The sequence below is a fragment of the Xiphias gladius genome, chromosome 22, assembly GCF_016859285.1.
Source record: "Xiphias gladius isolate SHS-SW01 ecotype Sanya breed wild chromosome 22, ASM1685928v1, whole genome shotgun sequence".
In the NCBI taxonomy this organism is placed as follows: Eukaryota; Metazoa; Chordata; class Actinopteri; order Istiophoriformes; family Xiphiidae; genus Xiphias; species Xiphias gladius.
In genome coordinates this window covers 25,503,561-25,557,612 of record NC_053421.1, presented here as the reverse complement: position 1 = coordinate 25,557,612, position 54,052 = coordinate 25,503,561, and the positions used below count along the sequence as shown (strand labels likewise).

Here is a 54,052-nt window from a genome sequence, read left to right as displayed (position 1 = left end):
ACATGCACCGGAGGTCAAAAGCCCTTATTGCGAGTCGCTGTGGACCACGGTGTCTGCTAAATGAATGTAATGTAGGTATCGCCTCAAGTTTTTCCACACGAGGGAGACACAGTGCTAGTTGTATTTAGCCGTGAAAACTAAAAATGTAATCGTTTTTTTTTAACTCGTAATTTACGAGCTTCGACAGTGGAAACAGCTGGTGCTGCAGTTTATGTTTGCAGCAGTGTAAAGCCCCGCCGATAATTTTCCACATCCGCGGCTGACCCACCCTCGCCCGACAAATTAGCTCAGCGGTGTCAAATAAAAGGAAATAAGAAAAAGCCTGCGAGGGGCAGAGCTTTCGTCGCCGACGTCCTTCACCCCAGGAGTTTCACGTCGGACATGATTACATATAATTAGTGAGGAGAGGCTGCTCTCGGAACAATGCATCTCGAGCTCGAGGCATAAAAAGCACATCGGAGTGCCTATTTGGCTGTAAGGCCTCTTCTTGTTGACTTCGGGTTAACCCCTTGAGAAAAACTGCAGACGGCCGGTCGTGCTGGGCGAGCGTGGCAGGTGATATTTTTGCATCGGCGCTGCCGTCGGCGCAAGGATGGTTTGCCTCCCGTCCGTGCAGGTTAACGCAACGGGAGCCGGAGTAATGGAAACACTCACCGAGAGCAGTAGGAAAATAGAAATTTTAATCTTTGACTTGATTGTACATTCGGTATCACATTCACTCATTCAGATCGACATTCAGAAAAAAGCTGAGTTTTTACAGAGCGGCATCATTTGTAGAAGACAAGAAAAGAAGACATGATGATGTATCCGGGCTCCTGGGACGGATTAGGATCCTGCTCGTCGAACAAACCGAAGTAGACGACAGTGTTGGCTTTGGATCCGCTCATGTCCAACTGAAAGAGCACGGAAGCAGAGAGAGGATTTTCACACTGTATTGATGAAACCCCCAAAAATTGAACGAAGTCATGTTTCGGTGTCACAAAGAGCTTTGTCATGCAAACAGTGAGAGAAAAATTTAAAAAAAGAAGGCGATATAACGCGTAAGACCTCTACACCAGGAGGTCTGAACTGCACCTGCTGTGTTTTTCAACTGTTCCTCCATCAGTGGGCAGCAACAAAAAAAGCAGCGTTTTGAAAACCAGATTTAATCTACAACAGTCACTGCATTTTCCCAGAAAGTATAGGAAAGAGAAAGTTGGAAAATGTTAAACATATCTTGAAAATAACTAAAAATAACTAACTATAAATAACTAACTATAGATGTAAAAAATACGTTTCCCTTTGAGCTCTTGTTTTGGAGTTTGTTTATGAAAAGCCTTATTTACCCCCCATGACGTGCGGTAACAGTACGATGGAGTGAGGCTTTCTGGGAGCTGCCCACTGGAGCAGATACAGCTGCAGTGCCTTGCTTAAGGGCGTCTTGAAGGTGGTGGCTGTTTAACGGGAGGGTGTTAATGGGCCCTTCTGGACTTTTCTTGTAAACGAGCATGTTTGCATTTAGTCAGGGCGGCCACTAATTATTTTCATTATCCATTAATCTTCTGGTTATTTTCTCTGTTAAATGTTTGGTCTATAAAATGTCATAAAATAGTGAAAAACGTCCCAAAAGCCCAGGCCGATGATACGCAATGTTTCTTGACCAACAGTCCAAAACTCAAAGATATTCTGCCAATTGATTAGTCAACTTCTCATTTCAGCTCCTCATTGTGTTTCTCGCCAAAACACGACCTCCGAGCGCCGCCATTCAGAACAACTCTAAGCACCGGCGTTGGGACAACAGGGTCCGTCAAGTTTAACCCGACCCTGCAGATCGTGCGGACTGTTGCGCATCAAACATAACAGCTTCTCGTGAAGTGACAATTTAACACTAAAAACCCTAAATCTGACGTTAAGTGCGACACGTAGTTGAGTAATTTACAGTTAAATTCACAAGCAAATCTGAATTCAGGACAAAAAAAAAAAAAAAGAATGTGCTGCACATGAGGGCTGAGAACATGAGAGCGCTCCAGCCAGGAGCAAGTCAGGAGTTTACATGATTATATCAGGAGTCTTTATGGTCAATAACTCACTTCAGAATAAGCGCTCCTTAGTTCTAATGGGCGTACTTCACTCAAATGCTTTACTTCAGTTTGAACCTGATTTCAGTGCAAGGTTCTTGTAGATCTTGTAGAGAATGTGTGTGTGTGTGTGTGTGTGTGTGTGTGTGTGTGTGTGTGTGTGTGTGTGGCGAATAAAAATTTACTTTTCAATAGATTTCATTTTGTGTGTTTCTCAGAATAATCTGATATTTTCTTAATGTGTATGAATTTTAAAAATCTCAAAACAAAACAAAACAAACAAAAACACCTAGTGTGTCTTGAAACGCATCTAATGGTTAAACACTGAGAAGGAATTTATTACCGCTGCACAACATCAATGGAAAAGGGCCATATGGTGGTTTTACAAGTTTCAGGCTATCAACTAATCTTCTCCAAAGCCACATCTAATTGGACTAATTCCCTACTTTTGAAACAGCCACTGGCTTCCATGTCCCTGTTAGTGTGTACTATGTGTGAAAAATGATTTTGCAGAAACATTTAACTTACAGGAGACATCTGGACAATGTTGTCTTCAAAATCTGGGAATTTATTTACGTTTCTTTTTCATTTCACCAACAATTTTATTTTACTTTTGCGTAATAAGCATTTCAGCCTCATCGGGCCGTACTGTGTGTTTTTCAGATACACTGAGAGGCAATTAAACAAAAACAAAAAAAGCTGCTTAAACCTGCATTAAAAGATTTTTTTGGGCATTTGGAAGAATCTCCTCGTAGTAGCAGTTAGCACTGGTGAACGGCAAAGACTTGCCTATTTACATATCCAGCATAACAAGCAACGTTAGCATTCATTTGAAGTCATGTTTCTGTCCACCTGATGAATGTAAGACCAATATACACTCTCCTTTTAGCTCTCTTTTTGGTCCCCACCAACTCCTTAGGGAAACATCTGGCTCTTTAGCCGTTAAATGCTCCACTATGTTCACCAGCTGGTCTCCAACTTTGTCTGTCTTTTGATGCTGGACTGAGAATAAAAGGCACTAGAGCGCTTCGTAGAGCTGAGGGGACCTGCAGCTTTAAACAACATCTATCGTAGATCAATTGAAAAGGTTAAATGATTGCGTTTGGGACGGAGGGACAGACCTGTTTGGTGATATCGATCCTCCAGGGGTTGACCTGTAGTCCGTCACACCAGCCTCCTCGCCCGTACAGCCATGTGCCGTGTTCGTTTGGTACCGCTCCCTCTTTCACTCGCATGGCACAGCCCAGAGCTGTTCCTGATGGTTCCCCAACACGACCCCCCCCACCAAGAAAAAAGATACGACAAGATATGACAATCAGTGCCAGAAATTACCCTTTAATCAGTGGCTCAGGCCGATTAATCCATTAGCTGATCATCAGAAAATGAGTTGACAAAAACTTAACCATTCAAGTCAATTATCAAGCAAAAATGCCAAACGCTTGCTGTTTCCAGCTTCTCAAACGCGGGGATTTCTTGAAAATCCCGGTTTTATATGTTTTTTGGCAGAATGTCTTTGAGTCTTAAGACTGTTCGCCGGACACAAGAAGAAATATGAAGACATCAGCTCGGGCTCTGAAAACTCGCGATAGATATATTTCACTGTTTTCTGACTCTGACTAAAAGATTCATTCATTAATTTTTTAAAAGTAATAGAAAGATGAATTAAAAACAAGGACAACAGGCGACATTCTACTGACATGCTTCATTACTGCCACGCGTATTTAATATTAATGTATCTGAAGACAGTGGACATTAATTTGTTGATCAACACGAGATTTTCTGCCTTTCAAAACTTGCTTTCAGGCTCATAACAACTATCCTGAAACAAGAACAAGAGATTGAAGAGAAATTCAAAGTTCATTTTTGACCTTGGAAACAGTAGCTGTTCTGGAGCTTTCGATTATATAACTGGACACGTTTAACTTTCCATTTACGGGAACACTTTAAAGCGGCTATGATCGATATTTTTATGAGAAAGAAGAAGAAGGCAACTTCACTGCTCTCATAGCCCAAAACCAATCCCTTATTGCAGGTTTAAGGAACATCTTGTTGGTACTGATTCAACTTTTTAGCCACATGGATGAGAAGTCCTTAAAGGGCTCTGAAAACTGGCAATTCAAACACCTGCAACCCCACGACGGCTGGGCAAACTCCATCTGCTGAGGAAGACTCGCGCGGTGCGATCGAAAGCTCCAGAGCAGCGACTTAAAACGGTTTCCTCACCTGCAGAATCAAATATGCGGGTGTTGTTGAACACATCGTTGATTAAGAAGTGGTGGGAGGTCACGCAGAATTCTCCGCAGCCGTTCTCGTCGCTGCCGTGCCCCGTGATGACGGCGAACAGCTCCACCTGAAAAACAGACGCACAGCTGCTGAAAGGCTCCGCAGACGGAAGGGGGTCAGCGCATGCTCGGGCATCATCGGCGGATTTTTGGCACCTTTTTGGTTGAAGCCGGGACGGGGAATTTGATGGGCTGGTATTTCTTGTTGTAGTTTTTGTCGAAGGTCCCACCGCTGTACAGTGACATCACTTTGAAGGGGTGGAGATTCTCCACACGATTACCTGTGACAAAGTGTAAATAAAGTAAATGTGACCAAACATGGAAACAAAGCTGAAACGACTAGTTGATTAACCGATCGACAGGTAACAATTTTGAGAGTTAACGAATCGTGTTAAGTCATTTTATTAGGAGTAAATAATATTAATAAATGCTTGTATTTAGTGATATCTGACTGACCACCATTGGGTTTTGGATTGTTGCGGTGACGAAACAAGCGAGGTGAATACGTCAGCTCGGGCTTTTGGAAATTGTGATGGCCACCTTCTGACATTTAATGGACCAAACTGATTAATTGATTTATAATGAAGACGGATCGACATTTTAATCAATAATGAAAATAATCATTAGCTGAAGCTCTCAATGGTAATAATACATTTTTACACAGAAAATAATGACTTTTTTTCAGTTATTAAATACTTACGTTATTAGTCACTATTATTACTTAGTTTAATATTAAATGGCACATCAGCTGTTTGTTGATGCAAATGTAGGTTTGTGGCATCAGTGTTTGCTTTTTGTTTGTAAGGGCATTTACTTGAACTATCCTTCACACTGACAACTGTTTTTGGATCCTCATACTCACGTCGACACAATCAAAACCTTTTTTGTTTTGTGTGACTATATCATTTCTAAAGAAATTGGGAGACGAGCTTTTAAATTTTAAGCACCATCAAACTAACAAAAACCTTTTACTTCTTTTAATGACTTTAGGACGTCTTTGCTTGTTGTTTTCAAATGTACTTGTTCTCGTTTCTGACTGTATTCTGTTTTTATTGTATTTTTACTTTATAGGTTTCATTTCTCAGTGCTACTGACATACTTTTATTTGGTCTGGCAGATGTTAATTCATTCTATTTCTTGTTGGTTTCATGCAGATGATGATGGTAATAGCCCTGGTGATGATGGTAGCCCTGTTTGCTTATGTGTGTTTTTGATATTCTATATTGATTTTTTTGTTCTTATTCCTTCTCTTTTATTTTATTTTTGAAATATACTCTTATTTTTATTTTATATTTCTTTTAAGTTGTCTGTTACTGTCAGTGTTTTAGTGTCTGAGGAACCTCCTGCGAAAACAAGATGGCCGACTAAAAGGGCTCACCCCCAAATTTACATTTTGAAATTTCTTTTTTTTTTTTTTTTTTCCGGGAATTACTAAGTTTTGTTGGGTTTTTTTTTTTTAAATAACATATTGTGGTTACTTTTGTGACATTTTACAAGTTTTTTTATATTGTACAGCAATCATTATACGATGAGAGCTAGTTTCTTTACAGCCTCGAGCAAAACGCAGGCTGCCAAATGCTTCGAAGACAGGTTAACACCTGTCCGGTTGCCGCCGCCGAGCCTCAGGTTGAGGGAGACGATCCACGGCATGGCCCAAGGCACCGTCTTCATGGTGAAGGTGCATCTGTTGCTGTCCAGCAGGGGGACGAGGGGCGACACGTCTGTCAACCAGTGCCCGATGCCTCTGCCGAAGTAATACACACGCACGCACACGCACACACACACGCACACACGCACACACACACACACACACACACACACACACAATCATATCGTATACATCAGCTAAAGTAACAGGAGAAAAGCTCAAAACAGAGTTACAAGTGTCAGATGGACACATTTACAGCTACTCGAGTCGTTTTTATTGCTGTCTGGAATAAGGGCTGCGTGACACAGTCGAAATCAATTTTAAATCTGCAGATTTTTAAAATTTGGTTAGCTGTTGAGCAAAATGGCGAACTATTCCTTTAATTTTTTTGTTTTTCTGTTGATAAAGTTGTAGTGCCACACTTTTTTCCGCGGGTTGCTTTCACTACTCGACATAAAGAAACTTTTTGTGTGTGTGTGTGTGTTTTTCTGTCAATCAGTTGCTGCTGTGATACCCATGACAACCAAGTCAAACTTTATCATGAATCTGATGTGGCTAATACATAGTATTGTTCTCTTTCATTCGTCGGAATAAAGCAGAGAAGCTGAATTTGATTGTATTTCGAATTCTCACATTTTCGTTTTCGTGCTTTTAAAGCCTTAACTTTAGGTAGATCGGGGATTCCCAGGATTCGTAATCGATCCACAGTCGGCAGAGGCGGATGCATTTAGTCCACATGAGCCGTGGATTATCCGTCTGAACAGCCACTATCACGGTCCTCTTTTTTATATTTGCGCCATCGCAGCGTCTCACATCAGCCCCCTACCTGCGGAAGGCGGTGATCCACCGGCCCAGCTCCGTGTCGCAGTACGGGCCGTGGTGATCGCAGCAGACGAACAGCTGCACCGTGTGGTCCCACTGAGCGCACGACGAGTCCCGCCTGCCGGGGCACGACAGGGACGCGTCCAGCTCCAGCGTGTCAAAGTCCAACAGGCCTGCGGGCGGACCCAAGGTGCAAACGTTAGCGCCATTAAAACGCCAGGGGGTCTAATAAGTGTCCAATAATTCCGTCTATCAGTCCTCTCTCACACCCATCGCTGATGAAGTTACCTGAAGGCAGGTCGACTGTAGCCACCGCTCCTTTCTCCCCCTGCATTTGGACTTTGTCAAAGACTGAAACCACCTCGGCGGGACTTTGAAGTCTGGTCTCCAGGTCTGCATAGAAATCAAACCTGGAGAGGGGGAACCAAAGGCACTGATGAATGCACAAGAATACCCTTTTTTAGGCACATGTAAGGTGTTGCACAGCTCTGCGGAGATGTTACCATGGTGGGAACACGTCGAATTCAAGTCGTCAAGGTTGTTTTGGGGTTTTTTTTTTCTTTTTTTAAATTGGGAAAAAGAAGGAGAATCACGTAATGTAAAGATTATTAGACTAAGGGATTCAAAAAATGAAAAGTAAAATCAGTAATTAGTTAAATTAGCTACAGTCCTGAAAAGATGGTTCGTACAGTCCCTAACTTCATGTTGGTCTCGGTCTACACTTCCGAGTTCACCGGCCTGGACCTCCCCCTTGGGGAGTCGCTCCGCCGCCATCTGAGGCGCCGAGCGATCGCTCTCGAGGAGTCGGGTGGGATTTTAAGAAAGAGAGAGAGAGACAGCAACAATGCAAGTTTTCAGGACGACGACGTTCCCGGACCGTAACTCGATCGTTGGACATTTTCTTTGCACGACCCACCATGGCCCAGATGACATACTATTGTGCACCTGTAAGTGAAGACAGTTTAAATTCTCTAAACAGATAAATAACATTTACTCCCCTGCTGCCTGTATCTGTCTCTTATCAGGCCTGCTTGAAATGAATGGACTGAATTTTTATACTTAAATGTTAAGTGAAAAAACAAAACAAAAAAAAGTGCTGCTGTTTGTAATGATCCACACTGTGAGTTGCAAGTTTATGAAGCACACCTGCGAAACCCAATGCAACTCAATACAACGACAATGCAACCAGGCTCTACGGCGCCATTTCCCCCTTAGACCGGCGAGATTTACTCCGATAAAAACCTGGGATCCTCGGGTTAAAGTCCCGCCGACGCATCACACCGTTCGTTTTGTGCCCTCACCACTGCGCCTGCCAGTTGACGAAGCTGAACGCTGGGTAAAGGAGCCAGCCCAGCTCGGACAGCGCCCCCCGTTGGTCAATACCGACGAAGAAGTTCGGGGACGGGGTGGTCTGGAAGGACACAGAGACCTTCTGTCCAAGCCTACAAAGCATGTTAAAGCGAGGGAAAAAAGAAAAAAAAATCAAAACATAAATTTTGAGTGTAAAATTAAGACAAATTCTAGTGTTTTTAAATCAGCTTAAATCATTTATTAACAAGTAAAGAATTCAAAATCACATTCTCTGTTCTCAAGAGACTTGGAATTTCTGGAGAGATCATATTTTCCCCCTGAAGGGAATCAGAGGGGACTCAACCAGGCTTTTGAGAATCCCTACTTTAACCTTTTAAAAGAACAGTTAATCTGCGTACAAGGATGTCAAGCATCCGCGTCAGGGGGATGTTAATCCCTCAGGTGGGCCGGTCTTACCGGAGCGCCTGGGCAACCGAAGGCTCCAGGTGCACCATGGCAGCTGGGATGCCCAGTGGCGAATAACATTCGTCCTCAGCGCAGTTCATGTCCTGGATCGGGTTGCCAGGGAGGGCGTAGACAAGGACACCGGAGGCGTTGGATCTGGCCATGGTCCGCACCTGGGAGGAGGTACAGCAAACGGAGCGGGATGTCGGTGAGCTCGTTTGCAGCCAGAGCACAGCGAAATCTGGAGAGGCCGACGCCGTGTGTGCACGTGCTTCGGGAGGCGATCAGCATCGCAAGACGTTGCAGCCACAAAAGGACAAAAAGCAGCAGGACTGGAACTGAACATTGTTTTCGTTATCGATTAAACTGTCGGTTACTTTTCGGTTGATCGGGTTACACAGTTTAGTTCCTAAAACGTAAGAAAAGCCTTCAGAGTGCTTCCGTTGCTTGACCAACAGTCCAAAACCCAAAGACACTCACTTGACAATGATACGAAAACAGAGAAAAGCGGCAAATCCTCACATCTGAAAAGCTGCAACCAGATAATATTTGGCATTTTTTTCCTGCGTTAATGAGTCAAACGATTAATCAAGTATAAAAATCGCCTTCAATTCATTTTACTGAGAAAACTTATTAGTAGGTAGTTATGTAACTTTGGTGGCGTGAGATTAAATGTGCTGAAATGCGCTGTTTGTGTTTTCTCTGTTTGATGTGAAATCATTTAATACTGGGTTCTGTGCTGTTAGTAGGAACAGTAACCGTTCGGAGACAGTACGTGAGGCTCCGGGGGACTTGAGACGGTCATTTCCTGACATTTCATACGGCGTTAATCAGTTAACAGAGACAACTTTCAACATATTAACCGATAATGAAAGCCACAGCTGCAACGATTAGTTGATTAATCGATCAGTTGACTGACAACATTCTCATCCGCGACAATTTATCATCATCAATTCATCGTTTCAGTCATTTTTTTAAGATAAAACGTCAAATATTTGTCGGCTTCTCAAATGTGAAGATTTGATGCGTTTCTCTGCCCTACGTGACAGTAAACTAAATATTCTTGGGTTTTGGACCTTTGGTCAGAACAAGACGTTTAAAGACGTCAATCTGGGCTTTGGGAATTTATAAAGGGCAATCATTCACCATTTTCTAACATGTTGTAGATGAAACAGTTGATTGAGAAAATGATCAGCAGATTAATGAAAAATTAAACTAAACTAATCGTTAGACGCAGCCCCAAAAAGATGAATGTATCGTCTGTGTCAATTACAGTCTATCGTGCATCAAGGAGACGGGAGCTGCCACAGACGACCATTTATTAAAAAACTCCTTCCGATAAATCATCCTCACACTCACTCGCTGCTGGATATAATAGTCACAGAGCTTTAGGGACTTTAATTAACTATCTGAACAGGAAGCGGCACGCTTCATTGCCAGTGACATCAACAGACCTTAGTGAAGAAGGAGCAGCTGCCCTCAGACACCCAGGCCACAGCACCTGCCACAGATGGCGAAGGATCACATCCGTTTCCTGCCTCAGTCAACTGATAGGGCGTCGGACCCCAACGCGCCGTGAGCCAGTCATACCTGGCATCCAGTCTCTTGACAATTATAGGCATGTTCCACCCTGTGAGGAGGAGGGGGATCACAAAAGAATACCTGAAATGTCGCCTTTGTGTTTAAAATGATCCTTTTTTTGGTTTGAAAAATAAAAACACAAAACAGGAAGCTGCGGTGAGGCTTAGCATCAGCAGTAGAGGAACAGGGACCTTGCTCAGCCACCGTCCCCCCTCCAACATACAGTGTTAAACACAAATTTGGAGAAAGACCGCGTTAAAAACACGTTGCTACTCCACTGAATGAAAGTTACTGCGAAATTGTACCATGAAATTCTGGGGATCAATTTAAATAACAACCTGGGTTTAGATGTTAAGCGACACACCTTCAACCCGTCGAGCCTTCAACGTGACGGTTCGGATTGTTAGTGTGGGGATGAAGGCAGACCAGCGGCAACGTGTTCAGACCGCCTGGCTGAATCACACCAAAGTGGGATTTGTCATATGTCTATCTATATATATATATGCTCTTGAAAGCAAAATGCGTCACCCAAAAACAAACTGACACTCTACGGGAGAAGAGAGGGGAGCTTTGTCATGAAAACGTACGGCAAAAAGATGCAATTTTTCTGATCTACTTTTGTACATTTTGTACGTTCGGGAACCCAAGACACCGACAGAAAGTGCCTTTGGGGTTTTGTCAGTGAGTTAATGTGGGCAGAGAAGGGCCGGTTCCGGAAAAAAGACCAAGAAGGAGAAAAGAGAAGTTGGGATGCTAGGCCACTTTGTGATGTAGTCATAAAAATGCGTCTAATGACGTTCTACCATTATACCGTATCTTGTGGGGGTAGTACAGTTGTATGCAAAAGTTTGGGCACCCTAAGTACTGATGTAGTAGGGGACCCAAACTTTTTTTCACAAACCACAGTTACCATTTATTTGTCTGCATCACTTTGCAGATAGAAAACAGCCCCAAGTACAAAACAGTGGAGTCCGTGTTCTTACCCTCGGAGGTGAAAACAGCCTGGGAGAGGCCACAGTTGTGTCCCAGGCAGCCCCAGGAGTACAGCACGTAGGGGATCCAGTTACCCAGAGCGAAGACCGGCACCGGGGAGAAGTGAAGCCTGGACAGAACCTCCTTCTTGCTGCGGAGGGGTGCGTGGGGGGCGGGTCACACGACAAGAGAGCACAGAACTGTAATGAAGTGCTTTGTTCACATTTTACGTTGACAATCCAGAGCTGATACTCAGCCAAGGCAAAAAGTGGCACTCGCTGTGGCTGAGTGAGAAGCTGCCACGCCGAGGTTTTTTGAGCGCCTGACCCTGGCGTTGGAGTCGGGTCTGCCATCTATAAAACAATTAGCTGATTTAACAAAATGGTGCTGACTGTATTTTATTGGAAAATTAACTTGATCGTGTTCTTTTTAACTAGAAACCTACAATTTAAGCAAAAAAATTGAACTAAAAATGCTACAGGATGTTTAAAAAGAAGAGAGAAAGACTTTGACTCTGGAACTTGGGCCGGAAAAAACGATTATTTTCAATCTGAGAATCGGTTTTTCAACAAACAGATTAATAGTTGAGTCTTTAAGTGTCAGAAATGTCCCTGGGCTCAAAGGCATGTCTTCGTAATATTTTGTTTTGTCCAACTGAAGAGCCCCAAACCCGCGGATTTTTTGAATTTTTAACGACGCAGCAAAGTTTCACATTTGAGAAGCTGGAACCTGCGAATGTTTGGCCTTTTTGCATGAAACAATCAATCAATCAATTATCAAAATTGCTGTCTTTTGTTTTTTGTTTGTCGACCGACTAATGAATTCCCAGACTAGTTGTTGCAGGAGTTGGTGAAACATATTTACTTTGGTGAGTTTCAACTTGCAACCTCACTTCTCTTTGGTTTATGTGTTTTTGATTTTTGTGACAGTTCCCCTTTGACGTTTCGGGCAGTTTTTTTTTTTGTGACCAATGCTTCTGCAAAGTTGGCAACAGATGTTTGGGCCTTTGTGGGGCTGCGTTAGTAGTTTCGTGTTGCTTTGAAAAGCCATACGCAAGTGCTCAGCTCCAGTGATTCATTTGCACCCTCCATAGTTACATTTCTGTCCTCTTTTTGTTCTTAAGCGCTGGTTTTCTCTCTTTTAGTTTGTTTGGTTTTTTTTGCGTGTTACATTTGTATTTCTTTTTTTTATTCCCTCTTACTCACGGACGAGTCTGTTTTGATGCGCCTTGTCTTCGCCATCCTGCCTGCCGAATTTTTCCCCACGGGAGACAATAAAGACTGAAGCAAACTGAGCTTATTGCCAGAGCAGAACCGTTTTACAGCCCATTTGTTTTCCATTTGATGTGATCTGTCTTAACAGCAGAGATTTCAATTGTGATGAATTTACTGCTTAATTAAATCGGGTACTTTTGTTGAGTGTTTCCATTTTATGCTAATTTGCCAAAGATACTGTTACTCCGCTACATTTATTAGACAGCTTTAGTTACTAGTTACTTTAAGGATTAGGATACGCTTATAAAATAGAACGCATTGTTAAAGATTAAATCAGTGTTTCCCAACCTTTTTGGCTTGTGGACCCTTGAAATAGGAAGCGTCCGGCTGGCATCTCCTTGTCTCATTCTACACGTCTATGAGTCTGTGTCTCCGACTGTAAATGTAATACTGCTCGGGGCCCGAAGAGGTAAAGATTATCCGGAACTTTATAGCAGAACTTTGTTATTTCTTCTTCCCATCCTCGTTAGTCGTCTCGGAACCGCTCAGATTTATACGGTGACCCTCCTGAGAGGGTCAGACGAGGCTGGATAACCAACCGGGCAAAGCGGGAAACTGCCCAGGGGCTCCGGACCCCGGCAAGGTCCCCAAATCATTTGGCTTTACATCATTCGATTGAACGCAAAAATTTGTTTGAAATTTGAAACTATGAAACCGGGTCCTCCATCCTCCATCTTGTGGCCCCCGGTCTTGTAGACGACCCAGTATCAAAATCTAGTTTTAAGAGCTGCGTTGTTTTAGTTTAAACTGAGCTCGTGTGTTTTAAAGTCGGGTTTGATCAAATTTCTTTCATTTTTTTTCTGTGTCAAGTCACTAACGCACACAGAAAACCCCAGTTAAGATCGTATTATTCCATCACAGAAGAAGTACTGTGGGCCTGCAACCAACGATTATTTTCAACAGCAGTGCATTTGACAATTATTTCCTTTAATAATCAATTAATTGTTCAGCGTATAAAATGTCAGAGAAGAGTGAAAATGCCCATCGTCGTTCCCTGCAGACCGAGTTCACATTTTTAAACGGCTTCTGTTGCCTGAGCACCTGTCAAAAATGCAGAGATGTTGAATTTACTATCACAGAAAACTGGGAAAACTAGCAAATATTCACATTTGACAAGCGGCTACCAGTGAACGTTTGGCATTTTTGCCTTTAAAACGTCTTAAAATAATCCATCAACTACCGAAATGGTCACCAATTAATTTTCTGCCAATCGAAACGCGTCTTTTCAGCTCATGGGTGCTGTGGGTTTCTGGGCGCCTGAGGGAATAATGACACTGCCACGTACAGCGGGGGGGTAGGGGCCTTTTCGGTCCCTCAGGATGTTAATCCTGATCTCATGGGGCCTGACCCCTGCGTTGGGAACCCCTGGACAAAATGATCAAACTGTATTTAAACTAGTTAACAGCTACAACAGTAGAATTCTGCTCAGACTTTAGTGCATCAGTATTAACAATCGGATAGTGTCAGATATAATTATCTATTAGTCTCAGGAGCCATTTTTCTGCCTAATTACCAGGCTACTTTATGAAAGCAGGACTTTCACCTGTAATGTAAAGTATTTTTACATTGTTTTCCTGTGGTAAAGGATCTGGATACTTCCTGAAAACCTCTGATACTCCCAGTGGTCTATAGAGAGTGTGTAACATGTTACTGAACCGTTTTTTGTTTTTTTTTTTTTTTTTCTTTAAATTTGATTTTTTTTTTTTTTTTTTTATTATGATTTTTTTTTTTTTTTTTTTTTAAATCAAATTGAGCACTGGTCTGTCTTTCTTCCCTAACCCCTAAATACAGAGGTCCCCCCCCTCCGGTCACCTGTGCATGGCGGCCCGTCGCAGCTGCTCCCTCATCCAGAGAGCATCACTGACCGCGGAGTCGTCCAGGGACAGGAAGAGCACCTGTGTGCTGCCCGGCAGGTCCTGCACCAGGCTGCTCAGGGACGACTCCGAGCTCCACAGACACTCCAGAAACCCGGACTTGTTGGTGAAGGCGTGAATGACCACAGATCCCTGCAGCGCTCCGGGCTGGTAGGAAAACTCCCCATCCAGAGTTGGGACTTTGAACGCGGCCGCGGGGTCTCCCGGCTCGGGCCCGCCGGAGGTTTTGGTGGCTCCCAAAGAGACCGCGTTGTCTCGGGACCCCGAGACCTGCTTCCCGTCCTCGATAAGCTTCATCCGCTGCCTCGGTCTGCCCGCGGCTTCAGCCACATGAGCTGCGACAACAACGAGGAGCCACAGCAGCGAGGACTTTGAACGCAACACGGCCATGATCCCGTTGACAGCGAGCGGCCCTGAACTCAACGCAAACAGCAAACTCCGCGCATTTCTTTGGTCCTGATTTAAAATGCTGCTTCTGCTGCGCTAGTCTCTCTCAAACAGGTTTTCGCGGACTTCCTAGTTTCACCTCCGACCGTTTGAGACTGGGGCGGGCCTCTGTGTTGTCTACGGCGGCCGTAGCGGGACGAAAAAGCTCTTCAAAAAGCGAAATCCGTACACCGACCGGTTGACAGCTCGATGACCATCGGGTGCAAAAAAATGTGTTGTTGTTGGCTCCTACTGGGACCCACTTTGAGTTTCATTGCCCCCCCAGGCGCCGAGATACCAACCAGTTCTCTGGAGCTGAAATGATTAGTTGAGTAATCGATTGATAGGGGGAAAAAATGTCATTTAAAAAAAATCCATTGGCACCAGATTATCAAATGTGAATATTTGCTAGTAAACTTAACATTTTTGTTTCGTTACACACACACACACACACACACACACACACACACACACACACACACACACAAAGACATTTGAATATGTTAACTCAGGCTTCAGGGAATCATGATATACACTGAACAATCAATTAATTAGCCTGTGTAGTTTACTGTTGATGTTGCTGATGACGTGAGGGGGATGAAGGAGACTCCGCTGACACCGTCTTGATTGCAGATAAAGGTTAATTACGAAGAAGTACAGCGTCGAGTCGAGCACCCGCAGGTCTGCTCGTGAGCGGGTGTGAAGCCAGCGAACCACTCTGAACGCCAGCCTCGGTCAGCGACTCTTAAATCGGGCGGTTGTTTTCCCTGAAAAACGCCACTAACGTGAGGCTTTAGCATTTCCTCGCTTTTCAGACTGCAGGGCACCTTCTGAGGACCTTTGACCCGGGGCCTTCGAGCCATGCCTCTATTTCAACACGTGGCTTCAGTTCTTCATACGTGACCATACACCTCACCTATCAAATAAAATAACTGTCGGACTCATTGATAATAGCCTCACAGTTCTCCTACGATGGAAAACATCTGGATGCTAGAAAGACGTTTCGAGATTGACCTTTCGATTGAACAGGCCTCCGGTTTAGGCTGCCTGGGGGAGTCCTCCTCCTACTCCTCTCCTGCATCTCTCAGCTCTGTTCGGAGCTGGCGTTGCGCTCCGTGGGACCATGGAAGCATTTCAGAGACTCGATGTCCTCTGTGGATCTTCCCGTGGACCCTGCGCATCAGGCACATACCAGTCACGCCCAGTTTCCTTTTCACAATGGCGACGACAAGAGAGCTGTCTGAGAGCATCAGACATGCCATTATCTAAAAACGTAACACCTCCACGGGCTGGAGTGGTGGTTTCAGCCCGTGCCGCACGCCGCACACTGAGCCAAGTAGGGCTCCGTGGGCCGAGGCCTATCGAAAGAAAGGCACAAAAAGGCAGGACTGATGTTTGCAAAAACCTTTCATAGACAAGCCGCAGTCTTTCTGGGAGAATGTTCTATGGACAGACGAAAACAAAGTAGAGCTCTTTATGAATGCAGTTGGTTTGTAGGCGACGAAATGAAGCCCATAAGGAAAAGGACACCCAACCTACAGTAAAACATGGTGGAGGTTCTGTCATGCTGTGGGGCTGCTTTGCTGGCTCCGGTACTGGAGGCACTGAACGTATCAAAGGACTGATGAAATCAGAAGGTTACCAAGGAGCTTTTGACGGAATAGTGTCCCCCATTGTCAGGGAACTGGGTTTGAGGCGCAGGTCTCTGGTCTTTCAGCAGGACAACGACCGAGAGCAAACGTCCAGCAGCGCGAAAGAATGGTTGAAAAGGAAAAGATGGACTGTTTTAAACTGGCCAGCGATGAGTCCTGATCTAAATCCCACTGGAAACCGCTGGAGAGAGCTGAAATCTGCTACTGCAAAAAAAAAAAAAAAAGACTCCTGCAAACTTAAAAGAGCTTGAACGCACAGCAATGGACGAGTGGCAGAAACCCCCAGCAGACGGGTTGGAGAAGCTTCTAGATGGCCACAAGAAACGTTTGAGGTTGTCACTGCTGCCGAAGGTTCTGCTACCAAACATTAGTGAAGATTGCCAATAACGTAACGTAATGTGTTTGTATTAGTTTTGCTTGGCATTATATTAAAACATTTCTATCATTAAAAATTGGTTAATTTGAATTTCTTTCTGAAGACATTCTAAATTCTGCACTTAACATTCGGGGGGGGGGGGGCAATAACTCCAACCAGGACTGTACAACAGAGCGGAAATGAAGCCCTGTTACTCACAGAATAAATATCGACCCACACCGTCCACTCCAGATGTGCGTAAAAGCCCCCCCCCCTGCGTAAAATGAGCGTTAGTGGCGCAGCTTCAGCGAAGAGGGCGCTGCTGTTCCCTCTCTCGGGATTTAAAAAGGTGCAGCGGGGAGGTGTGGACCACCTGCGCACAAACAGTTCTCACGAGCCCTAAGCCGGGCTACAAGGACTCAGCTTTGATATTTTCATGCAGAGGCATTTTGGGAGACGTTGCGCGCGGTTTTCCAACGATGGAGATGGTTAAACTCGTTCTGATACTCGCGCTGCTTCTGACACATGGTTTCTCCCGCGACGTGGATGTTGACAACCGGGGAGAAGGCAGCGGGGAGGTAAGATTTATTTAGCTTCAGTTCATTTGTGAATTTATCAAGAATTTACCGCTTAGGAAAGGATTTTTTTTTAAAACAGACAAATAAAAGAAACAAACAAAGAAACATATTTCCCTGCTACAAGCGTTTCCCCAAAGATTTGGGGGATTCTGGTAAAGACGTCACTGAAACACAAAAAAAGAAAAAGATAACGGGAAGATAATTAAAAATGATGGGAAGATGATTTGATTCGACTCAGTTGCTGGTGGAAATTTGATCACAGACACCAGCAATATCCAGTCTCTGCCTTTGCGTTTTTTTTTTTTTTTTTCTGTCTCATACCAGAGCAAGTGGCCAAACTCCAAAGTGATTCAAGGCGTATTAGTGAGAATGATCAGAAAACCAGGACCGCGCCGACATCTCGGACTCACCGGGAAGAAGGACTCCGGTAGGGCTCTTTAACGCCGCCGTATCACACCGGTGAGTTGCGTTTCTGTTCAGGTCCCAGGAGAGATGGAGAGATCACTGACTTCTTTCTTTCCCCCGAAACAGCAAGAGCGCAGACAGCGCGTAAAAGTAAGTCTCATTATCACTATCATATATCTGGATAAGTGGCACCGTGGCGTTTGAACAGGAGCCGAGTCTTTATCGGATGTTTTCACTCCCCAGAGCGCAGATTTCAAACCTTTGTGGGTCTGATGGGGAAAAGGAGCTTTGAGGACCAAGGTAGGATTTGTTCAACAGCGAGTCTCGCCACAGTGGGAACACGCCAGGTAACAGCCGACCCCCCCCCCGACATTTGTTTCCATTTCAGAACGACAACAAAAAGTTTCAGTTTGTATTGTCAAGTCTGTCATTGTTTCATTAAAAAAAAAAGAAAAAGAAAAAAGGCACATTTCACAGTGGAGTTCGGCACTGTTTGGGGCAAACCAGTGACATCTAGTGGGGATATAAAGTGGTGAAAAACAAAACAAAACACTGCAGACATTAAATGATCACTGACACCAATTTCAACAGTGATATTTCAACGACGAGGGTCATGTCAAACTACCATCACTTCACCATTAGAGTCCACACGATTTGCCATAATAAAACCATCTCACTTCTCAATATCATCACAGGTTTATTAAGTGACTTTGTACAATACAAATGAGAAATAAAATCAGAGATGGAGTACATAGCCAAAGCAAACTGCGGTGTTGACTCTTCATTTCCCACTGAGCATCTCAGCAGAGCGACTGAAATAATGTTTTCTTTTTCAGCACGTCCACGATCACCCTTATATGTGAAAGGGTGTTTTTTTTTTTTTTTCCAAACAGTGGACGCTGCTGTCAAGTCTGATAATTCTCTTAAACATACAAAAGAAGTTATTACTTCAGCTGGCTCGGTATATATATAAAAATAAACTAAAGTGGAATATAACACTTATGACATTATAAATGGTGGTCCGAGGATATTGGAGATAGCGAAACACAGAGGAAAAAAGAAAGCGTTACATTTCAGGAAAAGGAAGCTTTAGCCATTTAAAAAAAAAAAAAAAAATCTATTATAAAAAAAAAAAAAAAGGTCCAAGGTGCGTTTTTATTGTTTTTATTGGTTTCAGGTTTTAACTGTTGACACCATATCATCTATAGGCTGTCGCACTCGTAGGAGGAGGGTTAACGGCTTATCGGGTACACTCAAAACAAAAAGGATTAGTTAATGCCTCGTCCTCTTCTTACTTCAATACATGACAGAAGATCAGGTTAATGTTCATATACTGTTACTGTCATTTTTTTTTTCCTGTAAACACATTTAATTCACCAGAACTTGATTGTACAACAGTCAGACATGATTAATGGGTATGTTTTTTTTTTTTTTTTTTTTGTCTTTGCTCTCCATAAAACTGTACACATCAGTCATTTAAAAGCAACCTTGGGAGAAAAACAAAAAAAAAAAAAAAAAAAGAGCAGCAGGTGGGAGCGCGGACAGTATTCAGTTATAACAACAGCAATAATAATAACATCAATAATAATAATAATAATTAAAATAATAATATGGGTTTGGCTTTTCTAAAATGGGGTTATTTTTTTCTGCTGTTAAGGTAAAGACATTCTTTGATGATGATGAGTCCCGAGGCAGCGAAGGGGCTCCGTGGTGGCGGTTCTGACTGTAGATGCAGACCCTCTCCAGCCCCCTCACATACCCCCAAATACCCCCAGTACCCCAGTAGAGGGTGGGAGCAGGAGCACGGCTGTGCTGGCAGACAGAGCGGAGCCAGGGGAGGAGGAGGAGGAGGAGGAGGAGGAGGAGGAGGGGGTGCTGATGTCAGTGCCACACACTGGTGTCCTGACCGGCAACGTTGGCAAACACAAACAACTCGAGTTGGGGTGGTCCTGCCGACTGTCTTTAAAAGATCTTGCCTTTCTTTTTGTTTTTCTCCAGAGTCCTGCAGGAGAGGAAAGACACACACATCATCAGTAACCATGTATAAAATAATGTAACAGCTCTTTTGCTTTTAGATGCACTAGTAACACATAGATACAATTATAAGTTGTGTGTGTAGTGAACCAGAGAGTAAAAAGCCTACACAGAACTGAATGATGCATTCATGGACATTATGTGTAGCAGTGATTCCCAACGTTGTGGTTTGTGAACCCTGGAACTAGACAATGTCTGACTGTGATCTACAGTCACCAGATGAATATATCTGAGTTCTGACCAGGATCATGATTATTTTTTTTTTTCCCTGTTTATTTGAATAAAGTTTAGAGGCCGGAAATGGTAAAACTATTTTTGCAAAAGTAAATTTTGGAGGAATGTCCGAAGAGATAAAATAGTATGTTGTGTAGCAGCAATGTTTTTTTCCCTGCTTTTCTATCCCCGTAATAACCTCACGACCCCTCAGTTATCTCGCAACCCCTGACTCCCTGGTTGGGAGCCGCTGCACTAGCTGCCTGTATATTGTATTTTCAATCAAAAATGTAAACATTATGTAAAATCTAGCACAGTCACTATATGAGTTGAATCTGTGTCTGAAATGACTCACTATTTACTATAGAGATGCACTTCTGAGTGGGTAAATGTATCCACTACATAGGGTCCTCAAAAATACTCACAATGGAATAACAACAGTAGTGTCAATGGCACGTATCCTTCTTTCTGCCTACAATCCTGCAATGCAGCGCGTCACTTTTTACAGATGCAAACATTACCGTTGCGTAACCGTCAGCTGTCGGTGATGACGTAAAAAGACCAAAGGAAAAAAAAAAAAAATCTATATTTTGGACACTTATGAATCACTAGCAGTAAAAAAATCCATTTACTGCTACGACTGTAGAGTCCTGAGCGTCTGTTAAATAGGGAGCAGTGAATGAGTGAACGAGGAAATCGTTTCCAATACAGCCACATTCTCAAATAAATCTTTATGAAGGAGTTATTTGTTGTAGCGGTTTTGTATTCGATCGCATTAATTTGTTTCATGAATAATTCCTGTTATTTTGTTCAGCCCCTAAACCGGCCACTCTCGTGAATTCCTTGATTTAAAGGTCATGTAAAATCAAGAATCTAGAAGGCTGGCACTTTAGATGTTTAGATTCTTAACCATCACGTGATGCCATCGGGGAGGCGTCCGATTGGTCCCACATTCATTCTGCAGCAGGACAAGGAGCCCAGACATACGGCCGGAGTCATAAAGAACTATCTTCAGAGACAAGAAGAACGAGGGAGTCCTGCGACAGATGGTCCGGATCCCACAGAGCCCTGATCTGGACGTCACGGAGTCGGTCCGAGATCACATGCAGAGACGGGAGACGCTGTGACAAGACTAAATCACAGGGGAACTGTGGCAAGTTCTCAGAGATGCTTGGAAGAACCTACCTTGAAAAACTGCGCGCAAGCGTACCGAGAAGAACTGGGGCTGATTTAAAGGCAAATGGTGGTTCACAGCACATATTGACTTGATTTAGGTGTTTTCTCTTTGCTGCACTTAGTATGAAGTTAACTGATAAAAGTAAAACTGTTCATTGCATTATCTTTGAAAGAATCCTCACTTTACTTTTAGTGCCTGAAACTTTTGCATGCATGCACATCTTTCCATTTTTGATGCCGGGTTTGAGAAACTCTAATGTATCCTTTCACAAAAGTGTCAGAGACCGTAAGGCAGCACCAATCCTTTCACCCTCCACTGAAACATAATGTACAGTAACCTCACATCCCTACGTTGTGTGGATTTGTGTATGATGTAGGAATGTATGCACACGCTTGACGCGTTTGCTAAAATATTGAGCCGACCCATGAAGAGGGTGACAGTGAGAGTCAGCTGTACCTGGAGGCCTCCAGTTTCTGCTGCTCCAGGCGCTGCTGGGCCTCCCAGTTTGCTCTCTCCTCCTCAAACACGCGTCTCTTCTCCTCCAGCTCCTTGTGCTGAGCCTCCAGGTTCTTCTTCATCTGCTCATGACGCCGCTGAAGCTACAGAGACGCAGGCAGGACACGCGAGGCCGTCATTACTTTATGCTCAAAGAACAGTCACACGTAGTCAAAAAAACAAACCAAAAAAAAAAAAACAACTTAAAAACTGCACGTAGACAGCAAAACATGAACTACAGAGCTTTTACACAATACAATACCCTTGGCAGTTATGCTGAATATAGCAACAGGCCTTTAAACAGATAACTTAACAACAGCTTAACAACAAATTGAACTGTTTGGTGTCAGTTGAATACCCCTGGAGAGAAATGATTTAAAGGAGAAAGAAATGGGAAAATGCATCAACACCCTTTAACCTCAGGAAAACTCATGTCAGCAGTAGAAGGCAAGACAGGACAGTACTCATTATTTATGTAACAGCCAGCCTGGTGTAAACAAATTAATAGCCATGCTCTAATGTGAATACACTTTGTAATGTTTGTGATGTAATCAAATCTCATTTTATTAAAATAATTTTAACATTTGAGAATAATGAAAGAGGGTTAATTGCTCCTTGTGTTCAGCAGATGTTTATACAGACGTGTTCACTAGGACTTTCCTACAGTCTGCATGTACTTTCACATTTACATGCAAATAGTCCTTAACTGAAATCTGGTTTTAGGGGGGATCCAGAAAATACAACGTCCATTGACCCAAATCAAGAACAGACTTTCATACTTCTCTCTGTCACACACTTCTAACCGCTGAAACACGTCAGCAGAAGAGGAAGGAAGGCGCTCAGACAGATGAGTAACTTCGCAAGGGCATGAATTGCGGTATTCATGAACACGTCTGTGTATGTTTGTGTGTGTTTGTTTGTTTTACCTCCGCTTCAGAGTCCTTGAGCTTCTGCACTTTTTCCTTGACTTTCATCTCAAACACCTGCTCCATCTCCATCTCCATCTTCTTCATCTTAGCCACATGCTCTCGCCTCTCCTCCTCCATCTGGGCCAGAGGACTCCTGCATGGGGAGCATGTGTGAGCGCGCACACGCACACACAGACGCACACACAGACACACACACAGACACACAGACACACACACACACACGCACACACACACACACACAGAGATACACGCACAAACACACACACAGCTTTAGACCTGTACTAAAGTGCATCTCCAGCACCGGTCCACTCACTGGTATCCTGATGCATTGTGAGCAGTACTGTCATCCATTGCTGGCACTGTCACGATAATTAGAATTTCAGTCTTACTCCAGTAGGACTGTGAAAAACTGGATTTATTGAACTTAATTTTGTTCATTTCAACAAAGTCAGTATTTTCACAGTGGTTCTGCAAACCGAAAAACTACTCTTGAAGTTGTTTGCGTGCAGATTGTAATACTTGGAAAGAAATAGCTGGATTCCGGCTTTTCACAGTGGAACACTGGAGTAGGGGTCAGACACCTGAAAATATGCCAGAATCCAAAATCATTTGGACTGGATGACTGAACTGGTGAAAGTAAAATTTACTTTTGTTCTCTTCCATAGCAGCCAGAAAGACAAGAAACTGACTTTAAAATCTGTGCAGTAGATTGCCACAGCTTTGTAAAAATCTCAAATTGTGTTGTGACACATATTATTATCCCACATTCCCCAAAGAAATACAAACTGTTGGGGTACAGGAACCCACAAGGATGTAAAAGGAACGGGAAACCAAAGCAACCGTGAAACATTTCTGGGAACCAGGTGAGAGACCAAAAAGCTGACGCAAGGAACCCGTGAACACTGGTTGTTAGTGCAGGTGGTGGGTTAAACGTTAGTAAAGCTCAACGGGATAGTCTGTTGCAGTGTAAGCGTACAGAGACGTGTCATGAAATATGTGTAGGGGTTACCTGTGATTATGAGGGATTTAAGTTGGACGAGGGATTATAGGAGCAAAGCTTGTAAAGTATCATCCTGTTCCTGTATCATCCGATCCTGGTCTGATGCCTAACTTTTGTGCAGTGACGGGTTATCCACGTTAAGGGAAACCGTCAGGGAGGAACACGAGAAAATACAATCTTCAAGCTGCAATACACCATTTTTTAAATGAAAAGAAATACAATATAAAAACATTGTGATTATCTGTGACTGCGTTTTTCTTTCAGGGATGCATCGGTCCAGTACATCGGCTTATTAAAAACAACCAATTCACATTAAATATGGGGTAATATAGGGTAGCTGAATTATGAAAATTAGGCGTTTCCACTCTAAGTGACATTCATTCAGTCACAGCAGGCTGTCGACTCAGGTTTTAGTGTCACAGCAATCCCTGGCCTCCTTTTGCCTTACAAAAAAGGGATTCAGTTGAGTTAAACGTTGTGTCAGACTATTCAAATGAGCTTAGCAGCTAGAAAAGTACACATTAACCATTGTTAAAAGAAGTAATAGAGCGAACTACTGCTAGGATGGCTGAGTGGTGCTTGGTGATTACATGCTGTAGCATAAACCTAGTTCAAATGAAATTTGGTAACACTCTCAGTTCATCACATGAATGTTGTGCATGTTCAACTTGATGTCTATGGAATGAATAGCTGTGATGATGGACTTGATAGTTTTTGGTTTTTTCTTCTTCTTATTATTACAGATCCTCTGTGTTTTGCAGTTATTCACCATCCGCCTCAGGCAGATGCATTTTCAAAGTCGATGTCAAGAAGAGTTAAACTTGGGCGGGAACACGAACAACTAAAGATGGAACGCAGCACCACCACCACCACACACACACACATTTTTGTCTCAAGGGGAAACGCTGTGGGTTTCATTTCAACATTGTTGTCCTGCATTTCATAAACACTGGTAACCACTCAACAAACATCTCATGCGCAGGTCTCTGTTATTAAAGCAAAAGCAAGCAAAAGCAGCAAGCAGCAATGGCAATGAAAGCACCAGAAAAAATTTTTAAAATTTTTAAAAAAAAAAAAAAAAAGCATCATTCATATAGCTCAAACTGGATTTATAAGAGGTGTTGTCATTTTTTTTTTCGCTGTTCCTCCTGGAAACATCTACAGGGGAGGGAAGGAAAAAAAAAAACTGGAGTGAGAGAGAGAAGAGAAAAAAAAAAACCAAACTTTTTTTTTTTTTTTGGGGGGGGGGGCCGGGGTAGAGGAAGGATATAGAGAAACGAACATCTTAAACAAGGGTCTGAAAAAAAAGTGAAAAAATGACCACTTACATTCCTTCAACTGTGTCAAGTCTACAAAACAAAAACACATACAACCAAACACGCACACGCGCAAACACACGCACGCGCGCGCACACACACACACACACACACACACACACAGCATGCAATGATGAGGTCATGCATTAAATAATACTATAGTCTATTAGACTTCTACTGTGACTCCAAATATTTTTTCACTGCAAATGGAAAAAAAAAAAAGAAAGCTCAGAAAAAATAGCAAATAGTGGACTTTGTGAGCTTGGGTGTCAAATTAAATCAGCAGAGTTGATCAAATGTTTAGCTGTGTGTTAGCATCAGCAGTGTGAGGCCTCTATTCAGCTGTAGAGCAAATCCAGTGGCATGATTTTATGCAAAGTAGCACGGTGAGAGGCTACAACAAAAGCAAAACATCACAAACAGAGGACAAATGGTCGATGAATGAACTCCCAACTTTGTCTTTCCAGTAACCTGGAACCTAAATACCAAGATTTGAATAAATAACTCGACAGCAACTCAGTCATCTGCAGTCACCTCCTACAGGCCAAATGACAGTTGTGTTGCTTTCACAAATGTATCCATCTCATCCAGCCCATAAAATTTACTATAGCAAAAATACCACATGAAATGGAATTGCACAAGTTGTTTAACATATTAGCCCCGACCCATCCTGCAACATCTGCATCTGTAGATTCCATTGAGCGTGAAATACATCTAAAACTGTGAGTCCTATGTACTTTCAGATGAACCCTGTTTGGTTAGTTATTGAATATGGGCCTAAATTTTCTAGTATTCACCTGCCACCAACAGAATCAAACCTTCAGATAATGAGTAATCCTGCAAACTCCTAGTAGGGGAGAAAACTTCCCCGTATGCAGCAAATAATATTCTCTATTAATTAAACTAGGGACTGAAGCAGGAAACCAGCAATTCAGAGGTCCTGTTCTACTCTACCCGATCTAAGTCACGGTAAAAATAATAAGACAGCGTGTCAAAACTTATTTTACTTCCTTTTTAATTATTCAGAAGTGAACTTCCCCTTTCTGCCTGCCTCGACTGCAACTGCTCTCTCTAGTGTAGTTGATCCAGAACCTACTTGGTGGACAGTTGTCCTTTAGCCCTGTTGTTGTCGACTCCGTTGTAGGTGACAGCGGCCAGCTTCCTGCTGCGGTAGTTTTCATAGTGGACGTTGTTTGTCACGTCCTTCAGGTCCTGCATGTGAGTTCTGCGGGTGGACAACAAAAAAATTCAGAATATTTAAAATGCTCTCTGAACAACATTTCACCTGGTCTTTCATCTAATACACTTCCTAAGTTAAAATCGCTGACATTCATTTCATCTTTTCTACTAAAAACATCTACTATTGGTGAATTAGTACTAACCTACTCAGAAACCACCTGAACAGCCGTGAAAGAGCCTATGCTTATCAACTGCCTGGTGGATTAAAGTGTTTATGAATTGTAAATGATACAGGTTGCTTAACGTCTTTGAATTTTACAGTACCTGATGAGCATATCCCTGAGGATGGTGAAGTCGCAGTGGTCACTGTTTTCAACTAGGAGGGAAAACAACAAGTCAGTCAGCCAATTATCAGGATTTAAAAAAAAAAAAAAAAAAAAGTAACCTTGTCTGTACCTCCGACACCAAGTAACATCTTGGATCTGAAGCTCTAGACAATACGGGGCAACATGGGACCGTAAGTAATGCTCGATTCCTGTTTTCAGGAATGCTGTCCTATCATGGTGCTTAGGAATTTTACACAAAAAAATTTATTTTACATGTTTGATAAATACACATTCTTATCCCTACTTTACATTTGAGGTAATATATTCTTAGCTCTCGTATTATATTTATATTGAGCCTCTATTTGTATTTAGATGCATTACTTTATATTTTCTTTCCTTTAACGGAGTTTCAGCATTTGAGCAAGAATTTTCACTGTGTTAATATTACACTAACAAAACTTGCATACCTTCTGCAACCCCCCAGGGGTATTGTCTCCCTCTGACCCTCTTGCTGTTCACCTCAATGATGGTGTTGCTTCCTACTACAGCCAGTGGCAACTTGTCCTGGCAAAAGAACATTATATGGGTATAATTAATACAAGTGTTTATTAACAAACTAGTACACCTATTTTATGTGTGGGTCAGGCAGGTGACAGACGGTACCTTGATCTTCTTCACCAGCCTGTTCTCCTCTTCGTCGTCTGTCTCAGGGAACTCGTAGATCTTGATTTTGTGCTCTTGGATTTCCCGCATGATCTAGTGCAGAAAAGGAGAACAAAAGATCTTTCAGCAACTTCTGGCCAAGCTGCTGACTGGAAATGGCTTAACAACAGACGTACGACCATAGCCTCATGTTAAGCCAAAGATAATCACTCAAAATGGGTTCATTTTAATCCAGAGATATTATAATTATCAAATCAAAAGCTGCTGTATATAATGTTTTCAGTTGACACAAAATGATGATATGAAATTGTGTGTACTTTGCACACTCAACATAGCAAATTTCTGTGGTCACATCTTGTCCAACTCAAGCTGACAGTGCAAATGACTAATCACTTCAGTAAAACAACTTAAACATATCTGACACTACATGCTACACATTCTTGTCGAGTTTCATGATACATTCAGTTGCAGTTTGCAATTTTCATTCTCCTCCCCCTATCTAGTGTTAGTATAGTGACTTCATACAGTTTACTGACTTACTTGTATGGTCAGTTGTCAGCCTAGCTTGATGTTGAAGATGCATTTTTGGGTTTGTGCTTATTTCTCAAGTGTCTCATCTTAATATTAACACTCAACCTGGCAGATACTTTCTTGACACTAATTCAATTACACTACATTAAATCAAAACAAACCTAACATAGCTGGTTGAAAGATGTGGCTGCATACCAACAATGTTTCTAGTAAAAGTACAACACAAAAGCACTGCAAAGTGGAACCACTGCAAATTCAGCGCTCTTTTTTTAAATTTTTTTAAATTGTGTATTTGTATATTTTACAGACAACTTACACAATTTAAGACATGTAGCTCAGCGTTTTACAAACAGCTGCAACATCACAGAGGCTGTTCTCTACTTGACTTTCCTTCAAGATGCACAGTATTGCCATCATAGAGATGACCACAGGAGGAAAAAAAAAAAGAATCTGAGATCATTTTCTGCAGGAGTGTGCAGCTGTGGAAACCACTGACCTGCTTCTTGAACTGTTGGCATTCCTCTGGGGTGAGGGTGTCTGCTTTGGCGATCAGTGGGATGACATTGACTTTCTCATGTAACCGTTTCATGAACTCAATATCCAGGGGTTTCAGTCTGCAGAGAGATATCAGTCATATAGAGTTATTCTCTACTTAATACTTAGTATCGATATCTTAAATGTAGAAGTCTGTCGAGCACATTTAAGTTAAAAATAATTAGACTGTGGTGAATTCTACTTCTTCATCATTACAGAAATAAATGGGGATATTTTGAGGCTTAAGATTTAGATTTGATCACTGTTCCTTGCTGAGCTCTTCCTTAAATGAATAAATGTAGTTAAACCAAATATAGAAAAGTATCTGTGATGCCTGAATGATGTCTGTTAAGTCTTAAGAAAGTGGCCTTGTAGTTGTGAGAAAGGGTTGCTATTCTTGATGGTTTTTGAACTGAATAAACAACATAACTGATTGGTTGAGTTACAGCTTTGCATTTCACTTTGTATTTTGTTATATAATATAGTCACATCTTCATTTGATTCTCTTGTGGAATTGTGGAAAAATCTCTTTGAATCAAACTCGACCCTGAAGCAGAATTTGTTGTTTTTAGTGGTTAGAGTGGGATGCATGTTTGGCAACAGCCATGGAGGTCAATATACTCTCAAGAAAACCTGAATGCAACAACTGGTAGTTATTATCTGACAGTGGAGCAACAATAAAAGCAATTTCACTAGTTTTCTACTTATCAGATTAAAAAACATTTAGTAACAGGTGATGTAATCGATGCTGTTGCAGACACGATGGCTATGGTAAACTGTGATATTCAACCAAACATAGGATAATAAACACCCCAATAATGACAGCTAGTCCATGGATCAGTCATATTCACACCAGCATGCCCTTTATAGTAGTACACATCTACAAACAACATCTATTTCACTTTCAAAAATATTCTTCATTGCCAAATGTTGGTTGACATTGGCATTTCACAGACGCACTGTGCCACAAAATTTAAGTCAACAAGACACTAATAAATTATGCAGTAATTACTATAAAACAAACCCTGACCCTACACAAACTGGCCAGAAGAGTGTGCTGCTGACGAGTTGTAATGCAGCCGACCCAAAACGTCAGTCTAGGCTCAACATGTGCCAGTCCAATGTCTTTATTTGGAAGAGACCAATATCAACCCCAAACAAGAAGATTTCCCAAACACAAATAAGGTAACATATTTTGCGAGAGAACAAAAGATCTAGCCAAAAAGAAAATTCATTTGAGACAATAAGCCATGTATATGTAAAATCACAACAAAGAAAATAGAAAAAAAAAAAAACTAACAGTATTTCAGGTGACATCTTCACAAACTACCAGTCAAAAACTAAAGATATTCAGTTTATATTTATATAAAACAGAGAAAATTAAATTTAAAAATAAATAAATTGATATTTAAAACAGTTGGCAAATACATTTTCATTTGATGGACTAATTGATTAATCATTGCAGCTCTAAATAACATACATTAGCAGTCATACAGTATATTGATTATCAAAACGGTAATTGTTGTTCGGATGTATTATTTTTGTTTTTATTGATTTTACATTGGTATTAGCTTCTCTTTCTGCATTTGTCTCCTTGTTTTATGAAGTGTATGGAGGTACTACGTAGTTTTTACACATAATACACTTCACTACTGATGAACTCTGAACCAGAGTTTGAGGAAGGCCACACATTTTATGATTTAACATTCATTTCGTTAAAGAGTCACCATCCTCAAACCTTTAAAGAAACCAGTTACAGTTAAATATTTAGATTGTCTCTCAGTGTTGGACGTCATTGTGCTGCTGTGTGACAGCAGTCAGCTGATGTTGTGAGGGGACGCTGTGTGTGTGTGTATGTGTGTGTGTGTGTGTGTGTGTGTGTGTGTGTGTGTGTGTGTGTGTGTGTGTGTGTGTATTTGTAAGAACATACGCTGCATATCCTCAAGGCTAAAGTGCTGCTTGCATGGGTACAGACGACCGACTTGTACAAACACAACCTCTCATCGAGGACAGACAGACATAAGATGAAGGGGACCAAAAAAAAAAAAAGAAAACAACGAGAAGGGAAGACAGAGGCTTCTTCATTGTTTACAGTAAGTCACGGTCAACAGTGTTAAGGGCATGTGAGCACACGGTGGACATTTGCATATACACAAACAGGGCTCCACACAGCATACACAAACAACACTATCCAGCCCTACAATGACAAACAGCAATATCACCTTCTGTATTTTAAAAGGTCATACATGCGCTTGAATGAGTTATTGGCCGAATACTAGCCAAAGCTTGTTTTTTTTTTTTCATGGCAGGAAATAACTGCTTGAAGTCTCATATTTTAATTTCACTACTCCCACACTTACTGCTCTTTGACTTAACTGTATATCACACAAGTCACGTACGCTTCTTAAAAGAAAGACAAGATAAGAACATCTGAGTTGTCCCCTAACAATAGAGCTTCTGGTGGCTGGTGAATAATAAACATCGAAATTAAAATTCCACACAGTCATCTCTTTATGAAACATTTGACAGTATCAATATCATCTGCTGGGCATTTTGCCAGCATCTTCGTCTGTATTGCTCGGCCCCTCCCCCCTTTTTTTTTCCTTTTACAGGCTTCAAGTTTTAAACCTTGATTTTGCAAGACAGATGACTCAAGTTTCACATTATAATTTACAGCAACGGCCAGGGTGAGCAGTTGCAGCAGAAGGAGTAACACATGCACGTACTGCACATACAATCCCCAACCTCAGTAGCTGCCTAGTAGGACCACAGCTTCATGCTGTTGGCCACCGAGCTGCTCTAAAAGCAGCCGAGGGTTCACCACCTAGCTGTACCTGTTAGGGGGGGAGGAAAAGCTTTACTGACTAACCTTCCCTGGATTTTCCAGACAGTGAACAAGCAACCTTCGCTTCCAGTCAGTCGCTGACCTCTGGGGCACTGCTGACCTCTTATTTCCCTTCTTACACTATTTTCACTTATTTCCTCCCACTGTTCACCCTTCCCCTTCCACCTTTTTCCTTTCTTGAGTCCTATTCAGACCTTACAGCCATCCACTTCCTTTGTATTGAACAAGGAAGTGACATTTAAGAGTTTGATTCACGCTGGAACTGTGTTTATTAACAGCATAGGGTCCTGTGTATGAAAGCATGCACTAAAATAATTGTTTTATGAACTTGTCTCGCAGACTCACCCGTGTCCCGAGGGGGCGATGAAGTACAGGCAGCAGTGGATTCGGCTGTCAGGCATCTGTCTTCTATTCACCCGCGATTCTGAGTTCAGGTAGTCTTCAAACTTGCTGTCTATGTGGTCGATGATTGGCTGCCAGCTGCATAATACAAATCACAGCGTCCGATAAGAAACAAATCCCCACAAAGACTCAGAAAGACACCTGAACTAGGAATGGTGGAGAGTAGCTTTGACATTTTAGGGATGACAAATGCAAAAATATTATCTGAGCGGCAGTTGTGATTCTTACCAGTTGCTGTTGTCGACAGCATCTCCAAACCCTGGGGTGTCAACTATTGTGAGCAGCAGCTGGACGCCGCCTTCCTTTATTAAAACTTTGGACTGCTCCACCTGACACACGAGAGAGAATGAAGAGCAGGTTGTATTTACTTGTGCCACAAGCTGTGCTTTTGAAACAAAACCGTTTAATTAATCAGAAAAAGCATTCAGCGTCAAACAACATACACCAGACTTCAGAGAAAAAAAATTCAAATTTATAGTTAATGATCCAGATCTGCCCCAAAATTTAATGGGTTCTTCCCTGGCGCATACCCCATTTCTCCACCAAGTTTACCTTCTGCATTATCCTGCTAAAACATAAACCAACCAACAAACAGACATGGGTGATTACATAGCCTCCTTGGCAGAAGTAATAATAAAACCAAAAACACAGCATGGAAGGTGGGGTGCAAAGTCATTAGCACCGTATGCTAATAGCATCACAGATCATATATTTCACATAGAAAACACTTGAATCTAGCAGCATGTAGCAACACGCCATTTTACACTGTGCTATTAGCCAACTATGCTGTTAAACCAGAAAAGTACTCAAGAATCTGAAAGTAGCAATGCTGTCAGTCAGGAGCCAGATAGACAAAATACAGCACCTAAGGCATTCAAGACTCTGGACAACGTCGTGTAATTAGAGAAGATGAAGAGAAAAACATTTACGACAGGAGCTGACAGTGAGTCTGACTTATTTAAACCATTAGGACAAAACTAAGGTCAATCAAACCTCATCACAGTCTGGTAAATGTTATTTTTTTTACAAATCTAAATCGCCAGTTACCAGGGCTGTATCCAATTCAAGAAAATCATATAACAGACACTTTTCTCACCAAAGCCCATAATTATCTTCTCCATACAATATTCAGATAATGTTTGCTAATGTTAAACCTTATGGGTAACTACTTCTGTGTTCTCTGAGGTAAAAATCAGAAAGGCATAGATAATTCTTTTTGAATTTAAAGGAGCAGGTTCTCTGGCTGTGTAATATTGTAAATCACAACGTTTTTATAAAACGGTGTATTTATGTTAGTTTTTATGATAATACATTATGCTGCTGTAACTGTCAACATGCCAAGAATTTAATGTCACTGTATTCATCCTAGCAGACCAAGGCAGTTAATCTACTTGGGAGCTACACACTTGAGCGCACATTAAAACAAAGTGATAATTAAGTAGGTATGTTTGTCACTGACAGATGTACTGTGACACAGTTGTGAATCTGTATTTTTTGGTTCTGTGGCCACAGTGCTGGACACATTTCAAAATTGTGGTTTGGATAGCTGCCACAGCTGTTTAAGTGTGCCATTTTTCAACTCTGATATTTGGTCTACTTAATACTGTATCTAAAAAACAACCGTTGGCATTTTCCCCTCTGTGTATCTGTTTTTGCTTTTTGCGTTTTTTGCCCCAGCACATGCTAAAAATGCAGGTGTATTTGCTTGTTTTTAACACTACATGAACAGCTCAGCTCAAAGATAACATTTATTTGCCCAAATGTACCTGTACAGTCTTTTTGATTCGATGTGAAGGTCCAGGATACTCAGCTGAATACAGGTCTGTTAGGAACAGAGAGTTGATCAACGTGGATTTGCCCAGCCCTGACTCGCCTGAAACAGGAAAACAAGATGACAAATCAGACGATAAAATATTGAATTACTTGGAATAACACACTGAAAATCTATATTATTAAAACAAGGGGCATGTGTCTAGCTGGGGATGACACTAACATTTGCCTAGGCCATTAATCCATTTGGGTAACAGTTAAAAGGATAAGGAAACCACACAGACAATTGGCCATTGTGTGCCCAGTTTCCAAGTTCCCAATGAAAAGGATCATTAGTGGAAATGACCACTGGCACTGCCTGCCTTGGCTGCAGGCCACAAGTCAATATTTAACGAGCCTCCATTTACACCATAGCTACAGTCAAAGGGTAATGTGTGGAGCTTGTACTGTAGCATTTGTTTGTCATACATTTTATGCATGGCATGTAACTATGTGCTATGGGTATGTGCTTGTTGAATTGACTACAATACAAAGTGATGACAGGCCTGTGAAAAGAGCTGCTCTGCAGTGTGTGAACTGAGCATGTTGTTGGTTCATGTCTTTCATGAGGCAGGGACAGACGTGCCAGTCACTGTGGTAATACTAGTCCCATCGCTCCCCTTCCCTTCCTCCATCTTTCCTCTTTTCCTCTTTCACACCACTCTCGTGACGCATTGCATTGCATTGCGGGGACATGTGGGCTGAGAGTTCATCAGAGCCAAAAAAAGCTGAATATTGTGTGTGTCCATGCAAGAGGGTGATACCATAAAAACAATGGCAAGCATTTAACTACAAACAAGCCTGGAGGACATCCTCTATTTTCCTTGTTGCTAGATGCTATGCCATTTAAAAAAAAAAATCTTTTCCACAATAATTCCCAAAACGAAGCAGTCTGTTGCAATCACACTGAAGAAGTCACAGGCCCCAGAGGACAATATGGACACCATCCAACAGCTTTTATAAAAAACAATTCAGAGGACAGGAGCAAGAAAAATCCAAGTTCCTTGTCATAAACATGATCTAATGCAAGTAAAAAAATAACAGCAACAAAGAAACTGCTAATATGTTTGGAAATTGATTAGTTATACTATTAGCAAAAACCTGTAAAGAAACTGACTGGTGCATGTGTGTGAATGCAATGGGAAATGTGCTATTCTTAGAGGCATGCTGGATACAAATTCTGTTGGCCCCACCACAGGAAATGGTTTTGACCCGAAGAAACATTTTCCCTCCAAACAGAGACTGATCAGCCGAGGAGTATCTTGGCATTGTGTCAACCACCACATCTAAGCATTTTAAAAGAATGTCTGCATTTTTGATTCGCTGAGTGAAGTTCTAGATAAATCCAACCCAAATGTTTCTGCTCTAGGAGACAGTGTCTCCTAACCTAACATCAAGATGAATTCATATAAGAGCAATGCATTGGTCCCCTCCTCTCTGACTCAGCAATTAATACTGCAAAGCTGGGGGCATGTCCCTTGTGTATAAATATGGCTGCGCGCGCACACACACACACACACACACACACACACACACACACACACACACACAACAATAAACCACAACTAAGGACTTTAAAATGCCAACCACAATGAATACAATGAAATGATTCACATAGAACAAGGGCAAATAGAGAGCTGAGCAGCGTGTGTTCTTACCCACAACCATCAGGGTGAACTCAAAGCCCCTCTTGACAGACTTCCTGTACACTTGGTTGGGGAGGCTTGCAAAGCCAACATATCCTTCCAGATTCTTTTGCTGCTGTAAGACAGTAAAAGAAATACATTTCTTTTACAATTAAAATTGTAATCAAGCATGACACAGTTGTTATACTGGAGATTCTTGACTTTAATTATGCAGAGCTGAACACTGAACAAAATGGTTGGGAGAAAAAAGAAGAACGCCCATTTCCTATAAGTATAAAGATAACTTCTCTACTTACAGCTGTTTTGTGTAGATCATTGTGATGCAGTTCCAATATGCATTAAGAGCCAGCATTTCCAGGGTCACAAAGCAAATGGAGAGAGCACAAAAAACAAAAAAGGCAACAGAGAATCAATCTCGGGCCATCCGATAAACACACCACTCTGTCTCCAGAATCAGTTTCCCAAACTGCGAAGCCTGGGGCAAAATGAATCATGATCTTTGCTACCGTAACAAAACAGACAGTTGGCCAGTGTGGTGCATATTCCACTCCACTTGCTCCTTTAATGTCAGTAGCATCATAAAGTAGGGCCCATTCATCATTGCAGCTTTTTCATTTTCGCCCGTGGCTAGGAGAGGATGTCTGCCTCTACCACTGGAGCATCCCCTGCCTATGAACAGCAGCCCACATGTTTTCTGTGTGACACTATGACTTATGATTTTGCCTACAGGATGTGCAGTTAAACCTCAGCAGCATTCTAGAGCCTCAGTTTGTGAAGCAATATGTATCAAACTTTTCACATTGATTAACTAGCGAAAAATTATTTGTTTTCTTCTTTTTTTTTTTCTAAACAGTTTTTTTTTTTAATCTAACAAAATGAAAAATAAATTGAGAACTGTCATTTTAAAACGACAGTTGCCAGTTTCCTTTCCGGCTAAATATGGTCTGCTAAAGGAAGTGGTGGCAGGTGAAGAATTGATCTGTACTTTGATTGTAGAGTATTTTTATAATGCTCTCAACAGAACTCACATTCTGACTTAGAAGTCACAGCCTTAAGCCAATGAAATTAAAGTCAAAACATTAACTCTGGGGTACTAGATCGAGTATAATCCAAATTTAATGCCAGCCTTGTCCTCCTTATAGCTAACCGTGAAAGATCTTCCTGGTTTGCCTCCGATTGCCTGACCTACATGTTCTGATAATTGCAGTTTAATCGAATTATTGATCACACACTAATGCAGCTGACACACGGATGCAAGGAAGTGGTCCCTCTCCTCGTTGAAAGAAGCATTTTGAAAAGGGCTTCATGGACAGATGTACTGCTAAAGACACTGACCGTATTCTGCGATAATGTGGGATTACTTAATGTTTTTACAAATCAGACAGAAAGTCCCTGCAGTTCACATGCAGTAACGTTACATCTCGTTCCCCCTTACGTTCAAACAAGTTAGCATTAACGAGAGCTGTTTAATCCAACATACGACACTAATTTAGCCAAAATTAAAGCTTTAAATAAACACTTAAACGTAACCCTAACAAGACGGTTAATAGGGCTCGTTACGTTAGCTCATAACACACACTAAAAAACATTAAGTTAAGTACTTTGCGAAAGAGCTAAAGGCAGGAAATGACACCCCCGTTAAGTTACGCAGCCTGCTAGCGAAGCCGAGGCTAACAGCTAGCCGAGGCTAACAACTAGCTAGTTAGCAACCCATCCGACTGGGCGTTGGTTGCTCAGACAACTGCAGAAGCTTAATAGCGGCAAAGCCAAAGAGTTAAAATAGCGAGTCCAGTGGTAACACGAATAATTAGACTTGCAGTTTACAACACACTTTTCACAATAAGTCGTGACAGTAAGTAACGGCAGCAGTCTCACCCATAACGTTGACGCTCCCTGCCGCCTCAAATACCGATCATTCACAAGCCGACATTCCCCTTCTCGCTGCTTTTGCTTGAGCTACGCACTATGAGGCACGCAACGCCTCCCGTACTCAAGGAAATTCAGGCGAAAGAGGGACGTAAACTGTACGTGAATCACAAACGGAGACACACGCTAGTCTCGCGATAATGTGTTAATTCCTTTGAGTCCTAACGTGTTCTCGCGATATACAACCCCTTTTGAGCAAGAAGACTTCAATTTCTTTTGGAATTTGTAGAGCCCTTCACTCCGTCACCACGATAATACAGTTTAATTTATCAATAAAGGACCTGATTTGCTCAGGTAGCACTACTTAAATAAGTAAAATTACCAAAGAGTTCGTAACTTATTTGCTGATGCGTCGCTCTTTTACATTATTAGTGGTTAATTTATAACATGTATGTGCGTGTGTGTCAGGGTCAATAAAGGGAATGCGAACAGCGTCCGTTGTAGCCATGGCAACCGAGTCTCTCCAACGCTGCTCACCTGTATTGGTTAAAAATGCGATAAAACTCAGCATTGTTTTTTCTTATTCGCTAATGTAGGAGATCGTTTCAAGAATAAAAACAACGTCGACTGTATCCTCGACTAAAGATATTTGATGAAGAAATATACGTATTTCTCAATCCAAACGAAACTTCCGTGGTGCTAGTTCGCGATGCTAGAGGTAGGGTAAGAGACTTACCTTGTCCTCTTTTCTTTCTTTCTTTTTTTAAAACTGTAAATTCACCTCGCTAACCAGGCCAGCTCAGTCCCGCCGCTTTTTTGTAGGCAAAAAAAAAAAATCTAGCTGGCCCGCTTATCACTAGCTATGTCTCTTTCGTTGGGATTTTTAAATGTCTGGTTAAGGCGAGCTAAATGTCACTATGTGATAAGTGCCCACTGCACTGAACAATTTTAGGTACTTGTACTTCACTTGAGTACAATTTTCTTACCTCTACTGCACTACAATTCAGAGGGAAACATTGTACTTTTTACTCCACTACATTTGATTGATAACTTCAGTTACTTTGCGGAATCAGAAGAATAACGCGAAAACAATCAACAAATAAATGATTATGTATTTTTATAGGTTAAGATAAGAGTTTATTACATCGGCTGTATATAAAGTCATTAAAATTATCTCCATCTTTACCAGCCGCAACTTTAAGGTTAATCAGTAATTATAATACAACAATATTAATGCACCATTAATGATAATAAAACAATACACATCATTGTGCATAACAAGTACTATTACTTTTGGTACTTTAAGCATATTTCGATGCTACTGTTTGTGTACTTTACTCAATTTGGAATGGAGGACTTTATCTTGTAACAGAGTATTTTTACACTGTGGTAATGCTACTTTTACTTAGTTAATTAACTAAGTAAAAGACCTGATTCCTTCTTCCACTACTGCTCAATTTCAACCACAGGTTATTCATGGAAGCAAAGGGGAATGCTGAAAATGTCCAACACAGTAAAAAAAGTGAGACAAGGGGAAAAACTGCCCCTGAAATCCAGAGGAATCCAGAGCAAGTAAGATGGGCCATCTCACCCTTAAAGCTATTTAATAGTCTGTTACAAAGTTTTATTTCCCTGATAAGACCAAAACAAGATACAAAACAGATCACCTGATGAGCCTGTTTTCTAGGGCATCTCATGATCTCAGGAGGCTTCAGTCCCTGCTTGCCAAAACCGGCCCCAGAAAGGAGGTGAACAACAACAACTGACGCCATTCTGAGGCAGTGTGTCTAGAAATTTTGATAACGATACAAATCAGCTCATATTTCTGTAGTATGAGACTTCCTGTGTTGCAGGTGGCAGAGTTGAGTCACAGTAAAGGACGCAGCAGTGGAGCCAGCAGAACACAGAGCCTGCATCATCAAAAAGACACCGACAGACACAGGGGCGAGAGCGACATCAACTGTGAGGCCTCTGAACTGGAAAAATTCAGGTTTACCTTCTAAGATAATTTATGATCTCAAAAGGACCAATCACTTCAAAATTCAAATTAAGACCCTGAACGTCATCTCCCGTACTTATAGTTACCTGGCCTTCCTATGGCAGTGACATCATTTTGTTGAGTGCATTTAAGTGTGCATATGTAACTAGGGCTTTTTTTTTTTGTTTTTTGTTTTTTTTCATTATTTTTGCTGATGCTTTGCATCGTGTTGATTTTTTTTGATACCTTACTTTTAGAAATATAAATGTAAAAAATATTTTTTCATTTATCAAAAAAAGCCAAATGTCTTGAATCTTTTATGTTGTCCAAATCTGAGCAAATGTACAAGAACCTTGCTGAGTAAAATAGTCTGAGATTGGCAAAATTATGATTTTCAATCAAGAACTATCCGATCAGAGAATGAGAAAGCAAGATTATGAATCTGACTAGACACTTAATGTTCTTGACATTTTTCAATACTCTGTGCTATAGACACATTTTGGTCCAATAACAAGCCCTCTAGGTGACCACAAAGTGGTATTGTAGAAAATATAGGCGAGAGTGAGGAAAATCCTGACGATGTAACCTGTATTATTCTGTATAAGTCATTTCAGATAAATTATGGGCATTGTTTTGCATTTGGAAGTTGTTAAGAGGACACTGTCAACCTCAGTAGCTTTGGAGGACAGAGCGACAGAAGTTAATGAATTGTGTTTTCAGTGCCGTGGGGGCTGAACGTTCATTATGAGATTAACTGTTTTTTAAAAGAATCAAATACAGTCTGTACTTCAATGTACCAAATTAGAGGTGCATTCATTTTCCAGCATAACATACAGAGACCAAAGATGCTTCAGTGGCCACCCAATGCATAGACTCTTCTCCGACATCCTCGTGTCTTTGGTCAAGAACCGGCTCTGCAGGTAAAGTGTCCCGGAAATAGCATTCCTGCCACTGTAACACACAAAGCTTAAGTTGCCAACAACAGTTACTCTTTCTTTAGTGAATGGACTGACCATGCAACACCTGAATCAGTCCTTAGGGTTCTCATCTGTCTACGATTATTGATCAGAGATCCTCACCATCAGGTACAACAATGACAAACCCTTTCAGCTCTCTTGCTGCATGCTGTTTAATATTTCTTATTATATACTATATAAATACTTCCGCATTTATTATATTAGTCCGACAAAAGAATCCAAACATTAACTGCTACTTTTAACCGCTTCCCCTTTTAGAAAATCCTCCATCAGCTCCAGGGCATCAGTTTACTCGCCAAGGTAAAGTCTCACCAGGATTTTTTACACGTGCCTAAAAAGGGCTGCGCTTTTATGATTTATCCACATATATCTCATGTCATCCTCCTCATCGCTGCTGCATTTCTCTTTAAGTATATGGAGTCTGTCGCCGCCGTGTACATATCTTGCGGCGAACAGGCGTTTTCGTTGCAGAAACTGGTCACAATGACCTGTGAGTAATCTGAAGGCAATATCGCAGAGCACCACTGATAAAATGAGTCTTGTGAACATCCTTATCAACAGTGGCTTTGCTGATTGCTCTGCAGACATGTTTCAGAAGCTGTCTGCCGTTGAAAATCAAAGGGCTTGGGTCATCGAGAGCGGTGCTCACAAGGTAAGTTATGAGTTGTGCCGAGGTTATCTGTGAGTATGTGCCGTTTGTTTTCAAATCATTTTAATGTGTGAGATAAACTACTATATGTGCGATAACATGAAATCATTGCTGTTGTGTGCACTAGGCTAGTACACCGCTGGTCACTCACTACATGGTGTATAAGGCAATATTGAATGTATTTGTGTAGACTACAACAGGGTCATAATATATGTTTTGGATTTAAATTTTTTTATTACATTATTTGGATTTTTTTAAATTTCAAATTAAAGTACTTTTCATTTTCACTGTTTAGTTATTAGATGTGTTTTATTCCTATTCAGTGTATTTAGTGTATTTACTGTATTATTTATTCCTTGGGGCAGCCTGTTCACCCAGCACATTACCCAAAATCTCCTGGCTGTATTTCCAATAAATTTGCAATGGATATTCATTACCTCCAGCTAATGAATCACAATATTTTTGGGGACTCTCTGGACTTTCCTCTAGTGTCAACATTAGGGATAAAATAATGCAAGAAATATTACGATTCAATGTGCATATTTGCATAAACTTTATTGAGAATATTGATGCTCCCCGGGAGATGAACCTCTTCCACTTCATATATACCCTCGGGCCGAAATATGAAACTTACATAAACGATGTCTCTCAGTCTAATTGACAGATTATAATAAAATTCACCATGGACATTGATTGTCTTCATGGGATAAACCCTTTAGGAATTTCCAGCCTCTCTTGCAGAGTTACCCACATGACATTTTTATCCCCATGGTAGCTCTAAGAAAAGCAAAGTTGTCAGTACTGTTGCTTGTTCCATCCATTACTTGATAATGTGGGCGATAGTGACCATCGCTTCTTCCAGTGTGCAAATATTGGCAAATATTTGTCCCCAGTTGTTGAATGAAGCAATGAAGACCCTTATATAGAGTGATAACAAATCTTGCAGTCTCTCTTTGTGGGAGCGATCACGATATGAAGACGTACTTGTCTCGCAGCATGAGTCAGTGAGTGTCTCTGCACTCAGTTTGTATCATCACAGATTCTCAAATTTCGCCTCATATAATTCAGGCTCTAATAAATCATACCATTTCTAGACCCTGGTGAAGCTCCTCTCCACAACAGACAGCAGGGTGCTGCTGGGAGCCCTGCTGGCACTCAGCACTTTGGCTGAGAGGTAAACACACATTTTATTCAATGCATTAAATACATTTATGATTTCGTCTGTTGCAAGCATTTCTTTTTTCTGCAGCCCAGAGTGCAAGGAGGAGATTGGGGAGCTACCGATAGTGGAGAACCTACTTGTGATACTGCAGGAATATGACCTGCTGTCAAAGAGGTTAGAAGCCACTTATTTGGTGATGTGTTGTCAGTCTGTCAGATAAAATGTTGTGTCTAAGTTGTTGGTCGGTTACTTGTGGGAACCTTCCTTCATTCATTTGCGCTGATAAAACTGAGCCATAAAAAATTGAGAGAATCTCTTAAAATGGTGGGGAAATCAATTAGCAAAGGTTGTAACACAAAACAAGTCTGTAAAGATAAGTTTTATAGGGCAATTTAAGAAATGGTACTGGTTTAGTCTTTGGAGATGAGGCCTAAATGCTGCAAGAGTTTTATAATTCAAATGACATTGTTCCTGAAAAATTACAAAAGTGTCTATAATCAACCAAAATGTTAAGTACTATTCATGTACCATACATACTGTTGGGGTTAAGCCTGATATTTCCTCCAGGATAAGTGCAGAGCTGCTGAGGCTCCTGTCTCCAGTGCAGCGGGTGAGGGACCAGGTGAGGGAGCTGGAGGGGCTGCCCGTGCTGCTTAGCCTGCTGCATGGCCAGCACCTGAAGCTGCTGTGGAGCCTCGCCTGGGTCCTGGTCCAGCTCTGCGAGGATCCCGACACCAGGACGGAGATCCGGAGCTGGGGAGGGGTGCAGCAGCTGCTTTGGCTGCTGAACAGGTTGTTGAAACTTAGCAACTAAAGCCAACTGTGGCAGTGTTTTCGAGTTTTATGTTACATCATCTCTTTCCAATTTCTTTTTTCACAGTCAGAGTTAAAACAGCCTCACTTTCACAGACTAACACGGTGCCTTAACCAAAACCTTTTTACTTTCACAAACATTACCCATTCTGTCCACAATGAAGTGATTTGTGGTCTTAAAAACCGTCACGCCAGTGATTTGGTATTACATTTCCACAAAACTGGAGACTTACAAGAAACAGATTAAAAAATAATGACCAAAAACAAACCAACAGAGGTCGAGATATTCTGACTTGTGGTCCCTAATATGGGTCAAGCTCCACAAACACTGGATCCTTAATTTCCCATCATACAAGTTGATAGCATCTTTCATTAGATTCTAATGTCATCACAGCTATGTCCGCCTGGGCTTTGCAAAACTAAAATAGCAGAAAGCCTGCATTGCAAACTGGGGTGTGGAATTTGAAAGACACGGGTGTTTACCAAGCAGGGAGGGTCCAAGGAAAATATGCTGCTGGTTACATAATGGGAAATGTAGGATCCAGCGATTTTGGAGCTTGACGCACATTAAAGTCTGCATTTCTCTAAATTCTGTACATTCTTTATTTAAAGATCTGTCTCCTGTAAGTCCCCAAACTTTACCAAAGTACAACGCTAAGCTAATGGAGTACCTCTTTATAAGAAAGAGTATTTGTAAAGTGAAAAAGGTTGAGATTTATACCTCCTTGTAGCACAGAGTAACCACGATAAATCTGCCAGGCATTGACTGCCAGGGGCTGTGATTTCTGGCCTTCATAACTTGCTTTGTTGCCTGTTCTCTGGCTTTGAAACAAAAGCTTTGCACTCGTACTGAACACAGTCTCCTCCAGTTTCACCCTTCAGTTCAACATTTCAACATCTCACGATGGAGTTTGCAACTGCAATTGAGTGATCACCATCGCAAAGCTTTGTTCTGAGCCCTGAAACAAAGCTGTGTTGCTGTTTTTATGATTTATCACAGTGACATAACAAAATTACTCTTACAGCGACCGGCAGTATGTCTCTGACCGCTCCTCAATCGAGACGCTCTCCAGCGCCAACGCCGCCGGTCGCGTCCAGAGAGATTACATCAGAGAGGAGCTCAGCCCACAGGAGGAGTCGGACAACACCATGGCCCTGCAGTCAGGTCAGGGAATATACCGCTTACCACAGAAAATACTGCAATTTCTTTAAGGTTTCTTTAGCGTTAGAATTCAACCAGTAAAACTTTGTGATTTTCATGATGTAAAATAGTGAAAAGGCCACTGCACAGTAAAGAAAATTCTTCCCCCGGAGGAGTCTCATTAGCAACTGAGAATGTAAACATGTTTTTCCTGAAGTGAGAATCCAGACCAATGAGACAAGAAATGTATATATGATTTTGCAGGAAGGGGCTGTAAACTCTCTGTTTCCAGATGTCTAAAGACACTACTATAAAATAAAACTCATTTGGCTGTAAAACTATTGATATTTTGTTTTTCAGCACAGCTCTCCCTTTGAGTATCTAAAGAAAAACTTTAAATTTTATGCTTCAAAGGAATGGGTGTGTCCAGTCTTTGTTCTGTGCTGTGGTTTGGAGAGAGAGTTGTTTTCATTCACAGCTGTTCAGAGTGTCTGAGACTTAAAATCGCATGTAAGTTCTTCAATTAAGTCATATCCCGTCTAATCCCTTTTCCAGCCTGCTGTACAGCCTTGACTGAGCTTAGTCTGGATGACACAGCTGCTCAACACATTGTGCATGTAAGAGAAAGCCCCCAATATGTGCACAGTCCCCATTTATATAAAAACTAATTATATAAAACATCATATCATCATTAATTATGGAACTCTTTTCTTAGGAAAATGGGGTCCACATTATCGCAAAGTTGATTTTACCACAAAACTCTGGGGCAAAGGTCACATCTTTACAGGTATATGGATTTATACAGTATGTTTATTAAATTACATGATGATGTAAATGAAGGTATTTCAACCTCCAGAAAGTAACATATTTGCAAATCTGTTGTCATTCTGGCAGTGCTATGCATTTCGGACCCTCCGATTTCTCTTTAGTGTGGAAAGAAACAGGCACCTGTTTAAGAGGTGATGTTACATGATTAAAACGTTTATAAAAAAATAATGAAAAGTAAGCTTATGTCATGCGTAAATCTTTTAAAATTGGCTTTTGTTGGATCTGCTTTGGAAAAAAAACACATCAAATGCTCTTCACTGCTGTTATGTACTCTTTTATCTTTTTCAGACTCTTTCCCACAGACCTCTTTGAGTTGTTTATTGATGTTGGCCACTATGTGCGGGACCTCACAGCCTATGAGGCACTGCGAACCAAAGTTTCACTCTACACTGTAAGAAAACGGCTTCTAAATTTATTCAGCTGTTTATTCAGCTGGTCTTGGGCTTTTAAATAAAAAGAAATATTACTGTGTTTTGATAGAGCAGTAAACTATCAAGGAGGATTGTTTACCTTACAAAATGAAAAGTGTGTTGAGTGTTTTTCTAATGCAGGAAGAGGAACTGGACAGTCTGAGAGAGAGCATCGAGGCTGCGGACCAGAACCGAATTCCCCTTAAAGTCATCAACGGTTACTCTGTACTGGACCATTTGGGCACCGGGGCATTTGGAAGCGTCTTCAAGGTACGATGAAGATCCTCAAAACTGACCAGATCTCCAATCAGCAGCTTTGGCTTGGGTCAGTTGTGCTCCTTTGTGGCTTAATGCAGGAGCACTTCAGGTGGTTCACATGAGTGTCACCGATTTCAGTAAATTTACTCAATGACAGGTCCAAAAGCAGAGTGGCCAGAACCTCCTGGCTCTGAAGGAGGTGAACCTGCACAACCCGGCCTTTGGCAAGGACAAGAGGTCCAGAGACAGCAACGTGGAGAAAATCATCTCTGAGCTAACAATCATCAAGGAACAGGCACTAATTTCCAATTTTGATGATTGAAAGTCACAGTAATAACCTGCTATGTGAGCAAGTAAAGCTATATTTTGTGTTGTTTATGTGTTGCTTGGTTCTTCCTCCCTAGATGACACACCCAAACATTGTTAAATATTACAAGACGTTTTTGGAAGGTGAGGATAATTACAGTTACAAGCTGGGAGAAGGAAAACAACAACAATATTTCAAATGTATAAACCCCCATATTGTCCATTTCAGGTGACAAGCTGTACATTGTGATGGAGCTGATCGAGGGAGTGCCGCTGGCTGAGCATTTTAACTCCCTGAAGGAGAAGCAGCAGCAGTTTGACGAAGACAGAGTGTGGAATATATTCATACAGGTAACAGATGTTGAACTCGGTATTGGTTTTATACAAATTCAGGTTTCCGACGAAATGTATTGAGAAAGATGAGTAGCTTTTTATTTTGATAGTCCAATGTTAATACGCAACTGTCACATGACAAAAAGTAAATATGAAAACAAAGTGTTCCACTTTGAGATTTCATCTCAACTATGTAATACCATGCCCTTGTTCATTCAGATTAAATTTAAACCCAGACACTGAACACCTGTCAGTAACTGTCGCCACTGTTGTGAGAATGACAGGAAGCTCAACAAACACGTCATTGACACTTAATACTTAGTTAAATATCAGTAAAACGATGATTCCGGACCAGGGGGTACTTCTTCCGTCGCCGTGGAGTTCGGGGAAAAATTGTGGAGTGGCTCGGCTAATTTGAAAAATAGAAATTGTGATTTCTTTAAAAAAAAAAAAAAAAAAAAACATCCTTACATTTGTGTATGTGAGAAAAAATAAACCCACAGACGGGATAAAAAATGGGTGTGACGCTGATCTTTAGTTATTGTTACAATTACCAATAAACTACCAGCCACGACACCAACCTGAGTCGGCTGTAACAGCTTAACACCTCATGCTGTGAGTGAGCGTGTGTGAAGATAGTAAGCATCTGAGCCACAACGCCAGAACCGAAAGCTGAAAGTAACGGCAACATGGTAATACGCATGGAAAGTTGACCGAACCGTTCGAGGAAGAAAAAGTTCGAGCCTAAACATCAAGAAATCTGGGATTTCTATGACTTGTATGAAAAAAAAATATTGTAACAATATCCAATTTTTTTATAATTTTCTATAACGTTTAAAGTCAATTCAGAAGAACAAATTTGGAACATGATGGTGGTGTTCATGAGGGGGTAGTCGAGCTCTTCCGCTGGGGCAGTGGAAGTACGGAAGACGAAAAAGGTGGAGCCACTGCAGTGGAAGAATCCCTGAATAAAGTGTGTTCACATTTCCTGTGTGGAAGTTTTTTGATTCTCCAGCAGCTGAGGAATTTCAGCCCGGTCTAGTTCTGTGCTCAATGCCAATAGTTTTGGATGAGCGCCTAAAATATGAATAGAACTAATTTCCACTGGCCAAGGAGGCTGAGTGGAAACATTTCCCCGAGTCTCCACAAAGTCCTTTTGATAACTTAGATACCAATTGATATAACTTCTCCACGCTCCGTCAGATGTGCCTGGCACTGAGGTACCTGCACAAGGAGAAGAGAATAGTCCACCGCGACCTCACGCCGAACAACATCATGCTGGGGGAGAGGGACAAAGTCACCATCAGTGAGCGTGTATTTACAGTTTATCCCACCTCACATCTGCATTCGGGCCCCTTCCTGTATCGTCTTATCATGTCCTGTGTCTTTCCCCTACCTGAAGCTGACTTCGGCCTGGCTAAGCAGAAGCAGGAGAACAGCAAGCTGACGTCAGTGGTTGGCACCATCCTTTACTCCTGGTGAGGAAATTCATTCTGAGCATTCAGCTGCTTTCAAATTAAGACAGTATGGCAAAGCTGTTTATTGTTATCGAAGCCTATTAGCAACTTAACGACAGTAGAGCTCAAAAGAATGTTTACAGTCTTGGCAACAGATAGGTATTCACACAGTCACATTATGGGGGCTCTCCTCCCATTTGGGGATAATAAATTCTTTAATTCTTTAGAGGGCTGTTCAGACTGGGTTTTAGGGGTTTAAAGAGTACTGCACTGCTTTAGCATTGCACTCCTATAACACTGCCGAACTCACGAGGGACTCTTTAAAAAAAAAAAGTGTCACAATTTACACGGCAGAATCCGAGATGTTGCCCTTTTTGTTCCACGCATTCTTCTTCATTGTCAAAACCTGCAGCTCAACCACAAACGCTTGAGTCAGGGATTTATCTGTCTTATGCTCTCACTCGTGGCAATTTATCAGACTTCACAAGGCTCCCTCTGTAGCCACAAGAGGCTCAGTACACTTTTTCTCACCTATGGTAAATGCACTGCACTTCTATGGCGCTTTTCTAGTCTTATCGACCGCTCAAAACGCTTTACACTACATGCCACACATAGCCATCATGGGCAATTTGGGGTTAAGTACCTTGCCCAGGGGCACTTCAACAGGCGGACTGGAGGAGCCTGGAGTCAAACCATCAACCTTCCCATTAGTGAACGACCCGCTCTACCTCCTGACCCACGGCTCCCCAAGACCTGCAAACACACTTTGATGTGTAAAATCAGTGAACTTAAGTTTGGAATTAGGTCCAGTTTAAGTTTAGGGTACTTTAAATGAATTAAGATCAGAGTTAGGGGCTAGGGGAAATATGATTGGTCCCCGTACGGAGAGATGTACAAACTTTTATGTTTATGTTTTTTTGTGTGTTAGTCCAGAGGTGGTGAAGAACGAGCCGTATGGAGAGAAAGCTGACATCTGGGCTTTAGGCTGTGTCCTCTACCAGATGGCCGCTTTACACCCTCCGTTCTACAGCAGCAACATGCTGTCACTGGCCAGCAAGGCAACACGGAGACACAAACTCCACATTTCACACTCTACGTTTTTTCTGTCTATCATCAGTTATTAATCTCTTCCTCTTATTCTATGCTGGTAGATCGTCGAGGCCGTCTATGAGCCGATCGAAGGAGGCGCTTTCTCGGAGAGAGTGACGGACATGATCAGATGGTGAGACTCTTATTTTGAAATGACGAATATGGGTGCATGAATGCACCTGCAGAGGGTGTTTTTAAAAGTAAGAAGGTCCACCAGTAGTGCAGAGACCGTAAAAGAGAGACTTTGGTGGAAGTCACACAAGTGTCTCTGTAGTATTTCATTGGCAGTTATTTTGATCAATTGGTGATATATAGGCTATAACTGATTTGATGTGATTGATTTCAACTTAAAAGGGTGATTCCACTTAACCTGATTAATCTATTAGTGTTTAGAATAAACATAACTAACTCGACTTGCATAATCGTCTGTGTCATAAATTTAATCCCATTTATGGTATTTTTCTGTGTTTTTATTGTTTTAGGTTAAAAGTAATTTAACATTAGATTCATTCATTTCTCTAACGCATTCATACGGTGCTCTGTCCTGTTAATGGACGACCCGTCAGGTGTTTGAGTCCAGACGCAGACCAGCGGCCGGACATTGTGGGCGTCAGCTCCAGGATCTCTGACCTCATGATGAGGCTGATGGACAGCCTCTACACCTCCCAGAATGCACTGGAGCGAAGGGCAGAGAGAGACAGGAAGCGAGCCCAGAAGTACTTCCTGGAGAGGCACAAAAGTGGGACGAACCGCTGCCTCTCAAACCTGTCGCGGGTAATTGAGATCATTTGAAAATCTGAAAGCATGCCCTCGATGACAGCTTTGATGGGTATTAAGATGTTGCAAAAGTTACATGCTTCAACCGTTAATAGGGGATTGTACCTGCAGGTTTTAAACCCTTTTCTGATATTGTAAAATATTTCGGCGGGGGTTTGCTTGTTTGTTTGAATGAATGGCGTGCTGCACTGCTTTTCAGGAAACGTCCTTAATGGAGACTGAATGTCCGACTCCACGCTCTTCTGCCGCCCGCAGTTCGCACCACAGCGAGCCAATAATCTGCCAAGGTGACTCTGTTTCATACTGCTCAGGCTTCCACACAGACTAGGGAGCCATTTGAATTCAAAACGACACCATGTTATAAATAATTATGTGTGTGTGTGTCTAGATGATGCCTCAGACGATGATGTTGAGCCGTCTGATACCAAGGGCAACGTCGCTGCCTCCGTAGGGAGGCTCTACGGTCAGTTCTCTGTCAGTTGCACGCGTATTCTTCGCGACGTCGGTTAGCAGCTTTTCATTTTTACTCAGCAAAATTCACATAACAAGCAGGCTGTTTCTCCTTGATGAAGACGCTTGTTTGCCCTACAATGGGCTGTTCATTGGAGACAAGGGAGGCAGTCTGGGATTTGAGCTGGCAATAACAGCGCCGATCTTTAGAAGCTAGAAGTGACTGTTCCCAGTTTTCTCTTGTCATGTTTTATGGTTGAAGTGTTTCAGATTGGGTAATTCACCGTGCTGTGGATTTGATCTTTTGGCTTTTTTTGTTTTGACTTAAAGGACTGGCGTCCAGCACCAGTGTTACACCTGAACAAATTCCATCTAGGTAAGTGAAAAACCTCACATTACCAAATCCTGCACATTTGGTCCATTTTTTTAGTAACTTAGTGTTAAATTCTTTTCATTTAGTAAAGTAAAAAAAACAAAAACAACTGTTTCTTCTAAATAATGGGAGGTGTTTGTTGATATACAATTATCCAGAGACAAACCAACAGTTTATTCTTATCTAAAACTATTTATTGACCTCCCTTTCCCCCACGTGCCTTTCTTCTCAGTGGGGATTACGCTGCAGCAAAGATAAAACCAAGACCAGGTACCTTTTCAACCTGATGCGAAAGCCTAACCCTCTGCTTTTAAATCTCTTGAAAATGAGTAGACTACACAAATAAAACAACCCAGAGAGCAAACATTTCAAAAGTTTCTTCTTATAAACTGTTTCCGCCCTGTAGATCTAGCCTTCCTCAGTCAGTGTGTCTGCTTTTGATCTTATCTCAGTGTCAGCAGGGATCTGTGTCTCCCAGAAGAAGCTTCGACAGATTGATGATCCCAGCCAGAGGCTCCTCGTGCAGCTGCACAAAATCATCTGCATCTCCCAAGTACAGTAATACGTGGTTTTGGTTCAATCCCATCAGAGTTCGATTTAACGCTGCAGTCACAGAAAATCCTTATCAGTCCGACAAGGGATTCTGGTGATTTCATCACTCTTTGGTTCCTTAGATATACTCATAGGGATTTGTCCGCAAACAGGCTCTTACTGTTTATCATCATACAAAGCCGCCCCAGGGGAGGAGAGCTTCAGTGCAGCGGTTGTTTGTGACGACTAATGTGTTGGTATTAAACTGGATTATCTTCGTTTCATCTCCAGCTTCCGCCAGCTCCGCACCACAACATCAAACGACGGGTTGTTGAAAGATTTAAAAAATCTCTATTCCACCACAGAAGCGATCCGTACGGCCTAAAAGTGGAGCTCAGCAAGGTTTGTACTTCGCTTTTGTTTACGTTCAGCGATAATAAGGCTTTTCAAGGGAGAAAGAGTTTAGATGAGTCTGATGAAAAGGAGCCTTCATTTGTGTCCAGGCACCCCTACACGCAGTAAATTAGGTAACGTGGTCACTGAGTAGGCAGGAATAATTCATTTCCTGTAATTTTAGCCACGCTAGCAGCTTGGCTCTAGGGATGGCAATGTCGGCCAATGGAGTATCTCAACAGCTATGGGATGGACTGCCACGAAACTATGCACAAACACTTGTGGTCCTCGGAGGGTGAATCCTCCTGACTGTGGTGATCCCCCTGACTTTTATTCCGGTGCCGTCATGAGGTTCATATTTGTGGTTCAGGGGGAAATGCCTCGACAACTGTTGGATGAAAAAAAGGAAAAAAAAAAAAAAAGTGCTGTTTGACTACAGTTCCTCCTCGTTCCCTGCAGCTCCTCCAGGCCTCTCCGGAGCCGATGGAATTAGGCCCAGCCGGCTCGGACTGGTGGCCTCTGGTCCACCACTTCTCAGGAGACACCCTCGCCGCTGACAGAGCAGGTAGAGCTACAGCAATGTTACCGCGGCGGAACGCGCGGACAGATAAAACTCGGCAGACTGTTTTGCAGAGCTGCTCTTTCACAGGCTCAAAGGAAAATGATCGATGTGATTGACTAGACTCTCCTCAGGCTGCCTGGGGCCGGTGCAGATGTGTACATTTTTAATGCCAAGAAAGTGAAACCGATTCTTTTTCTTTTTTTTCTTCTGACAGGTGATAGGGATCTCAAAGAGGGAGTTACCTATCAGCAGATGCAGGTCAGTTTCTCTGAGAAGATAATGAGGACTTTTTATTGCATTCCTACATCAAATTTAGTCATTTTTTGATTTTTTTTTTTTCCCTGTTTTCACTGATTCATTAAAGGAATATTTCAACATATTGGGGCATATGCTAATTTGCTAAGCTAATTGCTTGATAATTGCCATACATTACAAACTATAAATAAAAATATGCTTGTATTCAAACTATTCCTTTATATGTAATCCACAATGAATAAACACATCCTTTAAAATACACGCCATTTGTTTCAATACTATGTATTTGGATCATATTGGAAGAAAATCCTCTCGTTTCTTCATCATGGTCATATTGAACGTCTGTCCGCTGCTGCTGAGGTGATTTCCTGTTCAAATGTTTCTTCACAGGGGATCATAGAGGAGCTGCTGGAGGAGAACAGCTACTATGACGCAACAAACAGCAGGTGACCTGAGAGTTTGTCCTGATGGAAGACTTCTAACACACACGTCACTCTAGGGTCTTGAGATTAGTGCGCCCAGTGTCAGTTTTACCGTTGGGGCTTCTCGTGTTCCAAAATGCAACTGAAATAATTTAAGGATTTTAATTTCCTTTGCCGTGTGTTATTGGATTCTAAAATGTGGTAGGTAGGATATGGTAAAACTCAAAGATGCTTGTAGATTTTCTATAAAAGTTTCTCAACTTTTCACGTGAAAAAACAAATAACATTTTCTTAATTCACTTAATTGAAATTTAACCTCTGTGGTTTAGATTAGTAAAGCTCTTGTATTTGTTTTGTGTTAATGTCAGGGTGACGGAGAAAAGAAATGACCCTGAAAAGAAGTGACCATCGTCACAGGATTCATCCTGATAAGTCCCAGAGCCGGCTGGAGAAACTTTACTGAATGTATCTCAGCGTGTTCACATTCGCATCAGCCTGAGCTCACAGCGATATTCTGCATGTGCACCTGAAATGTTATTAGTCTCATTTAAAATCTCTTCATACATAATTCACTTATTCAACATACAAACCTACGAAAATCATAAGTACAAACGTGTTTTAGTTTCTACTTAATCTGTTGACAACTTGGCAGGTTCTCGTTGTCACAAGGCTGGTGTGTCCACAACACACCACACTCCTCACTGCTTCTCCGGCGCTGACTATTGAAGAAATGTGATGTGACTGCGCTAATCTCCAAAGATAATTCTTATAAAGTGTTTGCCTGTGCTTCTAATTAAGGTTGAAGTGGATTTGTATTTATTTCTTTGAGCTCAAGTTCAAAATTCAAAGCCTGCCAGTGTTCGACCCATTACAAGCTTCTCAAGTCAAAGCGAACTGGCCTCCAAACTGCATGAAACACACACACACACACACACACACACACACACACACACACACACACACACAGACAGGCAGAGAAAAAAAAACGGACTTAACAGGCACCACTATCCAAAGCTTTTTATCTGTGGGGTTCAGCCGCTCGGCTCGTGTGAAACTTTGTGATTTGTTTTTTCAGGTTTGTCTGAGTTTAGCGCTTTAGGATCTCAGGACCGGACTCGGCGGTTTGACTGTTTTAACTCCCCGCAGCATGTGTTTCAAGTGGCCGCGAGCCAGTTTTCCTTGTTTCACGTCGCTTTCAAAGAGCTGATCAGAAACCAGGCCTTCACCTTAATTCAACGCCGGTTTTTAAAACCTATCGCAGCTTTGGCAGACGAGAAAAACCAGGTCAAATGTACACGTACTCTGAAATACTGTTATAATTTAAATATAATGAACATCTAAAACAATTTTTTTTAAATGAAATTTACTGTGCATTTTTGTCATTTTGAAGAGCTGAGGGCAGATGAAAATTAGCTTACTCGTGCACTTTGATCCCAAAGGGAATTGTCAGTATCCTCTGTACAAAGAATATTGAGCTATTTTAAAATGATATATTAAACAAAACCCGTGTCACATTAATATAAACCCTGAGTCGTCTTCTGCTGCACTGTAAAGAAAGAGCACCTTGAACTGGAAGCGAGTGAGCTGGATAAAACATGCAGGTTTGACGTAGAGCAGTGGTGGAGGGAGTATTCATATGGTTTACTTCAGTTAAGCGCTAATACAACAATGTAGAAATACCTTATTACAAGTAAAAGTCCTGCTTGTTAAAATCTTTCTTAATTAAAAGTACATAAGTATCAATATATCATCATCAATATACTGTGTCAAAAGGAAAAGGACTCATTCTGCAGGAAAATGGCCTCTGTGACTGATTTATTATTACGTGTGTATATTAAATTAGTAGATTTTTGCAATCGTTGATATTGTTGGTTAACTGGTTGAGGAGGAGCCAGTTTTAACTACTTTATACACAGATAAGATATTTAGTCCAATGGCTCCCAACCTAGGGGTCGAGCTTCCACCAAAGGGTCACGAGATAAACCTGAGGGGTCGAGGAAAGAAGACCCGTTCTGGCAGATAAAATCTCTGTTCACATTTTTGGACGTTTCTCTAATCCCTGCATTTTTGTCTGACAGGTCAGATAATTTCGCCTCTTCGTAAATCAAACGGTTATTAAAATGAAACCATCTGAGTTCTGAAGGGGGAATGTTTATTTGATGGAACTGCCAGAAACCAAAGAGTCACAAGCCAAAATGGTTGAATCACTGGTTTAATATTTGGTGTTGGATTTCATAAGCTG

The 54,052-nt window shown here is 41.7% G+C and overlaps 4 protein-coding genes across 5 annotated transcripts; 2 read left to right on the top strand and 2 right to left on the bottom strand.

The window, feature by feature from the left end:
- Positions 1 to 663: 663 nt before the first annotated feature.
- si:dkey-256h2.1 (uncharacterized protein LOC337520 homolog) lies at positions 664 to 14,882 on the bottom strand. Its single transcript, XM_040116629.1, has 12 exons — positions 14,204 to 14,882; positions 11,129 to 11,268; positions 10,019 to 10,194; positions 8,577 to 8,737; positions 8,111 to 8,251; positions 7,098 to 7,219; positions 6,814 to 6,982; positions 5,938 to 6,083; positions 4,496 to 4,620; positions 4,281 to 4,407; positions 3,179 to 3,312; positions 664 to 893 (listed from the first exon to the last, which is right to left on the bottom strand). Exons 1-12 carry the CDS (start codon positions 14,653 to 14,655, stop codon positions 768 to 770), a joined length of 2,019 nt encoding a protein of 672 aa, XP_039972563.1. The 5' UTR covers positions 14,656 to 14,882; the 3' UTR covers positions 664 to 767.
- A 2,295-nt stretch (positions 14,883 to 17,177) lies between these two features.
- Positions 17,178 to 18,544, top strand: LOC120784021 (protachykinin). The gene is made up of 5 exons (XM_040117430.1): positions 17,178 to 17,276; positions 17,601 to 17,703; positions 17,808 to 17,831; positions 17,925 to 18,028; positions 18,518 to 18,544. The coding sequence occupies exons 1-5, from the start codon at positions 17,178 to 17,180 to the stop codon at positions 18,542 to 18,544; spliced, it is 357 nt and encodes a 118-aa protein (XP_039973364.1).
- Positions 18,545 to 18,829: 285 nt separating this feature from the next.
- sept7b (septin 7b) lies at positions 18,830 to 36,867 on the bottom strand. 2 transcript variants are annotated; one of them, XM_040117067.1, is made up of 15 exons: positions 36,656 to 36,867; positions 36,456 to 36,457; positions 34,793 to 34,895; positions 33,092 to 33,198; positions 31,554 to 31,654; positions 31,269 to 31,403; positions 28,041 to 28,158; positions 27,014 to 27,106; positions 26,818 to 26,914; positions 26,349 to 26,400; positions 25,942 to 26,070; positions 24,858 to 24,878; positions 22,527 to 22,662; positions 21,562 to 21,704; positions 18,830 to 19,683 (listed from the first exon to the last, which is right to left on the bottom strand). In XM_040117067.1, the coding sequence occupies exons 1-15, from the start codon at positions 36,657 to 36,659 to the stop codon at positions 19,644 to 19,646; spliced, it is 1,281 nt and encodes a 426-aa protein (XP_039973001.1). In that variant the 5' UTR covers positions 36,660 to 36,867; the 3' UTR covers positions 18,830 to 19,643. The 2 variants fall into 2 exon arrangements, with proteins under 2 accessions (XP_039973001.1, XP_039973002.1); XM_040117068.1 differs by having other exon boundaries at positions 34,793 to 34,892.
- A 468-nt stretch (positions 36,868 to 37,335) lies between these two features.
- nek10 (NIMA-related kinase 10) lies at positions 37,336 to 53,313 on the top strand. The gene is given in 33 exon segments (XM_040117066.1): positions 37,336 to 37,364; positions 38,116 to 38,218; positions 38,334 to 38,394; positions 38,500 to 38,636; positions 39,449 to 39,544; positions 39,625 to 39,709; positions 39,860 to 39,901; positions 40,013 to 40,091; positions 40,186 to 40,253; positions 41,345 to 41,424; positions 41,500 to 41,586; positions 41,980 to 42,204; positions 43,251 to 43,390; positions 43,922 to 43,983; positions 44,082 to 44,153; positions 44,261 to 44,325; positions 44,483 to 44,585; positions 44,746 to 44,874; positions 45,020 to 45,157; positions 45,267 to 45,312; positions 45,398 to 45,519; positions 46,705 to 46,807; positions 46,904 to 46,979; positions 47,887 to 48,016; positions 48,110 to 48,180; positions 48,614 to 48,925; positions 49,880 to 49,917; positions 50,100 to 50,200; positions 50,470 to 50,580; positions 51,031 to 51,136; positions 51,348 to 51,391; positions 51,779 to 51,834; positions 52,179 to 53,313. Coding segments are annotated over 32 exon segments (3,102 nt in total). The 5' UTR covers positions 37,336 to 37,364; positions 38,116 to 38,138; the 3' UTR covers positions 52,216 to 53,313.
- Positions 53,314 to 54,052: the final 739 nt, after the last annotated feature.

Bases quoted from the DNA above. Each gene is read 5' to 3' on its own strand.
- si:dkey-256h2.1 (XM_040116629.1), bottom strand. From the start codon at position 14,655: ATGGCCGTGTTGCGTTCAAAGTCCTCGCTGCTGTGGCTCCTCGTTGTT. The intron at 10,195-11,128 runs GTAAGAACACGG...TCCTCCTCACAG, and splicing joins GGCTGTTTTCACCTCCGAGG to GGTGGAACATGCCTATAATT. The intron at 8,738-10,018 runs GTCTGTTGATGT...ACCTCCTCCCAG, and splicing joins GCTGCTCCTTCTTCACTAAG to GTGCGGACCATGGCCAGATC.
- LOC120784021 (XM_040117430.1), top strand. From the start codon at position 17,178: ATGGAGATGGTTAAACTCGTTCTGATACTCGCGCTGCTTCTGACACAT. The intron at 17,704-17,807 runs GTAGGGCTCTTT...CCCCCGAAACAG, and splicing joins CACCGGGAAGAAGGACTCCG to CAAGAGCGCAGACAGCGCGT. The intron at 18,029-18,517 runs GTAACAGCCGAC...TTTCTTTTTCAG, and splicing joins CCACAGTGGGAACACGCCAG to CACGTCCACGATCACCCTTA.
- sept7b (XM_040117067.1), bottom strand. The intron at 31,404-31,553 runs GTAAGAATCACA...TGTATTATGCAG, and splicing joins GCTGTCGACAACAGCAACTG to CTGGCAGCCAATCATCGACC. The intron at 21,705-22,526 runs GTAAAACAAACA...GCGTCTCTGTAG, and splicing joins TCAAGGACTCTGAAGCGGAG to CTTCAGCGGCGTCATGAGCA.